At 44.5% G+C, this 72,089-nt stretch overlaps 1 long non-coding RNA gene and 1 pseudogene across 1 annotated transcript; one reads left to right on the top strand and one right to left on the bottom strand.

The window, feature by feature from the left end:
• Window positions 1–35,600: 35,600 nt before the first annotated feature.
• Window positions 35,601–41,755, bottom strand: LOC133370021 (uncharacterized). The gene is made up of 3 exons (XR_009759054.1): window positions 41,637–41,755; window positions 35,791–35,900; window positions 35,601–35,661 (listed from the first exon to the last, which is right to left on the bottom strand). It is a non-coding gene; the product is annotated as an uncharacterized LOC133370021 (long non-coding RNA).
• A 24,623-nt stretch (window positions 41,756–66,378) lies between these two features.
• Window positions 66,379–66,485, top strand: LOC133370114 (5S ribosomal RNA; annotated as a pseudogene).
• The last annotated feature ends 5,604 nt before the right edge of the window (window positions 66,486–72,089 follow it).

Here is a 72,089-nt window from a genome sequence, read left to right as displayed (position 1 = left end):
ATTCAAAGTGCTGGTTTTGACCTTTAAAGCCCTATACGGCCCAGGTCCAGGCTATTTGTCAGACCGTAGCTCCCTATATGAGCCTGCCCGGGCCCTGAAATCTTCAGGAGAGGCCCTTCTCTCAGTTCCAACACCCTCGCAAGTGCGACTGGTGGGGACGCGAGATAGAGCCTTCTCGGTGGCTGCTCCTAGGTTCTGGAACTCCCTTCCTAGGGAGGCACAAATGGCCCCCTCCTTGCCATCCTTCCGTCGGCAAGTAAAGACTTTTTTATTCCAACAGGCTTTTGGGATAGAAGGTGTTTAGGATTGGGCTTTACAAGGCTTGTTTTATTGTTTTATATTATTATTTGTATTATTTTACATTGTTTTTAGATTTTTAAGTGCCTTTTAAGGTTTTAAGGTTGTGCATAGTTTAATTGCATTTTAATTGTATGTTTTTCTATGTTTTTAACTACATGTAGTTCTATTTGTAAGCCGCCCTGAGTTCCAGTTTGGAAAAAGGGCAGGGTAAAAATAAAGTTTCAATCAATCAATCAATCGAGTACTCCATATTTTTCAGTGTATAAATCTTCACAGGGCTCTTGTCTAACTACAGCTGCCACAGCTATGGAGACTGCTCAACAGAGAAAGATGACACCAACTGATAGAGTGAATTGTGTCTGAACATGCATAATATCATCACAATCAAACATGGCCTCTTGGTCTGGGTAGGGTAGGAAACAGCAGCCATGACAGGGCTGGATGTAGTCAAAGAGGTGGCCTTCCCCAACCCCCAGTATGAGCAACACGAAGTCATACCATCCCTTTACTCCATGTCAACCTGCCCATGCAACTTCCTCCTCAATATTTCCATTAAAATGCACTGCTTTTAAAAGTTCTCAACAAGATGTTTAAAAGGTTGTGTGTGTTGGGTTTTTCTTTTTGGCAATTTAAGAACATAAGAAGAGCCTGGTTGCTGGATCAGACCAAAGGCTGCCTAGTGAGATACCTATGGGAAGCGTGCAAACAGGACCGTGCTCTCCCCACCCACAATTCCCAGCAACATACTGGCATACTGGCTCTGCCAATGGAAGGAGAACATAGTCATTCTGGCTAGTAGCCATTGATAGCTTCATCCTCCATGAATTTGTCTAACCCTCTTTTAAAACCATACAAGTTGATGTCCATCACTATCTCCTGTAGGAGCAAATTCCACTTTTACTATGTGCTATGTGAAGAAGGACTTTCTTTTGTCTGCCCTGAATCTTCCAACATTCAGCTTCTTTGGATGTCTCTGACAAACTAGGAATTTATGGAATGTCCCCTGAGAAATGTTTAATGCCATCCAAGCTGGTGGCCATTTCTACTTTTAAACTTGAATATAGATGGAGTAGACTTTGAGCTATGTTGGAAATCTTGCTTCCCACCAACCCACCTCAAAACACAGGCTGCAAACACACCATATATTTAAAGCACATTTAAAGCACATGAGTTCCCCCAAAGAAGTTTGGGAACTGTAGTTTGCCCTCCCCACAAAGCTACAATTCCCAGCACCTTTAGCAAACTACAGTTTCCAGGATTTTTTGAGGGGGGGAGTCATGAGTTTTAAATGTATGGCGTGTACACAACCACACAGACATTGAAATTTGAAATGGCACTGCTGAGTGAGGAGGGGGGAAAATGCCATATACCAGAAACCTGAGGAAACAGAGCAGGGAGTAAACATTATCCAAATAAAATCCTAATGCATCCTAAATAGGCAAATAAGTGGGTAACATCCTAATAAATAATCAGTGAACAGCAACACTAGTCGTCAAGGAGAGTTGCTTTTAGCAATAATAATAATTTCACCCTCATTTCCCTTCCTCTGATACAAACAGTGCTGTCCTCCGTGAAGCTCCTATCAAACCATTTAGTATCTACTGTAATACTCTATTAAGCAGGAAGATTACATCCCCCGGCTTTTACAGTTCAAAAGTTCATTCTGTACTGGTCTATTTTTAGTCAGCTTCACATTGCCTCCTTTTTTCTTAGGAAGAGCAAACATGAAACAAACACACAGAGAAGCCAGTATTGCTGGGTTGGAGAAAGGGTAAATAGACATGTCTACCCTTACCAACCGTTCCCTCAAGCATACTCTAATGTTGCCTGAATGTTAAGATCCATCTAGCTCAGAATTGTCTGGCAGAAGTTCTCCAAGGGTTGAGACTAGGGGTGTGCTAGAATTCTGCCCAATTCGGATTTGGTACCAACTTTCCATTAATTTGCTATTGTTGTGGATTGGATTTTTATGCAGCTATTTTCAGAAACGGATTTTTTTTTTAAAGAAAAAAATCTGTATCCTAAAATATGGACATGTCCTTGAATGTATCAATATTTCCTTGAATTTATGGAGTTTCACAGGTTTGGGCCCACAACACGAATGCACAGCAGTGATGATGCTGAAGGTGACAATTAGATTTATTACCCACCCTTCACCAAAAGGAATCCCACAATTTAGAGGCTGCCACAGAGATTACCCAGTCCCAGGCCACACACTAGTGGTTCTAGTAGTTACGAGTCATGCATCTGAACTGTTGGGGACCGCAAATCAAAACTCCCTCAAAGATCTTAGTGGTCAGGCTGGGATATAAAGGATCAGGCAGCGATAGATAGATAGATAGATAGATAGATAGATAGATAGATAGATAGATAGATAGATAGATAGATAGATAGATAGATAGATAGATAGATAGATAGATAATTTTGTTCTTGGATTACGCCACTTCAGATAGAAGGTGAGGGTTGCATATTTAAATGCTCCATACAATAACAAAATCCTTATAAGCAGAAAATGCAACAGGCCATAAAAAAAAGGCCTAAGTGACAATTCTTCTTCCTGATTTTTCATTTCTTGTGCAGGGCATATATATATTACAGTCCCCTACTTATAGCCTGAAGCTGTCCAACCCAGGAACAGATTTCTCCCACACGATGAACTATTTGCGTAAATGGGATCTGAGAATTCCAGGCAAGCAACCCAAGCCCTTCTCCAAGTAACCCAATTCTGCCCCAAGGTGGCACATCACACATCTCCCTCAAATGCGAGATGTCAACAGAGATGCTTTGATAGTGGCCTGAACTCAATATTTAATTACTGTGAGATTTTTCCTTTGCTGACTTCAAAGCTGGATTCTGTATCAATACTTGCTCTGTTTATCTATAGCTGGCTTTCAAGCTTAAAAGAAAATCACCATTCAGGAGCACTGATAAATATTTCATAAAACAGTAGCCAGAGGAGTTGCTTGTATTCTTTTAGGCAACCTCCTTCATATTCAGAAAGTGGGCAAGCATTCTTCAAGCGTATATTAATTTTAAATACTTTTAAAGAGATCCTCTGCATTTTTCTTTTTGTTTGCGTATCTGTCTTGCCTGGCTGCAAACCAAGGCCAGGATGATTCAGTCCTGATATTGGAGTATGCAGATTTTGCTACCTTTTCTTTCAGGCAGCATGCACAAGAACCATTCAAGGTGAAGAATGGGATTATCAAAGAACCAGTGATGTAATGGCAAAGAAACCTTGACTCCTGATTATTATATTAGTTCAGCTGATCTTGACCTTCCACATACAAAGTTTTTGTTTCTGCAAATGCATCCAATGCCTGATGCCTGTTATTAGGCTTGCGAAACAAAACCCAAAACCTGTATACCTCTCCACATTTGAATAAGAGTTTTCAAGGATGCTGTTTCTTTTTTTTTCTCCCTCCCCCTCTCCCTCCCCCCGCAATTAAAAAAAAATTGTAGAAGAGAAGCAGCAATGGGAGTCTTAAAAGCTAAACTCATCTCTTTTGTTGGTTGGGTCCTTTAAGAAAATGGGAGTAGAAAGCTTTCATGGGTTTTTGGTCTGCCTGCCAACTTACAATATGCCACATAACAGGAAGAAGGCCAAGGTTGTGGCATGGGCATCTTTATCCTGTTAATGGGGTGGATTTATGACCAGTTGTGAATAATTTGGACCCGTATTCTGTTGATGTAGTCTATGGCATGTGGTCAACCCATCTATTATCGTACGGGTCTACAAGTGCTCTGTAAAATGGTGCAGGCTGCCATTAAAAATGACTGAGCTCAAGTGTCTGAGGTGCTGTTTTTAATTATGTTTATCTCTCTTTCTCTTTTATGCTGCCATACTGTTTTATGCATTCCACGCGGTTTTCCTGCAGGCAGGGATGTCAGCTAAGTGGGGCAGAAACATGGCTTAAGCAAACTGATGGGTAATCATCACTCTCTGCAGAAGGACACTGTAGCTTAGCAGCAATTAGGATCCTGTATACCTTCATCTCCATACACTTCCCTGATTCTTTTCTTCTTCTTCTTTTAAAGAAAACAGTTACTAACTGCCCTGCCAAATAAGACCAAAGGTTCTCCCACTCCAGCACTCTGTTTCCAGCTAAAGCAAGCCAGGTACTTCTGGGTGCTCATAAGCGAAGGCCACAGCAATGCCCTGTGATTCCCCCCACCCCCATGCACAGAACAATTCCATTTATCTGTCGCTCCTTCTCATAGCAAACTTAGATGGTGAGTACCAATAGTATTGGGATGCAAAACAGGGCCACTGAGGGAGGAAAGGGGATAGGGCCTTTTCGGTGGCTGCCCCCAGGCTTTGGAACTCCCTTCTGAGGAAGGCAAGAATGGCCCCCTCCCTACTGTCCTTTCATCGGCAGGTAAAGACCTTTTTATTTCGACAGGCCTTTGGAATTGAAGATGTTTAAAGATAGCGTTTAGAGGTGCTCGGTATTGTTTTACTGCCTTAATTGCACTATTTTTAAACTGTTTTTAACTGTTTAAATGTTTTAATGTCGTATATAGTTTAATTCAATTTTAAATGCAGGTTTTTGTATGTTTTTATTACATTTGTTTTTATTTGTAAGCCGCCCTGAGTTCCAGCTTTGTAAAAAGGGCGGGGTAAAAATAAAGATAACGATAATAATAATAATAATAATAATAATAATAATAATAATATCAGAATGTTTGTGTGACCCCCGAGGTTTGTAGAAGTACAAGAAGTACTGTACCACCCAAACCACCCAAAAAATAGTCCAATGAAGACTGAGCAATGCTCAGCAGCTGTTGCGTGGCATTTGGAAAAGAAAAAAAAAACGTAGGGGGGTAAAAATGGAGTATCCTGAAGGAGGCCATGGTTGACTGAAACCCTGAACAGGAGCACTCCTGTTAAGGGGTAAAGATATGCTGCAACATTTTGTTGCAGGCCCCACTTGTCATGACCAATAACCCTTAAAGGACCTGTGCACCACTATATGATAGCAAATTTCAAGTTAATTACATCTTGTGCAACAAACTTATTTCGTTTGTGGATCCTGAATCTATTACCAATCACCTGAGTAAAAAAACGTATTTGCTAGCCCTGACTCTCTGAGATCCTTTTAACAGGAGATGCTGAGGACTGAACCTAGTACCTTCCGCATGCCAAACATGTGATACTCCAGGATGGCCCCCTCCTTCAGGAGTAGTGTTGTCTGACTAAAGGGCTGGGGTTACCCACAGGACAAGCTGAGAGTTTTCCCTACAGCAGCTGCGGGCTGCAGAATGAGCCTTCTAGAATGCGCATGGGGCTGGCTTGTAATCTCAGAAGCTTTTTGAAAGAAGAAGAAGCACAAATATTCACAGGAGAAACAAAAATAAAATTGTAAATAAACTCTTCTAAAATATTCACAAACATGAACATTCAGGGCTGTATCCAGCTAGGTCCTATTCAGAATAGACCTATTAAAATTAATGGGCCTAAGTTAGTTACATCCATTAATTTCATTGGGTCTACTTTGAGTAGGACTAACATGGGATACAACAGACTATGATTCCTTGCTATCCAGATGTCACGTAAAAATAGCTTAGGTACATTTTTTGGCGGAGGGGGAATTGCCTATATTAAAGCTATTCTTCAGGATGCCAACAAATTTCTCCCTCTAGGTTTTAATCACCTTATTTATTTCTATATTTGTTTGTTCCTCCTCCCAGGATAGCTGTGATCTTCTCCCATCAAACTCTTGTCACTGCCATTCAGCCAAAATGTAAGTGATATGATTAAAGAACATGGCGTCTTGTATAATCAGTTGTGATCATTACCTAAAGAGGGGGGCTAACACGACACACACACAACAACAACAACAACAGCATCTGCTTTGGACTGACATATCACTCGAGCATCCAAGGATGGAAACGTGCCATGGCTGGGGATGAAGGTGAAGTGTGGTGTGGTGGGGAGGAATATAGATGTGTAAATTCACCTTTGCTAATGCCGCTAGCCTGATGTGAACTCTTGTCGCTAGGCGGCTTTAAAGGCCGAAAGATGGAAAGTGTATTGTACTGTCCTCCTGCGCCTCTAACATGGGATCTGTCGGCCTTAACGGACCTTTGTCACTTTCACTGACCTTTCGGGAAACAGATTTAAAATGTTCCATGAGCCAACCGAAATAAAGGGTCTTGGTAGGGTAAGCTCTTCGGCAAACAGGTGCTTCCAAAACTAGGCCCGTTACTATTGTTTCTCATGCAAGGATGAGGTGGGCCTTTGTGAAGAGGTGGGAGATGTTCCAAGGGGAGGTGGAAGGCAATGGCGGCTGCTGCCCCTTGAGAGTGGTAAGGCAGAAGGCAGGAAGACCAACAGTAGATGGAGTCAGAGCCCATGGTAAGCAGAACCACCCCCTGACTGGTTGTAAGTAAGAAGGCAGGAAGGCAGGAGCTCACTGAGGGCAGACTGAGTTTGCTGGGGCAAGCCTCCACTGGGTGAAGTCCTCACTCAAGCCCAGCCGTTCTCATCTCAGGTTCTAAGTAATGTTTGATTGCAACCAAGTGGCATGTGGTGGTTTGCCTGTATATAAAAAGAAGAATGAGTGTGGAAAGAGGCTGCCAACCATGGAGAGCACAATCTGGTCTGTGTGCAGGCCCAAAGGGATGGGGCCACAGCAGCAAGATCCATAACAGAAGCTGGTTCTGATTAAGAGCGAGGTCGGGAAGAATCTGGCATGCCAAAGGATAACCTAGAATAGGGATAGTGAACATGGTGCCCTCCAGATGTTTTGGAGCCCAATTCCCAGTAGCCCCAGCTAGGATGGGTCCAGTGTGATCAGGGATGATGGAAGATGTAGTCCAGCAACATATAGAGGGCACCATATTAGCTACCCTGATCTGGGTCGTCATCTGGCAGTTTGGAGGTGGAGCCAGAGCAGAACCTGGTGTTCCAGGGGTGGAAACAAAATGGAACCTGGTGGGTTATGGGTGGAGCCAGGGCAGAACCTGGTGGTTTAAGGGTAGTGCCCAAGAGCAATCTGATATATTATGGGTGGAGCTAGAGCAGCATGAGCAAGTCATGGGTAGAGCCTGGCAGAGTCTGGGATATATTGACTCTTCAGATGCCAATATGATTTGGCAGAACATGGTTTTTAATGGCTTTTGAAGGATAATGCAGGCTGGTTATACTGGTTGTGATCAGTGTATACACATTTCTTTCTATGAAACTGGCCGGTGGCATCTCTATGGGGCTTGCTTCCCTGCTCACTTTTTTGGCACGTCAAACCTGAGCACAGGGAATCACGAGAAGAAAAACGTTGTTTTGTTTTACTGTATTTTAAGGTCTTTTTATGATGCTTTAAAGTGTTCTTAGCATTTCTGTTTGCCGCCCTGGGCTCCTGCTGGGAGGAAGGGCAGGATATAAATCAAATAATAAATAAAAATAAAATAAACTTCCTACTTCCCGCCAGCAGCAGCAGCAGCTTCATTCTTGAAATTTCCTGACAAAGGCCTTGACCTATTGCAACTTTCCGCAACTTTATTTGAAGCCTTATTTGCACATTACACTAAGCACACTGTCTGTACACATTTTCAAGCATGTTGGAAAGAATGGACACTTGTTGAAAAGTAATGCATACCCTGGTACACAGACTATGCATTCATGAACATTGCATGTGAAGGATTGCATGAGTACACAGCTCAACGTCTGCGTACACAGGTACACAGATTATACAGTTGTTGAATGTAACATGTGGACACATTCAACTCTGCCCTTTAATGAGTGTGTGAGAGCCAGTAGTGGTGTAGTGGTTAGAGCATCAGATTAGGACCTGGGAAACCAGGGTTCAAATCCCCTCTCGGCCATGATGCTCAATGGGTGACCTTGAGCCAGTCATGTCTCTCAGCCTAATCTACTTCACAGGATTGTTGTGAGGATAAAATCGAGAAGCAGGGGAAACCATGTTTGTACACCACTGTGAGCTCCTTGGAGGAAAGGTAGGATATACATGTACAAATAAATAAATATATAAATAGCTCTGTACCATCTCTGGATTATAGTATGCTAGGAATACAAAGAGTTCATGGTGTGAGCCCTGGCATGATTGATCGCAGAACCGGCCCTGTCATTAGGCAAAGTAAGATGGCTGCCTCAGGAATCAACTGTGTGTGCCAGGCAGCCTGCCCTGCACCTCTAAGCTAGTCTGCTATCTTCAGGAGCAGCAAAGGACAGTATGCTATCATTCGTGTTGAACCAAGAATCCACAGCCAGTCTGATCATCTTCTGTACATGGAATAGGGGAGGTGTTGTGTTTATTCTGTGCCTTGGGAATATCTTGAACCAGCCCTGACTGGTGGATGAATAAAGCACTGGAGAAGTTTCATACAGTATTGACCCGTAGGAGGGTCAATACAGATAGGCTTATTCATACTTTACACTGAACATGGGTACAAACTGTCTCTACCCATGTAGAAGTGCAGTGGAGACCGGTGGCTTCGATGTCATGGGGCAGCACATCCATTCCAGCTTTCACTTTAGACAGCTTCTTGAAAGTTCAGACCAAAACCCGGAATGGATTTACTGCCCTGTTGATATCAGAGCCACCATCCACTGGAGAAGTGTTTGTGTGACACAGTGATATGTACAGCTCATGGACCGTTACATTTATTTATTTATTTTATTTTATTCAATTTTCTCTGGGCGGTGCACAGCATAAAGTAAATACAATACAATGAAATACAATAAGATAACAATAGAAACACTAAAAGCATACATATTAAATATTTAACAGCCTGGTATATATTAACAACAATAAAATATGTTAAAATGCCTGGGAAAATAAAAAGGTTTTAACCTGGCGCCGAAAAGATAGAAGTGTAGGCACCAGGTGCACCTCATCGGAAAGACTATTCCATAGTTCGGGGGCCACCACTGAAAAGGTCCTAGATCTCGTTACAACCCTCCGAGCTTCTCTATGAGTCGGAACTCGGAGGGCCTTTGATGTTGAACGTAGTGAGCGGGTAGGTTCATATCGGGAGAGGCGTTCCGCCAGGTATCGTGGTCCCGCACCGTGTAAGGCTTTATAAGTCAAAATTAGCACTTTGAATTTGGCCCGGAAACAAATAGGTAGCCAGTGTAAATGGGCCAGAACAGGTGTTATATGTGCAGACCGTCTGGTCCTCGTTAACAGTCTGGCTGCTGCGTTTTGCACTAGCTGTAGTTTCTGAACTGTTTTCAAAGGCAGCCCCACGTAGAGCACATTGCAGTAATCCAATCTTGAGGTTACCAGAGCAAGCACAACTGAGGCGAGGTCATCGCTGTCCAGATAGGGACGTAGCTGGGCTACCAACCGAAGGTGGTAGAACGCATTCCGTGCCACCGAGGCTACCTGAGCCTCAAGAGACAGGAATGGATCAAAAAGAACTCCCAAGCTATGAACCTGTTCCTTCAAGGGGAGTGTAACCCCATCCAGAACAGGTTGAACATCCACCGTCTGGGCTGAGAAGGCACCCACCAGCAGTGTCTCAGTCTTGTCAGGATTGAGCCTCAGTTTGTTAGCTCTCATCCAGTCCATTATTGCGGCCAGGCAACGGTTCAGCACATTAACAGCCTCACCTGAGGAAGATGAAAAGGAGAAATAGAGTTGCGTGTCATCAGCATACTGGTGACAACGCACTCCAAAACTCCTGATGACCGCGCCCAGTGGCTTCATATAGATGTTAAAAAGCATGGGGGACAGAACCGATCCCTGCGGGACTCCACAATGGAGAGTCCAGGGTATCGAGCAGTGCTCCCCAAGCCCTACCTTCTGGAGACGGTCCACCAAGTAGGAGCGGAGCCACTGCCAAGCAGTACCTCCCACTCCCAACTCCGTGAGTCTCCCCAGAAGGATACCATGGTCGATGGTATCAGAAGCCGCTGAGAGATCAAGGAGAATAACAGAGTTACACTCCCCCTGTCTCTCTCCCGACATAGGTCATCATACAGGACGACCAAGGCCGTTTCAGTGCCGAAACCGGGCCTAAAACCGGATTGAAACGGATCAAGATAATCGGTTTCATCCAAGAGCACCTGGAGTTGGCTGGCAACCACCCGTTCCAAGACCTTGCCCAAAAATGGAACACTCGCTACCGGTCTGTAGTTGTTCAAATTATCTGGGTCCAAGGAAGGTTTCTTCAGGAGTGGTCTCACTACCGCCTCTTTCAAACAACTAGGGACCACTCCCTCTCTCAAGGAGGCATTTATCACTTCCCTGGCCCAGCCAGCTGTTTCAACCCTGGCAGCTTTCACTAGCCAAGAGGGGCAAGGATCAAGTACAGAAGTGGTTGCACGCACCAGTCCGAGTACCTTGTCAACTTCCTCAAGCTGTACCAACTGAAACTCATCCAATAAATGAGGACAAGACCGTGCTCCGGATACCTCATTAGGTTCAACTGCCATAATATTGGAGTCTAAGTCCCGGCGGATGCATGAGATTTTATCTTGGAAGTGCCCAGCGAACTCATTACAGCGGGTTACTGATGGTTCTCTGATATCGTGAGGGCTGGAATGTAGAAGCCCTCGGACAATTCTAAAGAGCTCCGCTGGACGGTTGAGAGATGATTTAGTGGTGGCAGTGAAATATCGCTTTTTCGCCGCCCTTACCGCTTTTATATACGACTTAGTGGAGGCACTTACCAAGGCATAATTGCATCCGTCAGGAGTACGCCTCCATCTGCACTCAAGCCTCCTCCTCTCTTGTTTCATCGCTCTCAGCTCCGGGGTATACCAAGGAGCTGTATGAGCTCTACATAGGAGAGGGCGCGCAGGAGCGATTGTGTCCATGGCCCGGATCATTTCTGTGTTCCACAGTTCGACCAGGGCTTCGACAGGAGCGCCAGTCTTATCAGCAGGAAAACCCCCCAGAGCTCTTTGAAAACCTTGAGGATCCATTAGTCTCTGAGGTCGGACCAACTTAATAGGTCCCCCACCCTTGCGGAGCGAAAGGGTCGCTGTAAGCCTAAACTTCAGCAAGCGGTGATCTGTCCATGACAATGGAGTCGATGAAAAACTCCCCACCTCCAGATCACCATCTCCATGTCCAGTGGCAAAGATCAAATCAAGAGTATGCCCCGACACATGCGTTGGGCCAGTAGCAAATTGAGACAGCCCCATAGTTGCCATGGAGGCCATGAAGTCCTGAGCCGCCCCAGATAGAGCAGCCTCGACATGGATGTTGAAGTCTCCCAGTACCAATAGTCTGGGGGACTTCAGCAATACCTCCGAGACATGTGAATAGCTGTGTGAGTGTACAGCTCAACTGTTGTGTGCACAGGTACACAGGTTGTATGCTCATTGAATGCAATGTGTGAACACCCCCGGAGTCGGATCCAACGGGAGGTCACGATTTGGGAACAAAGGGAATAGAAGCTAGCCTACTGTACAAAGGAGGGGGAATCATATTTGTCACTTTGCCCACTTTTCCCTCTGGCTCTACCCACCAGTGGCATAGGGTCCCAAGAAAGTTGCCCAGAAGAGAATGAAACCTCTGGGTGAAAACCAGTCCCCATCCTTGGGCCAGAGGATGAGCGGACAAGAGAACATTAAAGCAGAGCTAAACCATCATTCTGATGAAGCCACAGTCTGGCTGTGGCTCAGGCAGTGACAAAGGCTGCCTACACATCATACATTTAAAGCACATTTTAAACACATTCCCACCCACCCCCCAAAAAAGAATAATGGAAATTGTAGTTTATCCCTCACCAAGCTATAATTCCCAGCACCCTTAACAAACTACAATTCCCAGGATTCTCTTGTGTGTGCGTATGTGTGTGTGTGTGCTTTAAATGTATGGTGTATATGCAGCCCCAGACTTGACTTGGAAATATAGCCTGATTATTATTATTATTATTTATTTATTAAATAAGTCAGTTGGATGAACCAATGAGCTGCTTATGGGCTGGAGCCAGGTTTGGAGCATGGGAAGGGGGACATTAGCATCCTTCCCCATGCCTTCTACATTGCAACTTTGACTTGCCACAGGGGGCACCACTGTAAAAAGCAGGACTCTCCCACTTAAAATCTTGGCACATGGCACCTTGGCTTTAAAAAACAACTATAAGAACCAGGTGGAAAAAGAACAACAAAAAATGAAGCTCTCTGCAGCCTGGTTACAAAATCAGCCTGGGCTGAAAGCATCACTTTCTGTTTAGACAGCCTGCCCTTTCCTTGGCCTGGAGGCCTGGAGTTTGCTCGGATTAGTTACCTGTTCCCTCCCACAAGGAGATTAGCAGATGATAGTTTCATTGGAATCCGCAAAAACAAGACGCCTCCTCTAATCTTATTTGACACATTACACCACCGGATTTATGGAAATCCCCGAAGAACTTTAACCTCAAGGTGTAGCAGTCACATCAGCCATGCGTGCCCAGAGTGTGTCAGGGTGGTCACAAGGAATAACCTCCATTCCAGCAACTAGCTAAATCTTCAGCCAGGCCTGCAAGTAACCGTTAAATCCAAGAGAAGATTGAGAGAGAAACCGAGTGAAATTGAAGCTCTCAAATCTCTGGCTGATTAGGAAGGAGGGGAAGGAAAGAATTAATAATGAGCAGAGGGTAGGGACAAAAAAAAAATAGCCAGAAAGTACAAACACCAGGGACCCTATTTTGAAACTAAAGTAACAATGGGAAGACTATCCATCTCATTAAATAATAATTTTGCTATTTCCCTTTTTACAGCCTGGCACACTCTTTTAATGGCTGTGGATTCTTAACCCGGCATGACTATAATTCCAGTGTGTTTCTCCAAAAGAAAGTTGTAAAACTTTTAATGAGTCCTTGAACTGACCACCTGTGAGCACAAGGTACTCAGCAAGCTTTGTTTCTTAAAAGGGAAAAGAGAGAGAGAGAGAGGCAGAAGGAGGTGATGTTGAATAAAAAGTGGATGTGCTGTGACTGAAGGGAGATTGTGATGTTCCTGACAGCCAGGGGGCATCAGACATCCTGCTGTGGTTCCCCCCCCCCCACATCCTCTGGACGATACAAAATACAAAATTAGCTCTCTTCATTTCCATACACATCTGATGAACTAACTAGGCCAGGGGTGGGGAACCTTTTTCAGTTTGAGGGCTGCATTCCCTTCTGGACAATGGTTCAAGGGCCGCATACTAGTGATGGGTGGAGTCAGAGGCAAAGGTAGGTGGAGCAATGAATGTAAATTTTACCTTTGTACAAGGTAAAATTTAGTTTCAAAACACATGCACACACACTTAATCCTCCATTCAGACAAGCAAGAGACACTGTCCAAGTTCCAGGATGTATTCCAGCCAGGAAAAAATCACTGGGACAGAGAGGGGTGTGGCCTGGGAAGAGGTCCAAAGGCCAGACAGAGGCCACATTTGGCTCACATGCTTAAAATTCCCCACCTCTGAAGTAGGCTCATCTAGCCCAATTTCTGCATTTCTCACATCACTGAGAGTGAAAATAGCATCAAGTTCAGCATAGGTTCAAGGGCCGCAAGCCTAAAGGGGGAGACAGAGAGAACTAAAGGCAGTTGAACCATCACATCCAACTAGGGTTGCCAGGTTCACGGCCTGAGACTGATCCTGCATCTTTAGGAGAAGAGAAAGTCAGCCAAGTGCAGGTGTTCTTGCAACACTGTAATGGGAAAAACCACAAGGTGGAATTCTCCCTTTCCCCTGCACCACTTTTAAAGATACAGAAGACCTCTTGGTTGCCAGGCAAAGAAAGAAAGAAAGAAAGAAATTGGGTAGATGAGTTAAATTTGTCCCTGAAAACCTGTTGGCAATTACATGGCAGATAACTCAAAAAACTGAGCTGCCTTTGGCAGTATTACAGAGATAACCTTTGCATAATGAGCAGGATCTGAACAATTTTTCTAGTGTTCTGGTCAGAAATGTGGGCTTTCCTTAAATGCAGCGCATAAATATCCTATTGTTACACTAGTTTTCACCTTGAACATTAAAACCGACTTTGGGCAGTGGAAGGCAAATGAGGCATCTCCCTTCAAACTATTTCATTTCTTGAAGGGTTTCTCATTGCAGGTACCAAGATTTAGGTGGATTTTTATTATTATTTATCACGGTGGTGCCCCAAATATCATGGTTGTGCTTTCTGAATAACAGTATTTATTTATTTATTTATTATTTGATTTATATCCCGCCCTTCTGCCCAGCAGGAGCCCAGGGCAGCAAAATGCCACCTCTTAACTTTGCATTAATTTAGCATGAATATCTCATACAAGGTAGTATTTTTCAAACTTTCTTGAGGAAATAATTTCTGATACCAACATCCTTTCCAAATCAACACATATTTTTTCTGTCCTGCACTCAGCTGTTTTCAAAGAGGATTGAAATAAACAGGGAAAAACTGGATTTGGGTAGTATCTACTGGCTAATTTCTGTGACCTCACCAGCTCACTTTCCTCCTCTAATCCCCAAAGCAGTGTTGTTGTTGTTGTTGATTAAATTTCTAATCTGTCCAAATACTGTTTACAACAATATTGAAGGGGGTAAGGTGTATATATATATATATATATATATATATATATATATATATATATATATATATATATATATATATATATATATCAGAGTCCACATACCATATAACAGGAGGGTCAGATGGAATGCTGATCCAGAATTTAATTTGATAGTGTGCACATTTGTAATGCAAGTTATCATCACAACAGACTCACAGGAAGGGTAAAGAACCAGCTGTGATTGGTCTTAAAGCCCAGCAACTGTCTTCACCATTACTCTGTGTAATTTGTGAAGGATGCTGACAGTTCTTAGGAGACCCCCGTTCCCCTCACAGAGCTACACCCTCAGCACCCTTCACAAACTACACTTCCCAGGATTCTTTGGGAGGAGTAATAACTGTTTAAAGTAGAATAATAGTGGAATAAATTATGGTGTGAATGCGGCCTTCGAGACATTATTCAGTGTTCAGGTTCAAGGCTTCAAATAGATATGTCCTGACTTCATTGCTACTACATGACACCTGAAGGCATTTATCTACCAAGAGTCTTGCTCTCTTTGTAGATCAGATATGGCATTTTCAGCTAAACTTAATGTGATGTATCCAAAGGGCAAACATTGCTGCATGGCTAAATAATTTCCTCATAACAAGACAACAGAACAGTAGATATGCTCAATAAATAATATGTTATGAGCCCAATCTACCAAGAACTTCTCTTCCCATCTTAACAGTTTTTTCATTAGTGCCATACTAGGGGAGGATTTGAACCATTTCTTATTTATTTATTAAATTTATATCCCACCCTTCCTCCCAGAAGGAACCCATTTCTACATCTGGAAAAGACCATTCCATTGTGTCAGAGTCAAACCGCGATCGCATACTCGTTTTCTGAATTATGGCTGCGGACACACTTCACTCTTAGGCTGCATTCACACTGTACATTTATTCCACTATTATTCCACTTTAAACAGTCATGACTTCCCCCAAAGAATCCTGGGAAGTGTAGTTTGTGAAGGGTGCTGAGAGTTGTTAGGAGACTCCTAATCTCCTCACAGAGCTACAATTCCCAGAGTCCCTTGGGAAGAGGGATTGACTGTTAAACCACTCAGGGAATTGTAGCTCTCTGAGGAAAATAGGAGCCTCCTCTCAGCCCTCTTCACAAACCACACTTCCCAGGATTCTTTGGGGGAAGCCATGAGTATTTAAAGTGGAATAATAGTGAAATAAATGTACAGTGTGAATGTGGCCTTACACTCCACGTGGTGGGGGCAGACCCTACCATTAGGCAGAATGAGGAAGCTACCCCAAGTGGGGAGATGCTAAGGCAGGGGTGTGGAATGTGTGACCCTCCAGTTGTTGCTTGACTCATTCCCATCAGCTGCAGCCAGCATGGCCAACTCAATGATGAGTTGTCATTCAGCAACTTTTGGAGGGCCAAACGTTTCCCCCACCCCTATTGGTCTTACAGTTCATTACAGTAGGCAAAAAGGAGTGGGATGGGGTAGGGTGAGAGGGAAAATATGCCATTTACAGGTATAGTACTGAACTCCAGGATGCAGTGCCATCAACCCTATCTTAGGGCTTTCAGACACAGGTTGACCATAATTATGAGGGCATAGGAAACTGCCTTATACTGAGTCAGGCCATTGGTCCATCTCACTCATTATTGACTACACTGACAGTGGCTCTCTAGGGTTTCAAGACAAGACACATTCCCAGTTCTACCTGGAGATGCCAGGATTTGAACCTGGGACCTTCTGCATGCAAGGCAGATGCTCTGCCACTGAGAGACAGCCCTTCCTTGCATACTTAACTCGCATGGAACAATATCAACTAGACTAACATGGGAATATACTACTATAGTAACATAGGAAGCTGTCTTCTACTGAGACAGACCATTGGTCCATCTAGTTCAGTATTGTCTGTGTCTGTGCTAGAATTGCTTTTAAATATTTTTTAAAGCTTTTTTTAAAAAAGATGTTTTTTAAATATGTTTTCTTTTAATATATTTTAAAGTCTGCTTTTAAGATGTTTTAGAGTGTTTTTAGTGTTTTGCTTGCCACCCTGAGCTCCTGTTGAGTGGAAGGGTGTGATGTATATTTAATAAATAAATAAATAATAATAAATAAATAAATATATTGACTGGCAGCAGCTCTCCAAGGGTGCAGACAAAGAGTCTTTCCCAGCTCTACCTGGAGATACTGAAGACAGAATCCAAGGCTTTCCATATATCTATATCTACTATGTATTGTGGCTGGTATAGCACAGAGGGGAGGAGAGCCTGGATGGGAGTCCAGAGTCTGTGAGTTCAAATCCCTGCTCGTGTCTCCTGGGTGTCAAGGGCCAGCTGAAGATCACCCCCACAGTGAGTGGCTCAGGAGTTATATGACCTGCCACCCATGTAGCTGTGGGCAAGCTGCAGAGTCCCAAGGAGCCCAGTTGCCCCCCAGCTGGCAGTTGCGGACAAGGAAGGGGCTGGCTTGTGCAGCTGTAGCAAGCTGAGCAGGCCCTAGCCAGCTGGGGAGGACTAGCCTCAGAGGGAGGCAATGGGAAACCCCCTCTGAATACTGCTTACCATGAAATCCCTATGCATAGGGTAGCCATAAGTCAGGATCAACTTGAAGTTAGTCCATTTCATTTTCATATCTACTATATGTCTATATCTCCACTGATTTCCCTCCATACCTTCTTTCTCAATCCTTTATATATAATCCTAGAACTGGAAGGATCCTCATGCATCATCTGGTATAATGACATCCTACCAATGCAGAAAACCCTCTTCTACAACATATCCCTTTGGAAGTCAGATATATAATAATAATAATAATAATAATAATAATAATAATAATAATAATAATAATAATAATAATAATAATAAATTTACTTTATAAGTCGCCTATTTGGCCAATGGCCACTCTAGGCGATGTACATAGAGAATTAAAATACAATACAGTAAAATACAATAATACAATTAAAACAGTGCAGCAGCAAGTAATAATAATGCAGGGTACGAGGCATTTAATCATAAGAATTAACCCTCCCCGGAGGTCCCAAAGGCCTGTTGAAAGAGCCAGGTCTTTAAGGCTTTGCAAAATGCATTTAGGGAAGAGGCGTGCCGTAGATCTTGTGGGAGGGAGTTCCAAAGAGTGGGGGCCACCACTGAAAATGCCCTCTCTCTAGTTCCCGCCAATCTAGCTGTTTTTGTTGGCGGGATTGAGAGAAGGCCCTGTGTGGCTGATCGTGTCGGGCGACATAATTGGTGGCATTGCAGGTGCTCCTTTAGATAGACTGGGCCGAAACCGTATAGGGATTTGAAGGTTAATACCAACACCTTGAATTGGGCCCGGAAAACAACAGGAAGCCAGTGTAGATCGAACAACACAGGTGTGATGTGATCCCGGCGGTGACTATTCATAAGTAAACGAGCCGCCGCGTTTTGTATAAGTTGTAGTTTCCGGACCATTTTCAAGAGTAACCCCACGTAGAGCGCATTACAGTAATCCAGTCGAGAGGTGACCAGGGCATGTACTACCAGTGGGAGCTGATGAGCAGGAAGGTAGGGTTGCAGCCTTCGTATGAGGTGTAGTTGATACCAGGCCGCCCGGCTCACTGCCGAAATCTGAGCCTCCATGGACAGCCTGGAATCAAGAACAACCCCAAGGCTGCGGACCTGGTCCTTCAGGGGCAATTTCACCCCGTCGAACACCAGGTCAACATCTCCCAACCTTCTCTTGTCCCCCATGAGTAGCACCTCAGTCTTATCGGGGTTCAACTTCAGTCTGTTCCTTCCCATCCATCCACTCACGGATTCCAGGCACTTGGACAAGGTCTCCACAGCCGACTCTGGTGAGGATTTAAATGAGAGATAGAGCTGAGTGTCATCTGCATAATGGTGACACTGCAGCCCAAATCTCCTGATGATTGTCCCCAGCGGCTTTATATAAATGTTAAATAGCATGGGAGAGAGGATAGAGCCCTGTGGCACACCACAATTGAGAGGCCAAGGGTCTGAAACCTCCTCCCCCAATGCTACCTGTTGGTACCTATTGGAGAGAAAGGAACGGAACCACTGCAATACAGTACCTCCAATTCCCAATCCCTCCAGGCGATGTAAAAGGATACTGTGGTCGACAGTATCAAAAGCCGCTGAGAGATCGAGGAGGACAAGAAAGGTGAATTCTCCCCTATCTAATGCCCTCCTCATATCATCTACCAGAGCGACCAAGGCTGTTTCGGTTCCGTGACCAGTCCTGAAGCCCGATTGGTATGGATCCAAGTAATCCGTTTCATCCAAGTGTGCTGACAACTGGTTGGCCACCACTCGCTCGATGACCTTGCCCAAGAATGGAAGATTCGAAATTGGGTGAAAGTTATTAAAAACTTGGGGATCTAAGGAGAACTTCTTCAAGATGGGCTTTACAATTGCCTCCTTGAAAGCTGATGGCATCACACCCTCTTGCAAGGATGCGTTTACCACCACTTTAATCCCCATGCCCAATTTCTCTTTGCAGCTCACAAGGAGCCATGATGGGCAAGGATCATTCAGGCAAGTGGTAGGCTTCACAGTTGAGAGCACCTTGTCCACATCCTCAGAGGGGAGAAGCTGAAACCGATCCCAATTTACTGGCTTGCAACTGGCCAACTCTGGTTCATTTACTGTGTCCACGGCGCAAGGGATCAAGCTCCGTAAGTATTCGATTTTATCGGCGAAGTGCTTTGCCAATATGTCACAGGAGGCCTTTGACTGTTCCAAGGGTTCCTGAGCAACTGGACCGACCAGGCTTCGGACCACCTTGAACAGCCTCCTGGGACAGCACTCCGTGGACGCAATAGAGGCAGCAAAGAAAGCCTTCTTTCCTGCCCTTATTGCCACTTGGTAGGCAGCTACTGCTGCTCTAACCTGTGTCCGGACATTTTCGGAGCGGGATTTCCGCCACCGGCATTCTAGTCGTCTCACCTCCTGTCTCAGCGAACGCAACCGTGGTGTATACCACGGTGCTAACTTAGTTCTATTCAGGGGGAGAGGACATTTTGGAGCCACCCGGTCTAATGCCCTGGTGATCCCATCATTCCACTCCCTCACCAGGGTTTCGACCAGGCGGCCTTCAGCAGGTTCCAATTCCCCAAGCGCAGTTAGGAATCCTTTTGGATCCATCAGGCGCCTGGGGCGGACCATTCTAATAGGTCCTTCACCCCTGCGGAGGGGGTGCGGCATTGAGAAGTCTATGTTTACCAGGTAGTGATCTGACCATGACACAGGGGTGGAATAAACCACTCCCAACTTCAGAACACTTCTCTCCTCTTCCAGGACAAACACAAGGTCGAGAGCATGACCGGCTACATGGGTGGGACCCCTATTACTAAGGCGCAGTTCCCAGGAAGCCATGGTTTCCAGGAAATCCCGAGGGGCTCCAGTGAGAGTGGACTCGGCATGCACGTTGAAGTCACCCAGCACTAACAATACTGGGGACATCGCCCGTACAGCCGAGACCACTTCCAGCACCTCGGTCAGGGAGTCTGCTGTGCAGCGGGGTGGGCGGTACACTAGCAGGATCCCTAGACTGCCCTTCGGACCCAACCTCCAGTACATGCAATCAACACATTGAGTCTTATGGAGAGGGAGTCTGGCAAAAACCAAGGACTCTCGATAGATGACTGCCACGCCCCCTCCCTGCCTGCCCACCCTCGGCTGCTGTGCATAACGGAAACCTGGTGGACACATGGCCTCAAGAATGGGAGCAGAGGCCTCGTCCAACCAAGTTTCCGTAATACATGCCAGGTCTGCTCACTCATCCAAAATCATATCATGGATGAGCGAAGTTTTTTGTGCCTTCTCCAACCTAGTGCCATGATGGGAATTACAGTCAAAACTTCTGGAGGTCAAGAGCATGGAGATGGCTGGTATTGAACAATGTAATGTTGACTTCATTTCTTTCTTTTGTTAAAGAAAAGAAAAGAACCCGGGAGGGGGGTGGAGGGAGGGAGAGGCACTCATTTTAATAAGCAGAATAGCATGACACATAACAGCCCTGCAACAAGAATTGCTTAAAACCCACGTTGTCTGTCTTCAAGCAATGCAGTTCCGTGGCATGTTTCTCTTGATACCCTTGGCATGTCTCCATGTCCTGACCTGAAGGCAGGAGCTGAGATGAAGAAGCTAATTAGGTGATACCCCGAGGTTGGTTCAAATGCAGTCTCTGTAGGTGAACTTCACTTGCCTTCTCAAGGAAGATGAGCTGGCTCAGAATAAATCAAGAACATGCATGAGTTGCTTGCAGCAACAACCCCAAGTCATAATCTGACTGGGCTCAACTGCTTTTGAAGGATGTGTATAAAAATAATTATTTTTATTTATTTATTACATTAATAAATCCCACCTTCCTTCCAAGGAGCTCATAGTGGGGCACATTGTCCCCAGTGTTTCTCCTCACTACATCCTTGCAAAGTAGGTTAGGCTGGGAAATGGCAATTAAGAACATGGAAAGTTGCCTTACACTGAGTCAGACCATTGGTCCATCCACTTCAGAACTTGAGACCTTCTGCTTGCAAGACAGATGCTCTACCACTGTGCTATGGCCCTTCTCCAAATAGTTCTCCCATGTTCAGAGGCACTAGGAAACCAGCCTTCCCCACTGTGGTGCCCTTTAGATGTTTTGGACTACAGCCCCATCTAGGACAGCCAGTGGTCAGGGATGATGGGAGCCATTCAAGGCTGGGTGGAAGATGTTGTCCATAGCTTTCCTCCAGATGAATAAATTAACCTATTAAGAAGGATCCATATTGGGAAGAATCAGTGGGTGGGAGACATAGCAGCTCTCTGCTTGAGATGTCCCTCCCCAGGCTATGGGGAAGGGGGCTGCCTCTTTCTCTAGCCCTTCTCTAGGTGATTCCTCCAGGTGAGATGCAACATGTAGTTTGGATTTTTTTTAATTTACTTTGCTCTTCTGCTGAAAAGAGTCCCAAAGCAGCTTACAGATTTATTTTTTTTAAAGAAGGAGGAGGAGACAGCCATTGCTCTCAGTGTTGCAATCTAAAAGAAACGACACAAAAGGATGTTGGAATGTATGAGGTTCAACTCCAACTTGTGGGTTGAGGCTGCATGGGGTTAAAAAGGGTAGCTAGAGAGGAGACCTCTTGGTTGCTAGGCTATACCTGTCCTTTGATCTCCTGCTGTCTCTCCCTTCCTGCTAGACTGATATGCAAAGGATGTTGATCCCAGTACCTTCCCTCCTTCCCAGTCTTCTTCTTTCTCGAGAGGGGAGCAGACATCTTTCCTTTGTCTCTCCCTCTCATCCAGCATGAGGGCCAGCACTGGGATCAGTGCTCGCTGCTCCAACATAGCTAGTTAGTTAGATATAAGACTCTTTCCTATCAAGTATGTACTTCCAGAATAAAGTAGTTATTTCTTATTTTAAAGCTTAAAGCCTCTGTCTGACTAATTTACAGGGAAGGTAGAATCTTAGCAAAAATTCAGACACACACACACAAGCTCGCTCATTACTCTCCGTTCCTCTATGCAACTCTGCAGGGTCCTACAGGACATTGGGCCCAGCCTCCTAAAAAGGAAAGGGAGAGGGGAAGGAAGAAGGAAAAAAGGAAACTCAGGCACTGGCTCTTAAAGTTTAAGGCATTTTCAGTGGTGGCACCCCAGTTATGGAACATTCTCCCCAGAGACTTGCTGGGCTCTTTCCTTGATGTTATTTTAGTGCCAAGCAAATAATCATCATTACCATCATCCCAGTTTTAATGTTTAAACTGATTTTTTTTATATCTCTGCCAAATGATGTTATGCTTCTCCTTGTTGTGGACTTGTTTAAAAGTATTCCTTCTATTCTGTGGCAGCTAGTGGCTCCGATGTCAGTGGAGCAGTGGAATCCACTCCGGGTTTTAGTTCGAACTTTCAAAGAGCTGTCCAAGCACCTTGAACTTTCAGGTGGTCCACAGCATGTCCACATTAAATATTCATAGTGATTTCTAATTGCATTTTATTGCTTTTTCTTTTGTTTCTTATATTTTATTCGATGGAATTCAAATTATAATGCAGTGTCAGAAGTAAAAGAAGCAATAAAAATTCAGTTAAGAATTATACAGCATCTAGCACAGTGCATTGCAATTGCTACAACAGGCAGAAAAATGGTTAAGTGGTCCACCAAGACCCTCAGCAATCTTCATGTTGTCCATAGGGGGAGGGGAGGAGTTTGGGAACCACCAGGGCAGGATACATCACTGTCTGAAACCCTGGAAAGCCACTGTCAGTGTGGACAAAGCTGACCTAGATGAAATAATATGGTCTGACTCAGCTTCCTGTGTACCTAAAAGACAAGAAAGATGGAGCTAGGTGAGCCTCTCTGGAAAGGCTATTCAAAACCGGGGTGCCACTACTGAAAAGGCTCTGTGCCTGATGACTGGCTGCTTCACATCATTTTTATGTATTGCAACTTTATTTAAGGATGGGAACACAAATTCTTTGGATAGACAGATAGATAGATAGAGAGATAGAGAGATAGAGAGATAGAGAGATAGAGAGATAGAGAGATAGATAGATAGATAGATAGATAGATAGATAGATAGATAGATAGATAGATAGATAGATAGATAGATAGATAGATAGATAGATAGGCATTGTAGTATTCCCTTTGAGTATTTCCCAGTTTAACCCAGCATCTGTTGAATTTGGGTATCCAAGTTTCCTACCTATGCTGTTTATTAGCCTGATCCCATCCTGACTCAGATATGCCAGCTGTTTCAGAATAGTTAGCACTCCTTCCTGAGGTCTAGCTATTTTTTTAAAGAGTAAAACAAGAAGCTTGTGTTTATAACAAGTGTCATAAAGGAGCAAACTCTCCTGAATATGTGTCTACTCCCCACCCACCCCTGCCAGCGCCACCTTCTTGAAAGTCATCCTCAGCTGGAAGAACAACGTGAGATAAGAAAGGAAGCAAATCCTTTGCCTCACTTGGGCTGAAGGCCCTTCCAGCAGCAAAATCAGAGCACGCAAATGACATGGGACACCATCTAAACAAAAAGTCAGCCGCTCCTAATGAGCCTTGTTAGTGATGCTAATCTATGTAAATGTTATTAATTGAGAACATCTATCTTTTATCTCCAACATTTGGTAATCAGGCAATTAAAAAACAATGACATTCCCGGAGGTTGTTCTCCTGGTTTTTTTTTTTTATTTCTTTCTGTTGTTGTTTTTTAAAAAAGTGATCAAAGAGTCCAGTAGAAAGGAAGGGAAAGTCCCTTATCTAAAGCTAGGCCTTGGGCTACCAGGCCTCATTAAAGGCAGAAAAGCTCTGTTGATCACCAATTAACCTGATTTGTAGGAACTCTGATAAAGACCTCAGACGACACGAGTTTTCTTCACTAGAATAAATGACACAGTTTATTGACAAAAATAAAAGCATTAGATTTAGGGAAGGGGGAGGAAAAAAGGGGAAAGAGGAAGGACATAGAAAGACTTATTCACATTCAGCTGCTGTGCCAAAGATGGCAGCTTTGGAAGGTGTGTGATGCGCGCCTAGGGTTAGCCATACTGGTGGCGTTGTAGCTGGGCCCAAAATGCAGCAAAGCTTTGCTAAGTGCCATGGAGACAACAAGCAAATGTCTACATATTTAGGAGCCATCATCTCAGCCCTGTCAAGCCTAGTCAGAATAGTTGACAGATTGCATTAATTATGTATGTGCTCAGCTCCCGAATGGTAACATGATGCTGCAGGTTGAGCAGGACATCTTGAAACAAGAAGAAAGGGAGTGGGTTTCTCATTTTGTTCTGTTTTTTGGGGGTTGGTTGTTGTTTTTGTTTTGTTTTTTGGTGGCAACTCTTTTTTTTAATGGAGCTTAATTGGGGGATGTTTTGTGAAGCATTTTCTTAAGATCTTACCAATTGATTCAAATTAGCTGTAGCATAAATGGCCATATGCTTATTTAACCCATTCTCTCCCCTCTTTTGAAATATGCTTCTTCTTTTTTCCTTTGTGGCTTCCTGCAATAGCTAGCTAGCTAGCTAGCTAGACAGATAGACAGATAGATAGATGATAGACGGACGGACGGACGGACGGACGGACAGACAGACAGACAGATAGGTAGACAGATAGATAGATAGTCTAGCAACAGTACTCACTGGTATGGAGTCCTGGCACCTCTTTGTCTATTGCTTGTGCCAGCCATTTTGTGCTGGCCCCCATGGTACTTTTGTCAAGCTATGAGTACCAACACCTTGTCTTTTTACCCAAAAAGGTCATCCCTGCTGGAACAGGTCAAAGACCCATCTAGTCCAGCATCCATTCTCATAGTGGCCAACCAGATGCCTATGGGAAGTCCAGAATAGGGACCTGAGAACAACAGCACTCTCCCCGCTTGTGATTCCCTGCAACTGGCTGAACCTTGCAACGCTCAGATTTATTGTATGGACCTGGGTTCTGGTATTATGAGAAAGGGAGAGGAAAAATAACTATAGACACTTTCTCCACACCATGCACAATTTTAAATGCACTATACATCATCACCATCATTTATACTTAGAGGGGAATCCTGAGCACACTTGCTCAGATACAAGTCCCATTGTCTTCAATAAAGCTTACCCCCTAGCGAATATGTTTAGGATCGCAGCATAAGGTAGCAATTCCCCAGGAAAGACTCTTGAAACATCCCAATGAAATGAATAGAGCATGCCTTTGTTTCATTGCTAGGTCCCATATTGCAGGCTGGGATGAAAATTGAGCTCCATGCCTGAAAGGACTGGCTAGACTAAATGGACTCTACATATGGACATCCTTAAGATGCTGCACGATTGTCCAGTAGGTTGTACCCTGAGTGTTTAAATGTTTTATGGGGGGGGGTCTGCAATGAAAGACCCCTGGAAAGAACCCAGAGGAACTGTCGTTTGTTTGTTGGTTTGTCTTGTTTTATTTTAAAGAAGGGCTTTCTGCGTGTGGGACCTTCTGCATGCAAAGCAGTTTTTCTACTGCGAGAGCCAGTGTGGTGTAGTGCAGTGGTTCCCAACCTTTATGAGCACGGGACCTCCTTTATAAGCTGAAAAAAAATTGTGACCCGCTCCCCCCAGGGAGGCAGGCTGGCTGTGAAAAGTAAGGGGGAAAGCAGCCTTCCTTTGCAGCCTTGCTTCTTTTTGCTTCACAAAAAGCCCTCTCCTCTCATTCTAAGTAAGAGCGTTGTCAGTAGCAGCAGTGCGAGGAGACGGGAATCAGAGATAGTAATCCCCTCTTCTTCCTGGTAGCTCCATCCACAGCCTCCTTTGGCATTTGCCATGTATTTTATAGGCAGATGCCTGCCCTTAGTGCGCCTGAAAGATGCTCTGGCACTTCAGCAAAAAGCCTCCCCTCTCATTTGGCGCAAGGGGAAGGTGTCATCTGCAGCGGCAGTGGGAAGCAGACAGTGTCGAGGGAGTGAAGACTTTTTTAAAAAACATTAATAAATAAATCATTTCTTTGCTGTTCACGGCTGCCTCTGGATTACTTCGTGGCCCCCCTGGGGGTCCCAACCCCTAGGTTGGGAACCACTGGTGTAGTGGTTAAGGTGTTGGACGATAACCTGGGAGACCAAGGTTCAAATCCCCACATAGCTATGAAACTCACTGGGTGACCTTGGGCCAGTCACTGCCTCTCAGCCTCAGATGAAGGCAATGGTAAACCCCCTCTGAATACCACTTACCATGAAAACCCTATTCATAGGGTTGCCATCAGTCGGGATTGACTTGAAGGCAGTACATTTACATATAGCTGCAGCCCTTCTCCTATTTTGAATATTTAGGTGATTTCCCTGTCTCAGATACAGTTCGAACATTAAGCTGGATTTGATTGCTTTCATCATCATAATACTATTACGGTAGATACAGCATTAAAATTCCAAATTCTCACAAGCAATTCCCAGGCAAAAGCGGCCTAATCAACTAGGGAAAGTATCCAGCAGTGCAAATGGAACAAATGAAAGACAGAACAAAGATCATCTGCATTAGATTAGAGATTCACACTCTGATCAGTGGATGCTATAAGGCGATCTTGCATCATCTCCATATCTCTCCAGTATTCATTCCCCATCTCAAGGGCTGTCGATGAAACACCAAAAGGCATTGATTCTAGAGCAGTATCTTTCATCTGCACTGAGATCCAGATCTTCCCTGAATAATGTTCTCTGGTCTATTCCTGCTGTATATGAATATATGAAGAGGCCTTATCTGATCATAGTCTAGATAACATAATACTGTCTTCACCGATAGAGGCAACAACTCTTCAGCTCTGAGATGCCAGGGATTAAAACTGGGACTCTATGCAAGCCATTGCTCTACGACTGGGATATTTAGGAACACAGAATAATGAGCTGCCTTATGCAATCTGGCTCAATATTGTCTACACTGAGCAGCAGTGGTTCTCCAGAGTTTCCCAGCCCCACCTACAGATGCCAAGGATTAAACCTGGGACTTTCTGCAGGCAAAACCTGTTGCAGAGTAGCGAAATTAGGTATTTGAGCATCTGAATGAGCTTTGTGTATTTGAATCTTTACTAAAGATTACACCTTCCCTGGAATTAGCCAGATAGAGACTTTAAGCTTTAAAATAAGAAATAACTACTTTATTCTGGAAGTACATACTTGATAGAAAAGATTTCTACATCTAGCTAACTAGCTAAATTGGAGATGCAAGCACTAAGCCTAGTGTTTGCCCTCATGCTTGGAGGAGAGGGAGAGACAAAAGAGAAGATGTCTGCTCTCCCTTTCAAGAGAAAGAAGAAGAAGGAAGGAGACCAGAAGATGTGGTCAACATCCTAAGCATATCAGTCTAGCAGGAAGGGAGAGTCAGCAGGAGATCAAAGCATAGGTATTAGCCTAGCAATCAGGAGGTCTCCTCTCTACCTACCTTTTTAACCCCATGCAGCCTCAACCCACGAGTTCAAGTTGAACCACATATTCCAACAAAACCTATCCTCTACCAACTGAGCTATGTCCTCCCCAATAGTTCTGCCATGCTTTCCTCAACCTGGTGCCCTTCATATGTTTTGCACTCTAGCCCCAGCAAGCATGGTCAAATGGTCAGGGCCGATGGGAGTTGAAATCCAAAGCATGTGGAGGGCACCATATTAAGTAAATTGGGCTTACACTGTGTGAGATCTACCTTACCTTCCAGTACCAGCTACTGTGACTAACAACGGCTCCTCAACCATTTGGTCATGTGGAAATCCTTATTATCGGGGGAGAGGTTGGCAGCTACAGAAATTGTTCTCAAGCCTAATAAAGACATTTCACATTACAAGCTAGAATTCACATGATTCTACTCTTGGTGTGGCCCAAATGATATTTAGTATATGTGCACACACAATGAGCTTCTCAAATCAAGCAATAGCCTCTTCCACTTCACTGATCTGTTAGTTATGAGAGGATAATTCATCTGTTTTGAGAAAGCCAGATATAATTGTATATTCCTGTTGGCCCATCTCTATTTATGAACCATTTTAAGCAACTCAATTGACCAGGCCAGATGGGAATAGATTGGAAGTTGATGCTCCATGTATTACACAACAGAATGTAACACAGCAAAACTGAGAGCTGCCGGGCACAGCCTAGAGGGGTGAAGGGTCCATTGAAAATCAGAGAGATTAGCAACTCATCACATTATTTGTGGGTTATCAAGAGACAGAGGCAATGAAAGTGAGACCTATATCCTTGATCAATAAGAGTTTGACTGCATTTTCAGTTCATTTTCTCCTGCAGAGAGAGAGACAGCAAGCCTGCTATTGATCACAGTGTTAATCCATAACTGGTCTGGGCCCAAACCTGGTAAAACAAGCAGGGGAAAAAAATAAGCTAATAAGTAGGAACTCTTGATCTTTTATTATGCTGTGCTAGATAAAGAGAACTGGGGGTCAGGTGGGGAAAATTCAAGGTGGAATGCTTTAGGGTTAACCCTTGCTTAGTTGCTTAACTTGAAGAGCAGAATGTGAGTAAAAGATTTTGTGCATGTGTGTGTGTGCTCTGTTTTGAGTTCACACACTTTGGTGCATTCTGTCTTTTGTATAAACAAGAATATAATCAATAGTTCCTGCCACAAGATATATTAATGTAATAGATTTTTCTTTCTTTCTAAAAACGATTAGAAAAAAAGAGAGGATTAGTTTACCCATGGCTATCAAGCATTAGAGCTAAATCAAGGTATTCAGTCTCCCTCTGAATACAAGCCAATTGGGGCAAACTACAAAGCCTGTGTACAGCTCATCAGCTTCCCAGAGGCACCTGTAGGACCACTATTAAAAGAAGATGCTGGACTAACCTATTGGTCTTCAACTGCTGGGTTAGGAAACAAGTCCTACTGGTTTCTGTGGGATTTACTCCTGTGTAACTCTGTATAGTATTGCAGTTTTCACCAGAACAGATGGGCTGGGGTTGGGATGGAATTGAAGCTACGTCCCCAAATGCAGGCTGAGATTAAAGGTGAGTTCAAGGCCTGGAAGGATTGACTGGACTAATGGACTCTTTGTGCATCTTTAAGAAGATGTGACTCAATATTTGGTCAGCTCTAGGGTGAAATGTGCTTTTGTATTTAACATGCAGGGATTTGTTTATTTTTTGGGGGGGGGGTTGCAGCCACACGACCCGGAGGGAGGCGGGATGCAGAAAATTATTGGAATCATGGCAAATGTGGAGGGTGAAATTCAGTTTAACCCCTTTCTCCCCTGCTGTGCTCCTGACAAAAATCCATCCTCTAAAGGAGCTATTTGCATATTGAAGGAAATCTAATTCCCTTTTAATGCTCTTCTTCAGTGCATCCAAATACATGTGTGTTGAGTTACACAGATGGGAAAATTGGACATAAATAATGAGTGGCTCTGTTTCTTATTCATTATAACCCTCTTCTCCTCTGCAAAACTCTAAGTGGCTTATAGCCAGAGTGAGGAATCTTCCAAGGGGCTGCATGCCATTGAAGGACAGGGCCAGAGACAAACATGGGTGGAGCAACAGATGTGCCTGCTATTCCCTCATAGAGCCACAGTTCTCAAGAGTGGTTTAACAATCAATTGTTCTTCCCAGGAATAGGGGATCTTCAAACAGCTCTCAGCACCCTTCACAAACTACCCTTCCCTGGATTCTTTGGAGGAAGCCATGACTGTTTATAGTGTAATAATAGTGGAATAAATGTATGGTGTGAATGTGGCCTTTCTGTGCTATCATGGCAGTTTACTGGCAAAAGGATCGGCATTTATTGCATTTATAGCCTGCAAGCATCTGCTTTGCATAAGGTCCCTAGTTCAGTCCCTAGATTCTTCCAGAATGTATATCCTGCCTTCTTTCAAGAGAGCTCAAGGTGGCCCACACAAGGGTTCCAAGGGTCTCTAATCCAAGCATTGACCAGACCCAAACCTACTTACCTTCAACAAGGTTGCCACAACATATGCTTTTAGATCTAAACTCTGGGTGACAGACCAGAAAGTAGACCTACTCACTGCTGTACCATAGCACCACCACTGTGAATGACAGAGAGGGTGGTATTGCAGCTAACATTCAGTGAGGAGCAAGTGACACAAGGGACCAATAGGATCTTATAAAGTAGTCATGCACAAACTGAGTTGCTCTTGAATTGCCCATTTCATCTTCTAGACTTGACCGCCTACCTGCTTACCAGCTTCCAGACCATAACACTGAAGACAGAAAGCCACTGAGCAGAGATACCAGGAACAGGTGCTATGGATAGCCAGGGCCTCTATATTAGAAGATGGGATGGGCCATAGCCAAGTGCCATGCAGAAGGTCCCAGGTTCAAAAGGCATCTCCAGGGAGGGCTGGGAATGTCCCCTACCTGAAATTCTGGAGGGCCACTACCAGTCAGTATGGGGAATACTGAGCTAAATAGTCCAATGCTTTGACTTGATATAAGGTGGCCTCCTATGTTCCTAGGATCTTAAAAATCTCTGAATTGATCAGAGGTGCCATTTTCAATTTATTGACAAAACAGACAATGGGATGTGCTGAAGAAGAAGTTGGGTCTAGGGCCCCATTGCAACCATTTTGTCAGCTGTGCATTGACTTTGTCTTCCTGAATCTCATAAAAGAAATTCAATTTGCAATCAACCTTGCCTGCATTGTTATTTTTTCTTCAAAAAAAAAGAGCCATGTTACAGTAACGAAATTAATTCATTTTTCTAATAAACTATTACAAGATGTTGAGAAAATTCAGATAATACAGGGGAGTCTTATTAGGATCATCAGTATTAACACCAAATCCTTTTGTGCTCATTAAAGAAAATACAGTCAATTCAATTAATGCACATTAATCCCCAGTTGACATTAAAATCTGCTAAAAACCAATATTGATGGAGATTATTAAAATGGAAGCATTGAAAGGGGAGGTGGAGTTGGCCACCATATAGGAAATCAAACAAAACCTGTCTGCAGAGCTGAAATCTGTAACATATCTTGGAATATTTTGACAGGACATGAATAATGCTTGGAATTCCTATAACAAAGGTGCCCTGGTTTGTACACATCGCTGGTCATTTATAGGTAGGGAGAATCAAGGAGAATATATTTTGGAAGCAACTCGAGTAAAACAAGCACACACAAAGAGATAAGAAAGATAATAAGCAGAAATGCTTTGGGAACATGGTATCTAGAATGATCCATTTACTTTCATAAATCCCTCATCTTGCATCCAAAGCAATGGAGGTCAGACACCTGGTCTAGGGTATGGCTTTCTCAGTGATGACTTCCATCCATTGGAATTCTCTTCCAAGGATGACTCATTGAGTGATTCAATGCTTACCTTCCTGTGCATAAGACTTTTCTGATTTCAAGATATTTGGATGAGTTATCCATTTTGGAAGGTTTAATTCTGTGCTGGTGGTTCTTGGGTTGCATTATTTCAACTCACTCTCATTTAGAACTTCAGGTAAGTCATGAACTTTCAGGTTTGAGAGACTAAGATTGACATGGGTAATTCTCGGTCTGTACACTGAACACCACAGTTGTGCCATGAGAGGACTACTGATGTGTTCTGAAACCCATTGCAGTGTAGTGGTTAGAGTGTCAGACTAGAACCTGGGAGACCAAGGTTCAAATCACCACTCAATCATGAAGCTCACTGAGTGTCTCTAAGTCTATCCTCCCTCACAGGGTTGTTCTGAAGATAAAATGGAAGGGGAGAGAACCATAGGTTGACTCCAATGATAGTCCTACTCAGAGCAGACCTTAAATCTGGGTCATAGACCTGAAAGCAGATCGGCTCAGAGCTGTACCAGTTAATGAACATGACTTAGGTTCATTTGATTTCAGTGGATCTACTCTGAACAGATCCACTCATGCTGGGGGGTAAAGAAAGGCCGGGGAAGGAACTGGCAATCCACCCCATATATACGGTCTGCCTAGTAAACGTCGCAAGACATCACCCTAAGAGTCGGAAACGACTCGCACTACAAGTGCGGGGACACCTTTACCTTTTACTCTGAGCAGAAGTTTGTTTGTTTCTTGAATTTATATCCCGCCCTTCCTCCCTCAGTCCCATGTATGCCACCTTGAGCTCTTTGGAGAAAAGGTGAAGGATAAATATGATAATAGATATAAATAAATAAATACCATTAAAGGGCTGTTGACCAGTGCAGTAGGTCCCAGACTCAGTCCCTGGCATCTCCAAACAGAGATGTGAAAGACTCCTGCCTGAAACTCTGGATGCTGACAATATTGAGCGGACGGACCCAGCTTCTGACTCGGTAAAAGGCAGGCTCTTGTGAACCTAAAGGATCTGCCTTCAGAAGGTGCAGCTCGCTGCCACTGAGTCTAGTTTTTTCCTTTGGCCACTTCCCTGTTTCCAGTCCGTTCCCGCTGCAGGTAGCTAATTCTGTTGAATCTCTCCAGTGTGTGTGACAAGCTGACTCCTGATATGGAGATACAGAATTATTGGCCTTCAGAAGAGGCAACCTATGGCACTTCCGCGTGAATCACTGTTGTGGGTTTCCCTCCTCTCAATGAGAAGGCATGTCCTGATCAAGGACTCACACAGAAACACAGAGAGGGGGTTCTGCTGAGAGTGGAGATTGGGAACAAAGATGCTGTTCTATACCAAATCAGACCATTGGTCCATCTAGCCCAATATCATCACACTAACTGGCAGCAGCCCTCCAGGGTTTCAAGTCCATGTCTGGAGAGAGCAAGAGTCGAACTCAAGACCTTGTATATACCAAGGATGCACTAAGCCACAGAGCTGCAGCCCTTCCCCAAAATGTGAATCATGTCACTAGATGAGGAATAGCTAGGAACATAGGAAGCTGCCTGCTACTGAGTCAGAACATTGGTCCATGTAGCTCAGAACTCTGTACGCTGACTGACATCAGCTTTCCAGGGTTTCAGGCAGGAGCCTCTCACAGCCCTACCTGGAGATGCTGGGGCCTGAACCTGGGACCTTCTGCATACAAAGCAGTTGCCTTACCACCAAGCTTTGGCCCTTCCTGGTTAATATGGTGCCCTCCAGATACTGTTGGACTCTGATTCCCATCAACCTGAACCAATGGTCAAGGATGTAAGTGTAGTCCAAGAAGATCTGGAGGGCACCACCTTGGCTATCCCTGTGCTGGACCAACAAGCTAGACTCATTTTTACTCTCACACTAAAAACTCTTAGTAGACGTGAAATGAATGGTGCCAGCAATTTAATTCAGAAAAAAAGAAAAGAAATGTGGCACAGCAATCAGAAATCTGGGAAACTCTGATTTAAATCAAACATGAGAATTTTGTGATGATCCCTGAAGAATGTTCTCCCATACCCCTGCTCTAAAAAATATTACCATGTAGCAAATGTTGCATAGCCTGTTAAATAAAAATTAGAGTTAATTTTTAAATAAGAAGTATAAACGATTTGTGTTAGGATATTTTTCATTTTTCTTACTGTCAAGGTAGGTCTGTTTTGGAGTTGCCTCTGCTTCCCCTTCATATTGTCTTTCTTGCTTTCAAGTGTGTGAAAAATAGGGGAAAGTGTCAGGCCTTATCATGTGTTTGACCTTGATTTTTTTTTTCTCATTGGCAAGCTCCGCTCCACCTTATCTAGATAAACCCATTACTCTCACCATCATAATGTGGTTGAGCAAACATTACAGCCAGCCAACAAACACCACCGAAGTTAACTTGTAATCGCTTCTTGACTTCTTTTTTAAAAAAAAGAAAGAAAGAAAGAAAGAAAAATTACTGATTAGGTTTTCAACCACTTTGGGTCATTATCTGATTTTGCTACTCACACTATGAAAAAGCAATCTTTTTCTTTTTAAAAAAAGGCAGCCTAATAGAAAAGCTAGTTAAAAATGTCTACTTACTTAGGAAAGTGTGTTTTGGAGAGGTGGGGAGGGCAGGTGCTTGCCACCCTTTGCTGTGTAAACTAGTTTTAACTCTTTCTTAAGGAATGAGAGAGAGAGAGAGAGAGAGACTGGGGGAATTAGAACCGTCTCTACCTGCAGCAAGAGAGACTGTTCTTTTCAAAAAAAAAGGTAAAATAAAATAAAATAAAATGGCTGTTTGATCTTCTCCCCAGTTATGAGGACTTTGCATTGTCTTCTGGAGGTTCCTGTGCCCTGACTCCACTCTGATACAAGTATGATTATTACAGTGAAGTATGGAACAAAGCATATTCTCCAATAAAGATGAAAGAAAAGCAAATCTAAGGAGAAGTTATCCCTTCAGGTTTTCCAAGAGGGTGAGGAATTAGTCTTTCACTTGAAAGCTTCAGCAGGACCATGAATTCTTCTGTTGCAGGTCTACTCTCTCTGTGTGTGGAGGGGAGGGGATACACTCCAGTGATTTTTAGTTCTGTGCGGGTTGTGGATTTTGATTGATTGTGAGGAGGGGGGACATTATCGTCTGTGCTTACTCTTTGATCCTTTCCTACTGATTTCCTAGTGAATATTCTCTTTAAAAAGAAAGAAAGAACAAAGATTAGCAAGGGGTAGGAAAGTTTGGTGGCCTGGAGATAAGGGAAAGAGGGTTTGATGTGGCAAGGTGAAAAAGCAGCATGTGTAAGGAAACCACAACCCATTGTTTGGTCCTGTTTGCACAGCTTACCTATGTGAGTGAACTTACAAGGGCCAGCATTCAGAAGTCGATTGTAAGGCCTGACTTGCCAACTCGGGGAGTGGGGAGGATACAAACTTCCTTCTAATAAAAGGCCGGAAACTGTGTTTTCAAGCAAGTGTCCTTTACCCCATCAGCCAGGCAGGTGATAAATCACATTACAGTTTTGCAAAATGTCAGTTTCATTTTCCCATAGAAAAATGGAACAGTGTAGTTGATAAAAGCCAAACAAACCTCCATCCCACCTTCCCTTCCAACTTTGCAGTGTATCCTCATTGGGGCAGAGATTTGATTGTGTAATGTGTTAACTCTGTAAAGGGTGCTGTTACTAATAATTATAAGGCAATAATACACATACTATGTTGTAATAATGATGTTTTACATCGCTTTTATGAGGTTGCATGATATCAGTTACATTATCATAGTTAAATATAGTTAAACTATGGAATTCACTCCTGTAAGACGCAGTGATGGACACCAGCTTGGATGGCTTTAAAAGAGGAATAGACAAATTCATGGAAGATAAGGGTGTCATGTGGGGAGAACATTGTTATGCTCAGGTCCTACTTGTAGGTTTCCCATAGTGGGCATCTAGTTGGCCACTGTGAGAACAGGATGCTGGACTAGATGGGCCTTTAACCTGATCCAGTAGGCTTTATTTATATTCTTAGGTTCTTAGACAACTTCATGGCGAATAAGGCTATCAACAGCTACTAGCCACAATGGCTATGTTCTGCCTCCTTCATATATACTTCTACATGCTGTCAGAGGCAGTATGTCTCTGGATACCAGTTGCTGGGAATCATAAGTAGGGAGAGTGTTGTTCCATTCCGGTCCTGCTTGCAGATTTCCCAGAAGAGGCATCTGGCTGGCTACTGTGAGAACAAGATGCTAGATTAGATGGACCTTTTTTTGCTAGGATCCAACCGGGCTCTTCTTATATTCATATTGAATCAAGCATTGCTGCATCCAGCCTAATGTTGTCTATATCAGCCTTCACCAACCTGGTCTCATGCTAACTTCATAGAACAATCCAGAGGATCCACTATGGATAAACCGTTGGAAGTGTTGGGATTAGGGTTGCCAGGCTCAGGGTCTGAGAATGATTCTGTATCTTTAAGAGAAGAAAAAATTCAGCCAACTGCAGGTTTTCTTGCCACACTACAATGGGAAAAATCATAAGGTGGAGTTCTCCCTTCCCCTCTCCAGCTATTCCTCCACAGCAGCTGGCATTTAGTGACAATATGGTACCGATTCTGGAGGTTTCATAATTGCAAGGCCAAATGGAACTACAGCATCCCTGAGCATGCATAGTAGGCAAGATATTTATTTATTTATTTAAGACCACTTAATATCAAATAAATCTTACAGCGGTTTACATTAACAATGCTATCCACAGAAAATAAAAATGGAAGGGGGGGTTGAAATAGTGTGCTGGAGGAGGACAATATTGGTTGACTGGCTGGAACCCTGAATAGGAACACTCTGATTAGCTGTCTGACATGACAACAGAAAACCATGACATGACTTCTCCAATGTATGGATTAACTACAATTAATGACAGTTTGCAAAGATCTATGGAGAGAAAGGGACCAGCTGGAGAATTTGAGCACATCCTCACGTTATGTCTTCAGTTTCAAAGCAGATGCTCTCAGAGCATCTTCAGATGCACTCTGCCATGGAGATATGGTCCTTTCTCTTGCATCGACAATGCAAATTATCCAATAAAAACAAAATAGATAAAACAGAATCTGTAGAAACATAGGATGATAGAAGTTGGAAGGTACTTTTGAGGTAATTTAGTTCAACCATCTAGTCAATGCAGGTTTTGCAAGGCCAGGTGTCACTACGGCATCCTTGACAGGTGGTTGTCCTTCTTCTGCTTAAATACCTCCAGCACCATCTCTCAAGGCAATCTGTTCCACTCTAGAACAGCCTAACCAAAATCTGCTTCCCTGCAGTTTCCATTCATTTGTTTTAGTCCTGTATTGGGGAGGGGGAGGGAACCATTTATTTTGGGGTGGGCAGTAGAAACTTGGCAAATGAACTTTTATCACATACCACATCCAGGAAGAAAGACATCTTATCAGTGTTTAGAGACCATTTTCCAGTCTGTTTCAGGGAAAGCAAAGCCCCCTCCCTTGCCAGTTATGCACTACAAATTAGGCTCCATTCTTGATATGTTATCTTTTTAATGTCCTCTGCTGGGGAGATAAATGTGGTGGTAATGATGATGATAGTACATATATCAAACATGTCATAACTTTTCTGCATACCCCGAGACCATATGTAAACTGTGGTTCTGCTGGGTAGGCTGGAGGGGAGAGACTTAGAGATTTGTAAAATAATTCTCAGCACATTCACCAGATTATTATTCCCAGGATCCTTTGAGGTATGGAATGTGTGGCGTGAAACTTGTATATATTTGTGGTCGTAGATTTGTCACAATGGGGGGAGACTTTAGAACTCTTTTCCCTAGTTTGGTCAGTGAATGCTTTCTCAAACCAGCCTGTCACCTTCTTTTTGCGGGTCTGAACCTCTTAATTGTTGAATTTCTTCCCCACAGAGGGAAGGAGGGTGGTGTGTGTGTGTATGTGTTTGCCCCCATCTTTGACATCTGAGATATATATTGAGAGTAATGTAGTGTAATGTAGTGGTTCAAGTGTTGGATTAGGATCCAAGAGACCAGAGTTCAAATCCCCACTCAGCCATGAAGTTCACTGGGTGACTGTGTGCCAGTCACTCTCTTTCTGGCCTAAGAGGCCTAACCTACTTCACAGGGTTGTTGTGAGAATAACATGTGGAGAGCTGTGTATTCTGCCTTGAACTCCTTGGAGGAATATATATATATGAATTTGCTTTAACTGATTTTAATATTGTATTTTTATATTTTTATAACCTGCCTTGGGACTTCATGGTGAAGTGTGGGTAGCGAAATCCAGTAAATAACAGCAGACAACATCAAAACGCAGGCCTCAAAGCAGCACATACCTTCCCACCCACCCCACAAAAATAAAATCTGTTGGTCCAAATAGTAATAATTCCCTTTGAATGTTTAGAGGTTCCAAGTTCATCCTTGTGGCAGTATTCCCCTGTGGAGACAGAAATCAGAAGAGCATCAGCCTGTAAGACCTGCCGCTGAGTTAAATTATGACCCAAAGACTCAGGAGGGATGAAAGCAATTTTGAACCATTTTGATCTGGCTGTAAATGTCTCATCGAAGCTGTGTTGGATCCAAACTTGGTCAGGCTTGGAGAAGAGCTGCTGGAATGGAGGAGTCTGTTTTGACTAAATCTGGATCCAACCTTGTGGATTTCTTGCACACCTGTGAATGTGTCTGACAGAGAGAGGATATTAGGATCAGGCTGCTGGACTTTGGGCTATGTCAATTTCCAAACATGGAAAAAAAACCCTGTATGATTGTATGTGAATGTGATCTGTCATCAGCGAGGATCTCTGGAGATGTAGGGGATGAGAGGAGAACTGTGAAACAAGTCATATTAACCATCAAATTAAACAGATTTTTTGAAAATGTAAAAAAAAAACTAGACTCTTTTTAAACCCCTTATTTACAATAATTATTGACAAATCATTCTAGCTCTGTGGGTATAAAAGCAAACTATTGCTTATAGACCAGCACATGTTTACTCCAAAGCAAGTATTCATGTGTGCAGTTATGCGTACTTCTGAGTAAACTAACTTACTTGCTTGCTTACTTTCTACTGTGCAACACTGCTCCACAAAGTGATTAAAAAGGCAAGGGATGGTTTTAGATTCCTGTCTACATGCTGGGACTGTGACATGAATTCCATTTACTCTGTCTCAAAATACACAGACACACACACATATTTTGATGATCACTTTCGAATTTGCATCTGCATGCAGGATGGTCATGATTGTGAGCAGTTACCCAACAGGAGAGACAATAGTTTGCATAGGGATAAGTTCTGTTGGTTTAGCTTTCTGTTGATGCAGAGGATCTGCGTCAGGCAGGAACTTCTCTCCAAAATATCTCTACTTCTCTATGAAGCATAGGAATGGGGAGCCTGTGACCCTTCAGATGCTGTTGAACTCCAACCCCCATCAGCCCCAGCTAGCATGACCAATGGCCAGGGCTAATGGGTTTTTTTTTTAATCCAACAACAACTTGAGGACCACAGGCTTTCATCCTTGGGTTAGAGCAGATGCAGGGAGTCTTTGGCCCTCCAGGTGTTGCTGAAGGACAACTCCCATCATCCCTGGCCATTAGCCATGCTTGCTGGGGCTTAGAGGACTTGCCAGTTCAGCAACATCTAGAGAGCCAAAGGCTCCTCACACCCAGGTTAGAGCACTGGATTAGGATCAAGGAGACACTGGGCTCAAATCTCAGTTCAACCATGAAGCCCACTGCGTGACTTGGGCCAGTTATTGTGTCTCAGCCTGACCTACCTCATAGGGCTGATGTGAAGATAAAGTTGAGGATGTGGGGGAGACAATCAACTGCCCTGCCCTGAGCATCTTGGAGGATGGACAATCGCTTGTGGTGATCTAGATAAAGTATTAACTAGTGCTGGACTACTCTTACTGGGCATGTGTGCAAGTTTCAGAGCTACACCAAGCCTCTTTTCAAACAGAAGAAAAAGGCAGCACATTGTCACCTATGAAGAAAGTGCTGGGCTGCTTACAAATGCCTATGAATGTATGATACTTTCTTTTCAAACTTGCACCTGTGCAGGTCACAGTTACCTCTCTGCCTGTTTAGGATTTCTGTGAACCTTGAAGGTTATTGATGCTCACTCCACAGCTAGCATCTTCAAAGGCAAAAGTGGCTACATTTTTCTAGATATTGAACCTTAATTGGAATTCACCAGGTTACCTGTTGTTCTTTGGTGAATTACAGCACAAACCTAACCATGTCAGCTCAGAAGTAAGTCCTACTGAATTCAACGGGACTTGCTCCTAGGCTAAAGGGGTTAGCATTGCAGCCTCAGCCTTTTCCAAGCTGGCAGCCATTAAAATGATGAAAAAGTAGGTTTTGGGTGGGACAACGGTTCTTTCTGGAGGAATAGGCAACTTTTAGGGTTACACAGAGTATCTCACCTGGCACCACATTTTTCTTATATATTTATTTATCTCCACCACCACCACCATTTTCCTTAACACTAATAGCCCAATTCTGTATGTGTCAACTCGGAAGTTAACTCCTATTGTGTTCAATGGCAAGTGTGTGCAGGATTGCAGTCCATGCCGGCATTCCTATCCATACTTACATGGGAATAAACTACACTGAACTACATTGGAGCTACATCAGAGTAGACACATCAAGCCTTGCACTGCAGGGCTGCATTGAACTTAGTGGAATTTATTCCAGGTAAACACGTGGGATCGTGCTGTCTATTTATGCGAGAGCAGAGAGCATCGGATCATTTCTGGTGCTTCTGAATTGTTTTGCTTAGTCATAAATATTAACCCTCCCAGATTTTTACATGGCAGAGCCATGCTTTTAAACATGAGCTAGATTTCTAGCCAGAAAAAGGGGATGTAGAGGCAGTGACCCCAGCATCACTGGTTTGGAGGGCACACCTTCTCTGTCCAGAAAGGTAGAGCTGAAGCACTTGATTGTTTCCTAAAAGATGACCGAGGAGGACACGGTGGAGGTTTTTGAAACTCTTAAGGAATGGCATGGAGGAAGTGGGCAGAGGTGTGTGGGCGGAGATTCCCCTCCTCATCCTTTAAGAATGTTAGACAACTCGGAGTCATTCTCTGACACAGATGCATAATTTATTTATAACCTTTCTATCCCACCTTTCCTCCAAGGAACTCAAGGTGGCATACATGGTTCTCCTCCCTCTCCTCATTTTATCCTGGCAACAAGCCTGTGAGGTAGGTTAGGCTGAGAGATGGTGACTGGCCCCAGGTCACCCAGCAAGGTTCGTGGCTGAGTGGCACTTTGAACCCTGGTCTCCTAGATCCTAGCCCAACAATCTAACTGCATTTTATTAAAAAGAAAAACTTTGTGCAATAGATTGCTGTGTACCGCTGAAGACCAACTGCTGTGGGGCAGACCGCAGTGGAGGGCTCGCCCTTTCAGGGACTGCTTGGAGGCTTCTTAGAAACACCTGGCTGACCTTAGTCGGGAACAGGAAGCTGGGGTAGAGCGCTCTTCTTGTGATCTTTGAAAAACTAATGAGTAAACCCCAGTCTGCCTTGACTCAAGGAGAGCACTGTGAGAGTTAGCACCATCATCGATCTTTGAGCGTCTTCTCTGCCGGCTTTCTCTTTAAATTCCTCTCTTCTGCCCTGCCCACCCCACCCCACCCCACCCCACCCCACCCCACCATAAGCTTGCAAAGACCTAAACAACAGGCTTTCTTGGGAGAACGCGCCAAAGGCCGTGAAATTCTTGGAGAACTCAGAGGAACTCTAGAGGTGATGGAACAGCCGGGTGCTGCAGCGATTACAGTGTCGGACTAAGACCTAAGAGACCAGGGTCCGATTCCCGGCTCAGCCTTGAAGCTGACTGAGTGGCCTTGGGACAGTCACACACTCTTTCCCCACCTAGCCTACCTTACAACTCTGTTGTAAGGATGAAGCGGGGATGCGCTCCACCTTGAACGCCTTGGAGAAAAGGAGAGTTGCAACTAATTAAAAAAAATGAAAGAAATGAAAATGAAAGAAATCCGCAACAGACAGATTTATGCAAAGGCCTGGAGGACTCCCGAGTCTCATCCCCCCCCTCAACGTATATGCCGATCAGGCCGCAGCCGCCGCCCCCCTCACACACACATACCCACACAGAAGCCTCTGTGACCCGCCACTGAGTTAAATTATAATCCAAAGACTTTGGGGTGGCAACAATCAATCAGAATACCTGGGGTACCGTGTAATGCGTCTGCTCCTTCCAACAGGGAGAGGCCGTCCCCGTTCATGCTCTCCCAGGAGGTTAAATAAATATGATACCAGAAGACCAAGCGCGGAGGATCCGATGACAGCCGCAGTCAGCTGTTGATAAAACACAATCTTCCTTTAATACACGCTGGGAAAGTTATTTAACACTTACAAAAAAGGGGGGCATACAATCGGTTTTCTTTCTATCTCCCTCTACCCCCCCCCAATCTCAGGTAAATTGAGAGCAGAAACCTCTTTTTTTTGTAAGCGTCCTCCTTTTTGACAAGGGAAAGCGATAGAGAGATCACCCCCCCATGGGAAACTAGGTAACACAAAAGGGTGTTTTTTTAAATATATGTATATGGAAAAACACACACAGAGAGAGATTGAGACAGACACGCACGCTCTCCGAAAGTTAACAGCGGTGAACGGATGCATACGCGCAAGGCAGGCTAGGTACATATCGTTAATTGCAGCAAGTGCGCCTTTGCCATTAGATATCGACAGGCCGACCGGATAGACGCAGCCCCCTTTGGTAAAGCGACCTGTCGTTTTGTCAGATTGATTTGTAGCAAGTCCGGGATGGTTCACCGCTAGCATTTGGATGGATGGAAGTTAGAATTCAATAGCGCTTTAAAGCGTCCAGTTCCATTGGCCCCTCAAATCACGGAGGCAAAGCCGAGGCTAAGAGATGGCGGCTTGACTAAGGCCACGTGTGGGTTAAGTGGCAGAGGGGAAGTCTGACCTGGGGGTTTTCGGCTCCCCAGCGAAAATCCTGGGCGCGTGTTTACTCGGGAGTAAGTCCCACTGTGATTAATAAGGGTTTGCTCCCGACCTGTGCATAGAATCGCGGGCAGCAGCGTGCCTCCTCCAGCTCTGTGGAACTTACTTCCAGAGAAAGTGTGCGTCGGATTGCAGCCTTGCCGCTCTCGCGCGCCTCAGAGCTGGGCCGACTTCACGCTCGTCTGATCTATTTTTATTTCACGTTATTATTAACTAAAGGACAGGGCGCCGCTGAGCACCTCCTGAGCCGCGGGATCTGATTTCACTACCAGAAACGGGGCTCACACAATCCTTTGTGAGTCCCCTCTTAGCTGGATGCCTTCCTTTCAGCAGTCAAATTTATGCGGGGAGCAGGAAGGGGAAAGAAAAGTCATTTCGTTCTTGCCGCTGTTAAACCACGGGGAGTCCCTTGCCGCAAATGTCCCACTACAGCCACCAACAGATCCACGAATCGGCTCACCCTTGCTACACACGTCTACTCAGACCCAAGCGCCACTGAGCTCCATGAAACTCACTCCCTGCGAAGCGGGTACAGGAATTGCAGCCTAATTATCGCCCGAGACTGGGGGCATTTACCTGAGAGCGAGTGCCCTTTACTCGGAAAGAAGTCCTAACATGTACTGCTAGGATATGCGCGTCATGACAGGGCACGCCGCTACGCTGATCTTTAGAAGGCAGGCTGGTTCCCCCCTTTCCAACATCATGCGTCGGGAGTGAAGGAGCGCTTTTCACTGTTCCGCTTTCGAAACCGCGTTTCAACTAGCCCCACACCCTCCCTCCCCAAGAGCGTGAAGTTAGCTGAACATCCCCGGGTCATGGCCAAGACCCCTTAAAGGGCTGAACGGGGAACTTGAAACCGGAATCTCACTGCTCTCACTTCTTGGGTGTACCACCCCATCCTCGAAAGCGAGCATTGTAGGAGATGGGGGGGGGGGCTTAGAGATGAACAAAGATGTCGATGTATTGGTTATAGACTCCAGAGGTGGGCAGACCTCAGGCTTTGGGGATCGACTAGAACCCCAAAACCCACTAGCCGGACAAACAGATATAAATTCTAAGAATTAATTTTGAGCCTAGGGATTGGCTTGGAGGAACCAGAACCAGACAGAACTCACAGTCCTTCCACACAGAAATCCACTCCTGGAGTTTTGAACCTTTCTTCATTTCAGTACTAAATCCTTGCCGATCTATTACAAATCACCCAGGAATCTAATAGCAGATCCTCAAGTAGAAATCTACTAATTAACGCCTCTAGAGTGAGCGTTAGGGGTCTGTGTGAGTGAGTGAGAGAGAGATCATTTGTTCTGACGTGTTCAAATGGTGTTCAAAAACTACGAGTGGTTTTTTTTTTAATGGTTTCAGTATTTTGAAGCAACTGCGAAATACCCAGCCCCTTATGATGATAGAAAGAAAGAACACCGATCCAGCCAAAATGCAGCGCTTGCTAACTTCAGCAGGTGCTAAATGTGAGATCTCCCGTTGGGCTCCAAACCATTTTCAGGCGTTTGCCAAGCTGAAAAGGGAAAGTTACCGCGCGGCCCTGTGCGTGTCTACTCCGAAGTAAGACCGCCCTCCTCCCCTTGAGTGTCACCGGCCTTCCGCCGGGCAAAGGTCTTTCCCGGGGCTGGGCAGAAGTCAACTCGCTGCGCGATCCACAGGCGATCGGCCAGGCTTTCTGACTCCCAGTTGCCTAACCGCAGCAGCGAAACACACACGCGGCTGCTGAAGGGGAGGAATCTACCCAGGCGTGGACGGACAGTGAGTTCAGTACGGTTCAAGTACTGGAAACCCGCCCGATAGGCTCATGGCTAGCCTGCCTGCTCTTGAAGTCTCCGTGCGTATCTATGGCGCTTAGCGGGGGCGGGGGGGGCAGCCCGATCTTTGCTCATTCCTCCGCTTTGCGGGGAGGGGGATCCTCGTGAGCTGCCTATTGATCTAGAGAGCCACACACACACACACAGCCACACACGCATTCCGCCCTAGTTGCGTGGAGAACCGGAGTCCACAGAGTTCTTTGGGTGCAGCTAGCTGGGACCCAGAAGCGGGTGGCCTCGAAGTAGGAGAGGCGGAGACCTCTTCAGGTCTTTTTGTTGGTCTACTACGACCTGGGAGACCAGGGTTCGAATCCCCACACAGCCATGAAGCTCACTGGGTGACCTTGGGCCAGTCACTGCCTCTCAGCCTCAGAGGGAGGCAATGGTAGCCCCCCTCTGAATACCGCTTGCCATGAAAACCCTATTCATGGGGTCGCCATGAGTCGGGATTGACTGGAAGGCAGTCCATTTATTTCAACTAGCGACAGTGAATGATAACCAGTAGTGGGAAACAGCTCATAATGTAGCTGGCGTTCACATGGCGCTGTCAGAGTGGTCTGAGCGCTTCACGACCGTGCTTTCAGGAATCCTTACAAACAGCCCGGCAAAGTAGGCCAGCATTCATGTTTCCATTTTAGGGGCAGGGCGGTGTAAAGCTGAGGTTAGGGCCGAGGTCAGCCAGATATTTCCTAGTCTGCACCTCATTTATCCCCTCTGATCCTTTGACAAGGGACTGGGACGTTTAAAAACAACAGCAGTCCTTTAATCAAAGGAAAAAGGAAGGCACTTCAGTCTGCCTCCTTAAACCACTTTGTTTGAAATCAACAAGAAATTCCACTCCAGTGTTTTCAAGTGCAAAATTACCTGGATTCAGCTAGACAAATGCTATGTAATATTGTTAAAGCTGCAGCCCTCACCCCACTTACCTGGGAGAATGCCCCATTGAATTCAATAGCACTTACTTCTAAACATGGTTAGGACTGCGCTGCAAAACCGGAAACACCTTTTATATAAACAACGCTTGCAATCTACATGCACTTACTAGTAAGTAAGCTGCATTGAACTTAATGGGACTTACTTCTGAGTAAACACGTTTAGGAGTGCGCTGTTAACTGAGGGATCGAAGTGGGACCCAAGTTACATGCCACTGCAATCCTACGTACAGTTACTAGGGAGTAGGCTTCATTGAGCTCAAAGGGATTTACTTCAGAGAAGCAAGTTTGGGACGGCACTTCCTCGGTTGTGATGCATTTTCGCTTTCCTTCTTCTGATTGTGGACTTCAGACATCCATAGGCGAGCGGAAGAAATGCTATTTCCCCCCTCAGAAAACAAACAAGCAAAAATGTATTGAACGAATATCTTAAATGTAGGTTCAACTGAGATCAAGAACGACTTGTTTTCCCCGTACAAGAACGTACAGGCGTATATCCTTGTCCCCATTTGTCTCTGTGATCTCATTCTATTCTGTTTTGAAAGCCCAACTCGGTGTATAAAATAATGTTGGCATTCGAAGATGAACGTCGTGGAAGGTATTGTACCACTCACGTTGTGGTTTAAAGGGAAGCCCCCATTTTGCATTGTTTACTTTTTTCACCAATATATTTTGCACGGCCCGTCAATGTGTGCTGCGCTTTACAGTAAGGCTTTTAGAGCGGTCCCTGCCCCGACGCGCTTCCAGTTGTGATCTCTCTGTGTTCATTTTTGCATGGGACACACGAACTGGAGAGGTACTGGTCAACCTGGAAAACGTCTCCTCAGAAAGAAAACAAGCCGCCTTTGAAAACAAGTCTGTTACTTCTGAGTAATGGTAGGTTCGACGCTTTAAATAAACTGAAGTGATCTTCTGCTTCAACGCACATCTTTTCTAGCGTTGTTTAGCCTAGGGAGGAAGACGGGCTGAAGGAACTGGCACAGTTAGAATAATTTTAAAAAACAACCTGAATTCAGTTAACCCCAAACGGACCGGGTCCTTCCCTTTCAACATGGGACGCTTAAACCGGTTTATAATGCCGACGGTTGAAACAACATTGATTCGATTTCTTTCGTGGTCTGTTTCTCACTTCCCTCTTCTCTTTCAACCCTGTTATTCCGGAACTGCTGGCTTTTCGGGGCGCTCGACTGCAATCCCGAGACCCTTACCTGGACGTTTTATTGAGGTAAATTAAGTGACCTTTCTCCCCCCGGAGCACGCAAAAACAAGATGAAAACAGGCTCTAGGCCTTAGGGCTAGTTCCTTAGGTTGCAGTCCTAATGCCCCCCTTACCTGGGAGTAAGCCCCAATGAATTCAACAGGATTTATTTCTGAGTAGGATGTTTAGGATTGTGCTCTTAATCCCTTTGGCTTCATTTCGGTTCAAGTTGGTTGCGGGTGGAAATCAAAGCCGAAGGTTTAACTTGGATTCCTGCACTGAGCAGGGGGTTGGACTCGATGGCCTTATGGCTCCCTTGCAACTCTATGATTCTAGGATCCCCAAAATGACAGAAGGTTCGTTTCAGGAAGGAGTTCCACAAGAAGAATTAGGAAATTGGGGCAAGAGGGAAAGGTAGAACGCAACATTCCCAAGGGCAAAGAAGTCTGGCTGTCGCAGCCAGGGCTAGAAACGTAAGCTAACCTGTAATAAAAAGCGAATAGTCAGACCACCGTTTGGGCAGGGGCGATATAGACTTCCAACAGAACAGAACACAGAAAGCGTTACCCCCCCCCCCCGAATGGTCAGGAGCTCGCCAACACCCTTGAAAGGCCAACTGATTTCAAGGGAGAATCTCCCACATTACAAGGACTTAAAGCCGAAGTGGGCTGTGCCCCTGATAAAGCCTGTTAAGCGCCCCCTCCCCAAATGGGAAAAATCTTGCACATGCAAAAAGTTGGTTTGTTTTGCTCCCAAGAGTAGCTCACTTCCCCCAATCACTTTCTGCGATGGAAAATACTATTTGTATCACCTGAATTGCTCTCTCTCCTCTGGTCAGATTATTGCTCAGAGATCATAATAAAGATTCTGCCTCCCACCTGCGCCCCCCCCCAAGTTTCTGACTCAGGCAGTAACCCTAGACATAGTTACTCGGGAGTCAATCCTACTGAAATCTGTAGAAATATCGAACATGTATATAAAAACATAAAGAAGAGCCTGGCTGCTGGATTAGGCCAGTGGCCCATCTAGTCCTACATCCTGTTCTCACAGTGGCCAACCAGACGTCCCAATGGGAAACCCACAAGCAGCACTTGAGCGCAACCGCACTTTCTCTCCCTCCCCCCCTCCCCGTTCCACCAACTGGTACGCAAGAACATGCAGCCTCCTACCTTGCAAGATGTGTATAGGATGGGTTTGCGCAGAAATCCAACCCCCCAAAACCCCAAATTTCTGCAATTGTACAATCGGTGTGCTAGTCAAGAATAACTTCTCTTTTTTTTTAAGGGAACAGTAAATCCTTAACATGTATTTTAAAAGTGGAAAACAGCTAGCAGTTTTTCCTCTGTTGTCAAATGCTTTAGCGCAGGTGCTGGAAGACTTCAGACTTGTCAGATCTGTTCGGCTTGTGTATTAGAACCCTCAGATCTATGGGTCGAAGGGAATTGCGAACGACATAAGATTCAAGGACAGGGCGACTCCCAGCACTTTCTGAGGACTCCCCCCCCCCTTCCTACTGTACTAGAACTGAACTGAGTTCCTAACCCTGTCACATTCCTGGCTAGTTTTCTTCATTTCAGTAGCTTGATTTAGGTGTGGATGTGCGTGTGCTGGGTGGGGGGCGGTCCGTTTTGTTGCGGCTGTTGTTAAACAACTGAAAGTCAGGAATCCTTGGTGATCTGTTGCAAATCCCCCAGAGATCGGCCAGTAGGTCGGGATCTACCTTCTGCTTTAGAGTAGACCATGTTCTAAAACACATGCAAGGCCTTTCAGAGACTTTTGGGACAGAAACAGCATCTATAGTGAGGGGAGGCCAGGGGGAGAAGAGATTTATTATTATTATTATTATTATTATTTCATAAACCTGCGGCTTTAACAAAATCGTCAAAGTTTGAAAATGGAAATGGCCTGACTTCAAGTCGACCCCGACTTATGGCGACCCTATGAACAGGGTTTTCATAGTAAGCGGTATTCGGAGGTGGTTTACCATTGCCTCCCTCTGAGGGTGAGAGGCTGTGACTGGCCCAAGGTCACCCCGTGAGCTTCATGGCTGTGTGGGGATTCGAACCCTGGTCTCCCAGGTCGTAGTCCAATACCTTAACCACTACACCTTCTAAGAAGGTGAGTCGACGCGTTGCTTCGTCCATTTGGAAGAGCCAATAGACAAAAGTGAGCAGGGTGCAGCTTGGAGGACTTGAAATTGCCCCAGTTTGCAAAGTAGTGAAGACCCGGGGTTTTTTTGCTCCTATGAAATATATTGATTACCCCTTGTCCTAAAACGACAAAAATCAAGCTGATTTCCGTTGTCAGGGGAAGACTAAAGCCTAGTTTTGGGGTTCTTGACTTGAATATGTAAATAAATGGCAGTTGGAGGGTTTTGTCGCTTATGACAAATACTGTATTATCTGTCTGCCTGTCTGTCTCTGTGCTGCACAGAGCAAGGGAGAGAGGATTAGTCTGTGAAAGGGGATGGGGAAAGAGGAATCTCGCCAGACACGAGAACACCCGGGCGCGATCCAGCCCAAACCAAGTGCAATGAGGCGCGACCCTCAGCACGGGTTTCACAGAAAGTCCTACCGAGTCCCGTCTTCACTGGGATTGGAGCGGCAACGTCCTGCTGCGCGCTTACTTGCGAGGAAAGCTGCTGGCCTCCACAGGGTTGTGGGCTCCTATTCAAGCAGCCTTTCTGCAGTATTGCTGGGAGGTAAACCGCACTGATTTCAGTGGGAGCTACTCCCAACTAAGCGTGTCTGCCCATAAGGATGACCGCCTTAGCGTCGCAGCCTTAAAGCTAACTCCAAAAAGAGTGATTCCCCCACCAGCTGAACAACCCCATTGAAACCAGCCGGCTTTTAAAACTAGGGGGGGCTGGATAGTGCTCAGAGACTGTGAGTAGGAGGCGTCCGGAAAACGTCCATGCCCCCTCCCGCAATGGCAAAACACAGTCACCCATTATTCTAGCGACAAATGTTCCGTGGTTTTAATAGGAGTTGTGCGGGATGGGCTGGAAGTTAAGGCCGAGGGTGGCTGCAAAAGTTGGTGGATTTTTGCATTACTCGCTTCACCGCCGCTGAGTTCCTCCTAAAATATGACACCAACTTCTTGTCGCTTGGCTGCAGGTTCAATCTTCGACGGCACCTACAGGCAGAGCTGGGCGAAACTCCTGGCTGAAACTCTGGCGAGCCGCTGCCAGCCAGTGTAGATAGTATTGAGCTAGATGTGCCAACGGCCTGCTTTGGTTTAAGGCAAGTTCCTGCCTTTCCTCTGGAAGAATCGTTCTTCCCTCTGGGAGGGTCAGCCCCACTTCAACGGGAGGGTAAGAACTAAGGCTGGCCTCTTGAGTGCCCACCTAGGCATACCTGCGCTTGTGCATTTGGGAGGGTTGACCCGGTGCATGCTATCCACGCGATAACTGCAACATCAAGTTATGAGGGGCCATCAGAGAGAGAGGAGAGAGAGAGGAGAGAGAGCGAACCCATCCCACAGATGGTAACTCTCCTGAAGCCCCCGATATGCTACGAGTGGCACAATCAGGGTAGGACTTTCGGGCAGAGGTCCAGGGCCCCATTCAGCAGGACGAGGAGCAGAACCACATCTTGATGGAACCGAAGGAGTAACATATTACTCTCTAAAGAAGAAGATGGCTGACAGGCTGGGCGACCTAAGGAGTTCGGGGACCCGGTGGCTCTCCAGATGTCGCTGGACTCCAGCTCCCAGAATCTCGGTCTGAAATCCTGCCAATCAGCGCAGACCACCTTGTCTCCAACCGGATGCCCTGCAGACGTGTTGGACCGCAACCCCCATCATCTCTGACTACTGACTATGCTGGCAGGGGTTGACGAAAGCTGTAGTCCAGCAACATCTGGAGGGGCCACACGTTTTCCAGCCCTTGGTCTAAACAAGTTATCTAACCGCACAGCTGGATGCTTTGCTTTTCAACAGAACCTGCTCCTGCCGCCGGCTGCCCCTTCAGCAGCTGTACAGAAATCAAGAGATGGTTTGACGGGCAGGTGCGAACCACGTTTGTTGGGGCAAGCGCGCGTTACAAACCATCGCCTTCTCATCCTCAGAATTCAGATATCTCAGGCACAAACCCTCCGGGGCCAAGGGGGAAAAAAGAGAGCGAGGGAAGAGAGGCTGCCGAAGGAATGTGTTGTTGCTTAATTGTATGTTATTTTATTTTATTTTTTAAAAAGAAACATAATCAGCCTTTTCATAAGGCGTCCCCCTGGCTATTAATATTTCATATTAGCCGCGCGCCTGGTTGGTGTGAACTTTTGTCAGGGGGAAATTCAATCGCGGCTTGTAAATATTGATGGAATATGAAATGAAGTCCTCGCTTTGCCTTCAAGTGAGAGAGGCAGAGCGCCTGCAAAACGCGGCGAGTCTACAGCTCGACGATGGCCCCCGGGGGCGCAGGAGGCCTCTGCCTTGTCGCCCTAGCGCTTTTCTTGCCACCCGGCTCAACCTAGGAGGAGAGACGACAGCTTTGAGTTCACAGGTCAGGCCTTGTGTCTAGCCGTACAAGCCTCCCGGCCTCTCCTCCCTCCCAGGCCTACTCTTACATCTGCTCTGCTAACCCCGGGGGGAGCGCTTGAGTGTGTCTCCAGAGATCTTTCCGTTCTTCTGAGCACATACAAGAAGCCCTGCGGGATTACGTTTTTTTTAAAAAAAAAAATCCACCCAAACCGGCATCCTGTTTCCAACGACGGACAGCCCAGATTCCCCTGGAAGCTCAAACACCGGGTGTAGCAACGCCTCCCTCGCTGTTCGCCCACAGTAGCGAGCATTTGGGGTTCAGCGGTATACTGCCTCTGAACATGGACGCTTTCCTTCCGCCAGCCTGGCCGTGATAATAGACCAAATCTGTCGCATCTTTTGTTTAAATTACACGCAGCCCAGGCTGCGATCCTTAACACGCTTTCCTGAGAGTAAGCCTCGTCGAACTCATTTGAGGCTTAGTTCTGAAGAGAGGAGCATATAGGATTGCCCTGTGAGCCACCTCCAGCTCTTGTGGCAAGGAATTCCTTCCAGAAGTGAATTAGTTTGTTTCGTTTGTTTGTTGCCAGGCCAGGATCTACTGCCTCTCAATGTTACCGCGTGACAGTCGCACCCACCGAAATTCTAGGACCATCGCTTCGCCTTTCTGTCAATAGGCAGGACTCCCATAGCTAAAATAGTTGTAGTCGAGGTTTCTCCCTTTAAATTGAAGGGCGGGGAGGGGACTCATTTTCTTCATGGAATTAAATCCCATTGGCATCACTGGGAACTTTGAAAGCAAAGCAACGTTAGGATCGAGGTAACACAATATTTGGAGTTACATTTACACCCACGTTTGCTACTTTCTATTAACTTAGGGTGGTATTCAACCCTATCTCTTCTCAGACTAAGCCCACTGAAGGTAATGGGCATGACTAAGTTATGTTCATTAATTTTAATGCGTCTACTCTGAGTAGGACTTACCATCCTAATTTTCTGGTTTAAAATTCTAATTACCAATGCATATTTCCACACCCAGTTTGGAAATGCATCATCTTGATATTAATGTACACCTGGATTATGATCTTCTGATTCGTGCTATCTGTGTTTTATTTGTAGTATTTTGTTGTTTTTACGACTTTGTACCCCGCTTTGAAATTTCTTCTAATATAAAGCAATATATAAGAATTATAAATGAATGTATATCACCACAATTCCTCCTAACAGAACGGCTACGCACACCCTTAAGAAATAAAAGCCATTAGTTGCTTCGGGAATTAGTTTTTTTAAAAAACGGACCTGTGGTTCCTAGTGAATTTGTTGGATAAAAACTCTCTGCTGGCACACTAGTTTTATTGTTTTTAAATGGAGAAAGGCGATTACTAAGATTTATGAAATGGTCACGGTCAATGTTTACTTAGAAGTGACTCACACTGTGATCCATGAAGCTTACTCCCAAGTAAAGCTGCAGTCCTAATCCCACTTATCTGGAAACAGGACCCTTTGAATTCAATGGATTTACTTCTTGGGTAGACAGGGTTGGGACTGCACATGCACTGTCTCAGTGATGGGCACTGACTTGTAGAAATTTCAAAAGGGGACTAGATAAATTCGTGATCTGTCGACGACTTTTGTAATCGTTCAACGAAGCCTCCATGCACAGGAGTAGTATGACACTTAATGCCAGCAGACTTGGGACAAACCATTGGAGAGGGGTATTATTTTCATGCTCTGCTTCCGGGAAGCGTCTCCCCGCCCCCTCTTCCAAACAAAGGCTTATAAGAGGTGGACCGCCTTGGTCTGTCCCAGAAGAGCTTTAGTGATATTTTATTGTGATACTGTTTTTAATCTGCTTTCATGATTGTGGTTGTTGTATGCCGCCTTGGGTTCCTTCGGGGATGAAGTGGCTGAGATTCTAGCAAATCACATGTAATCTGCGTCCCCCCCCTTTTCTCTCCAGAAAGGCCCACTGACTTTTCGCAAAAGTAAGTCCCAGTCTCACAAACCAATCCTGAGAGCGCATTTACTCGGAAGTAAGAACTATTGGATTCAATAGGACTTACTCCCAGGTATGTGTGCTTAGGATCGTGGCTGTCCGAGTTTTATATACATTTCCCGGCCCCCAAGCGTCCTGTCAAGTTTTGCATTGAATTGGAAACCAAGCTCTCTGTCCTAGCTGGAAGCTGATATGAGTTATCCCGGGTGTGTTTAGCTTCTGCTTTGAAGAAGTCCTAGTCAGGTGGCTGGCTGGCCCCTCAGACTCTGGTTTACAGAATGCTTGAACTTCTCCCGTCACCTCGGCTCTGTTTAAAAAGGAGACGCACCTTAAGAACATAAGAAGAGCCTGCTGGATCAGGCCAGTGGCCCATCTAGTCCAGGATCCTGTTCTCACAGTGGCCAACCAGGTGCCTTACATTTAAAGCACAATTAAGCACATTAATTCCCCCAAAGCATCTTGGGAACTGTCGTTTGTTAAGGATGTTGGGGATTGTAGCCCTGTGAGGGGTAAACGACAGCTCCCAGAATGCTTTGGGGAAAACAATACCCTTGAAATGTATGGTGTGTCGGCAGACCCACGGGAATTAATGGAGGTAAGTTAGTCTCAAATCCATTGATTTAGGTGGATCTACTCTTGAGTGTGGCGTAGTTGGATACAATCTGGATTTAAAAAACGCTTCCCTTTTCTGCCCAGATCCACAGTCCAGTTGAGGTTAGCATCAGTGGCTTCCACTGGGTGATTGTGGGGGGGAGGAAAGGGAGGCGGGAGATGGCCTTTCTCAAAATGAAGCTCATGTGGAGACACATTTTCGGATTTCACCCTGAGTTCAGCAGACTTCCTAGCAAGGAAAGTCTAAAAATCCGTTGAAGGGGGGTTTGCTTTTTAGGAAATGTGGCCTATAAGTTTGGGGTGCAGAGCTCGGAACATTAAGGGCAAATTTCCTACTCAGGCAGATTCGAAGTTAATGCTTCACTCTGGGCACGTCAGTATCTCTTAAATTAAAACACCATATATCAGGCCCTGTCCAAGGTTCTAGTTCTTAACATGCGCCGAGTCTGGGTGACACCGCTTGAGACTGCAGTTGGAGGTCACATGATTGAATGCTCCTCCATAGCCATAAATAAATAAATATATCTATGCATATAGAGAAGAGTCTGGGTCTGGCCTTTCCCTTGACATACTAGTTCTCTACGTGCAAGGATTTGTTTTATGTGTGGAGGAGGAGACCTCAGTCATGTGAACTCCCACCAGCGGTCTGACTTGGAACAGCAAGGTTTTCTGCCCCAGCCCCGGTGAAAATTAAGCAGAGATCACACTCTTCTGTTCCGTTTTAATTAATCTGGAAAGTGTATAGGAATATTGGGAAAGTTTATAAATAAACTTATAAATAACATTAAAGATCCCAGCCTCCCTGGGCTCATTTAAGAGGAAGGACAGGAGAGAGAGAGAGAGAGAGAGAGAGAGAGAGAGAGAGAACGTGCATTCTCCCCAATACTAATGGATTAGAATACACAGGCAACTACTGAAAAAGTAGCAAGGGAATCCATCTTCATTTCTACTCTAACTGTGAACTTATTGATACGGGGCGAGTTATAAATCGGGTTGAGACAAAACTTTACTTCTCCTCTGAGTGCACCCCCTTTAGATCAAGTTGGGAGTCTTGTCCCTGTAAAACAATAAGACGACGAATCGCGATTGAAATGCATTGCATTGCTGTTTGTAAAGCGTCTTGTGGGGTCGAAAGGCAAGGTAGAAATCAAGCTCGTAAAAGAAAGAATAAACAAGCATCCGTTGTAAGTGGCTTTCGGTTTCTTTTTTTTGGGGGGGGGGAAGCGACTAATAAATAAATATATGTAAATAATCCGCAGTGATTCTGAGCAGGTGCAAACGGCTTTTCCCTCCCTAGACGTGGCGCTCCCAAACGCATAGAAGAATGTTGCGTGCGTTTAGTTTTCAGAGTACCCCTTCAGTTCCATCTCCCACCCTCAACTCCCCCCCCGGTTCATTTATCTATGTTTAATGACCACCCTCCACCATTCCCAGTCTGCCATTCCCAGTGGTTAAAAACACCAGAGTAGGAGACCCGGGCTTCACATTCCCACTCAACTCGTGAAGCTTCCTGGTTGACTTTGGGCCAGCCACTATCTCTCCGCCTGCGATACCTCGCAGGGTTGCTGTGAGGATCAAATGGGAGGGGGGAGCGCCTGGGGACGGCGGGGGCTGGAAGTCAGGGCATTCCCCTCCTCCGCCCTTTCGCCTCGCTGTTGCTAAGCCAACCCCTCTTGGAACGGCGCATTCTGCGTACTAGAACCGCGTTTATTAGGAGAGCCTCTTCATGTGAACGAAGGCAACCGAGGGAAGAGGCAGGGAGGGGGGATGCCTAGTTTCCGAAGCCAAGGAGAGAGTGGGGGGGGAGCTGACAGTGGGATCTAGTGCTCTCCTCCTCCCAACTCGACTCCCCCCCCTCTCTCGTTCTCGCCTTCACCGTGCCATGCGTTGCCACCTCCCTCTCTGTGCGTGTGCTTTAGAGGACATTTGAATAAAAGGCTGTGCCAGGTATGGGCGACATTGTGGGTGGAAATTTCACCTCCCCACAAAGAGCTGGCAGCCCCCCATTTGCATAAGGTCAGGGGAGAGCTTCTGACAGACCCTCGCCGGCGTCCCCGTCTCTTAGCAACCCGCCGGCTCCCTCGGTCCCGGCTTCTGTTGGGCTAGTCCCCTCCTTTTCTTCTTTTCAAACGGAGGCTTACAATCAAATGTCACCCTCCCAACCTGTGTCTGTCACCCAACAGGTCAGCTGTTACTCAGGCACGTCCCATCCGCCGCCGCCTCCTCTTCACCCCCAATTAGAGAGACAATCGGGGGATTCATTGAGGGTTAGGGATTCTGCTTTCATTTTTATTTTATTTATTTATTTATTTTTTTAAAAAATCAGACACGGTTTGCGCAGCGCTTATGTGCGGATTTCTTTGATCGTCCATGGACTTTTTTTTGTTCTTTCGGGATGATAAAAGGGTAAATGGAGAGTAGAAGCCATGGAAGAGGGAGGGAAGGGGGGAGAGCAGATTGGAAATACCTGTGAACAATAGCGGGGGGGGGCAATAAAGCGAATTGAGCTGGGGAGGGGGCAAGATTTTTAGGTCCTCATCCACGCCATCCATTTAATCGATGCAAAAGAAGAAAGAGGGGAGATGATCCAGCTCATCATCAACAACAACAACAACAACACACGGATGCCTTTAGAAGATGGAGACCGGATGGGAACCAAGACCAGACCCCAGGAACGGACAAAGAGGGTTAATGGATAATCAGGGCCAGACAATGGTATCTCTCGCCAGCCGCCTTGCGCTGCAGTCAAACGCAGGCGAGGCCGAGTGATCCAGCCTCATGATTTGGAAGCGGGGAGGGGTAGATGGATGGGGGGGGGGAAGTGGAAGGATTCCAGCGTCAAGCTGTCAAAGTCTTAAGGCAGATTTTGATTTTCACCGGATTGTGCCTAATGGGTTTCCCCAATGCTAATTAGATTCATTATTAAAACAGACACATAGGCGCTACCTTAATTTCAATATATATACCTCCTCTTTTTCACTGCTTGATGTGGGCATGGGGGATTAGGAGACGTTCCTTTATTTTGGAAGCGAAATAAATAAGTTAGATCCAGATAAATGCAAAAGGGTTTGGCTGGTGCATTTGAGGATCTCCCTGGCTGGTGGATTTTAATATGTCCCCCAAATTTAACATGTCCCTTTGTGGTTTGATTATCATATTAGCAGGATTGTGCATGTGCCAAGAGGAACTATGTGCGCCTTATTTGGCAACGAGAAGGAAGTGCGCGTGACCGCGCACACACATGAGTTCTCCTTAGGCCTTGGGAAACGATGATAGATCTGGTCAATGTAAACTGGTAGCTGGTGGGTTTTCATTACAGTAGGCCCCCCTCAGAGAGTTGGGTCTCTAATGTGGAGAGGAAATGGCCAGTCCCCTTTGCTGGTGATTAAAACAATTGAAAATTAAATGATGGGTAGAAGCTCGGTGTAGATGAAAATTGTGACCCCATATACATATCTGCCAGTTAAACCCTTCCAGAACATACAGAGCCTTATTTCCGAGTATACCCACATAGGACTGGTCTGTCAATTGATGAATTCTTTCCTTCCCTACTGACAATTAAAGAAAGGAGACCAAACTTTAAGGGCGGAGCCCTGGAAGGGAGAATGAAAGTTGGAATAGATTTTGTAAAAAAAAGTGAGGGAGTCCATGGTTCAGAAGTCTAAGAAAGCAAATGTTTGGGTCCCATCTTGCAGAGGTTAAACATTTGGAAAGCCCAGTGATTTCTAGCTCCCATGGAAACCAGTAGGGCTTCAAAACACCCCAGTTTGGTTCAACTAGGCCCCTATTTGCTTAGAGCCAGTGTGGTATAGTTGTTAGAGTGTCAGACTAGGACCTGGGAGACCAGGATTCAAATCTCCACTCAGCCATGAAGCTTGCTAAGTGACCATGAGCCAATCAGGGTTTCCTAGCCTAACTTATCTCACAGGGTTGTTGTGAGGACAAAATCAGGAGTGGAAGGAGAACCATCTACACCACCTTGTTCACTGAGAGGGAGCTTCCAGGCACCCCCCTACAACCATAGGCAGCCTTACAATCAGCCCCTTGAGGATGCCCCCACTCCCATCTTGGCTGATGGCTTGCATGCACATGCAGCAGGGCCAGCATTCACCACAGTGGGAAAGGTATGTGGCACATGTGGACAGGTGCTGCAGGCCCGGGGCAGGTTGGTGCCCAAGGGCCCATGACAAGAGAACAGCCATGAAAAACCCCAATAGAGTTTAACACCTCCTTCCTCCCATCCCCCCTTTCCCCCTCTATTTTCAAGGTAACATATTACACAATGGTTTACAGCCCAGTTCTAAACACATCTACTCGGAAGCACATCACCCTGTGTTCAATGGCACTTGTTCCCAAATAAGTGAGTATACGATTGCAACCTGAGAGTAAGTGTTGTCATGTAAATATGCATGTAAATATTTATAAAATAAGCCCTGCAGACATGATCAGCAAATTGCTTCTCATTAAAAATTCCCACTTTGAATATTTTCAAGGCAAACCACCTTTCTTGAATGTACTGTTGCTCAGTTGCCCAGTTTACATCAAAGCTACTAGAGGGACCAGTCAGTGAAACATCACTTAAAACAGAAGCAAAATTATCACAAACATGGAAATGCTTGATTAAAAGATGACAGCACCTTTCTGGGCTCCCTCCTCTCCTTTGGTGGATTTGAGATTGTGTGTGTGTGTGTGTTCACATCACATATCTTAGTTGCATTTATCAGTTTTGCATTTCCCTAATACTACAGGCCTCATCAGTTTCATCTTGCTCAAGTTCAAATAAGGCTCAGTTTGCCCAGCTCATCCTTACCCAAGGGAAGAACACTTTGGCATCTATTATGGTCTACATGCTTTGTCATTCAGGGCCAATTTAAAAAACATAAATATATCTGCCTGATGAGCATTTATTTCTCAGTGGGAAGCAGAGGCATGTTTAAACAGGAAATAGCAGCAAGAGATTAGCTTTTAAGAAAACAGGACAGTTCAAGTTCTTATCAGGGGTGTAGTCGTCCAGGATCTCAGGGAGTCTTAGACCGCTTACTTTTTTTGGGAGCCAATGCCTCCAGCATTCTGTGACCCAATCAGCATGAAAGGGGAGTGTGTTTGCCTGAGAAGTGGTTTCTAATATGCTTCCTTGTCCTTTCCTGCTTTGTCTTAACCTATCAGCAAAAAAGCCCCCAGAGAAAGTGTGAACGTATATTAGGAACCTATGAAGCCAGCAGTTTTTTAAAAAAAAGTTTGTGTTTTTCTTTATTGCTTTAGGGCTTTCTGAATCAGTTATGCAGGCCCCAATGAGTGCCAGTTGCAAGCAAGCAAGCTTTTATTAGTTCCTACTTCAAAAAGCCAAGACAAGTTACGGAGAATGAAAATTCTGTAATTGCAGAAGAGACTGTGAATCCTGATGATAGCATCGTATCTACATCATCAGGCAGTTTGTTAGCAGCAAGAGATAAATGAGTAGACACTGAATTCAGGAATTCAAGCAATATCTGTGACAGTGAGAAAGGACAGCCAACGGGACTCCCTTGGCAACAAGGGAGAGGGCCTTTTCAGTGGTGGCCCCCAAATAATGGAATTATCTCCCTGATGACGTTTGCCTGGTGCCTACATTATTATCTTTTTGGCACCAGATCAAGACTTTCCTTTTCTCCCAGGCATTCTAACAGCATGAGCTGAGCTCTGACCTCAGGTCTTTTAACTTGTTTATCTGTGCTTCATGGTTTTTAAACTTTGTATGCTTTTAAAATTGTATATTTGTTTTAATGTTCAATGTTTTTAATTTTGTAAACCGCCCAGAAAGGTTTGGCTATGGGACTTCTGGGAAGGGTTGCTTTGCCTGTGCTGCCTCTGAGCGAGCTCTCGTCTCAGAAGAAGCTTTTTCAGCTCTAAAATCAGTCACAACGTTCTTTTTGACTGATAAAGATTTTCTCCCGGGCAGGGAGAAACGTAGAGATCAACCCCAAAGCCTGTTTTTGTGGGGAGGACTGGATTTCATTTATTTATGAGAGAAAGTTCAAACTGCAATGCTGGACGGACTTTCATCAAGCTCTAGCTGATTATAGCGACACATTTATCTTTTCTTTAAAGAAAACGGACTCTAACAGGCAGATAAGCATCCTTCTTTCTATCTTCTTTTTTTACTTGGCTTAAATTGGTGCAGCAAAAAAGAGATTTGTCAATGAATCAGCTGTGAAGAACTCTTAGGTGAGTTTTGGCTTTTCTCTTTCACTAACGAAATTAAGGAGGAAAGAAATCGAAAAAGCTTATCTTTGTTTTTATCACAAAAAGCTGTCCTGGAGGTGCATTCTAAAGATATCAACGGAAGAGGGATTTCTATTTCGGGGAGGGGGGAAAAAATTCTTTTTGGTTTATTTCATTTTGACGAATCTGCTTGTTCACGACGCCACTAATTGTTTCAATGTTGGGAACTAAGTTTGTTTTGTATTCCTGAACACATAGAGATAAGGCAGGCTGTATTGTCTACACTGATACAAGCAAGCCTGAAATATTAACCCAATTGTGGCTGAAATAATTTTTGTCTCTGTAGTTTTAAGAATGACAACCAGGAAAGTGAATGAGACCATGGAAGAAATTATGTTTCAGAAAATAATGGGTGAGATTGAGATAACGAAACAAACCCTGAGACAGGGTAGACAGGAGATGAAAATTGAACTTAACAAAATGACGCAGGAGCTTAAAGAAATAGTGGATTCTGTGAGAGAGGAGTTTGATGGGATAGGGAAGCTACAAGCCCTGGAGATTGGAACAAATGTGAAATTTGAAAAAGATTTGGATTTTATGGATGTTAGAAATAAAGTAGACTGTTTGGAATTCAACGTTGTCTCTGAAGAAATTAATGAAGATTTTGGTGGTAAAGTTATCAATGTCTTGGATAATTTTCTGGACTGGAATGATGTGATGGAGTTTGACATAGAAAAAATCTATGGAGTTGGCTACAGATATGTGACAGTGGAGAAACTCTTAAGAGATGAGCCAGTGCATTTTGTAAAAAAGAAGAACAGAGATATGACTTTGCAGCAATACTTCAGTAACATATTCAGAATTCTTGACTGGAATGATGTGATGGGGCCTGACATGGAAAAAAATTATGGAATTAACTACAAATATGTGACAGAGCAGAGATGCACCCAGAACAGAGATGTGACTTTACAACAATATTTCAACAACATATTCAGAATTGATGGCAAAGACGTATTTGTGATGGGGAAATTCCCATCAGACTCTTGTTATATGACTATGGCTATGACAGCAAGATCATCATGGGATACTGATAATGGATGAATGGATACTGAAACCACTGGATTTAACAGGACTATTGAAGATGGAAGATGGAATTAATATTGATAATGGAAGAATGGTTATGGAAATTATTGGACTTAACAGATTTGACGAGATGGATAAATTGATATGTTTACTTGGACTATGGCTATGACAACAAGATTATTATGGGATATTGATAACGGAAGAATGGCTACTGAAATTACTGGACTTAACAGGATTATTGAAGATGGAAGATGGAGTTAATATAGATAATGGAAGAATGGCTATTGAAATTATTGGGCCTAACAGATTTGAATTAGATGGATTAAGCGACATGTTTATTTGGAGAAAAATTGAAAGATATATCTTTCAAGAAATTGAAACCTCTCTTTGACTTTTTGTGGAAAGAATAAAATAATGTTTATGAGATTTGATGATTAATTAAGATAATTACTGGAGGAAAGTGATTTTATAATATAATTTTAGAGATAGGATTGTTATATATTCTAGACCTATAACTGATCTGCGACAAATCGGAAGTCGACATTTTATTTTATTGTTTAATTGTTTTTGTTTTGTTTTGTTTTTTCGTCTTTGAAAATTTGAATAAAAATTAATGATAAAAAAAAGAAAGGTTTGGCTATAGATAGATAGATAGATAGATAGATAGATAGATAGATAGATAGATAGATAGATAGATAGATAGATAGATAGAGCAGCAGAAAGCAGTACTCAAGCCGGGGCAGATTATTCTATAAAATTTAGAAGGTAGTATATTCTCAGAAGGGGGAGTGGCTGTAAGGGTGTGTGACTGTAACTATCATGAAGGGACCCTGCACTTCAGAATTGATGTCAGTGGGTCTGCTCTGAGTAAGCTGGCTGCAACCCAATAATGATGATGTCTCATTAACGTCAGGATAGGCATTTGAATCCACTCATTTAGGATGAAATATAGAAAAAGTTCATGACTCCAAGAAGGCATCCCAAGCTGCTGTTAAGAATGCCTTTAGTCTCCAATGAAGAATGTGCATGATGCCATTCTATCTTTGCTGAGATAAAGGCTCAATTGTTTAGGGTTGGTATAGCTAGCCAAAGCCATTATTTTCCTCCAGTCTTTGCAGGGACAACATGTGCACTCCTTCAACATTCCTCCCACACTTTCTGATGGGCTGGAGCTCAGAATCAAACATGCCCTCATCCCTGCCCTCACCAGTGTCTTTCATGTTAGAACCAGCTGTGTAGTCATCCGGGGTCTTGGGGAGTCTTACACCCTTTACTTTTTTAGGAGCAGGGTCCCAGCAAGGTCCCTATGTCTCGACTGTCCTACAAGTCAATCAGCATGAAAAGAGAACATGTTAGCCACTGATAAGAGTTTTCTAAATGACTTCCTTGTTTTTTCCTGCTGATTGGAGCCCATCAGAGTGAAAGGAGGTGAGTCAGCCACTGAGAAGACTCTTCTTGGTAGCTAATGCTCTCCCCTTTCGTGCTGATTTGCTCCTATGGAATCTGTTGTTGTGGAGGAAGGCATTAGTAAGGATCTCATTCTCAACCCAGCAGCAAAAGAAAAAAGAGGGGGTAGGGGGTATGACTGTAACTATCATGAAGGGATCCTGCACTTCTGAATTTGCCACTGCATGACTGGTTAGCAGAGCTGGGCTTTAGTTCAGTAACAACCGCACAGACTCTGTGAGTTTGTGTATGTGTGAGAGACTTTACCTGCAAAGGAGCAGACTCTGTTGCAGTCACTGAGGCTTCGGACCTGGTGAAATTAAGAAACGCTTACTTCACTGAAAGAAATACGTAACGGATAGGAAAGGGATTCCAATTCTGACTAACTAGCTATGCTGGAGGCACAAGGGCCTTGTGTGGTCTTTGCCCTCATGCTACAGAGAGAGAAAGCAAAGATGTCTCCTCTCTCCAAGAGATTGAGAAGAAGCAGGGAGGAGAGTTGGAAGCTGTGGTCAGCATCCCTAAAGAGTATCAGTTTACAGGATTATTATTATTTAATTTATATCCCGCCCTTCCTCCCAGCAGGAGCCCAGGGCGGCAAACAAAGCACTAAAAACACTTTAAAACGTAAAAAAGCAGATCTTAAAATACATTAAAACAAAACAGTGTTAAAAACATTTTAAAAATTTGAATTGAATATTTGGATTGAATATGAGCAAAGGCCAGGCCTGGCAACCTGGTGCACATTTCTCTGTGTCCCCTCAGACATGCAAACTCAGCCCAATTCAGGTTGTAATTTCCACAAGGCCCACATTTCAAAAGCAGATGAAGGCTAAGAGCTGAACCCTAGGCAGGTCTCCTCAGCAATAAACCCCACTGAGTCCAACAGGTCTTATCCCGGGTGTGTATACAACCACAGTTTTGCAACAGAAAAGTCCCTGTCACACAACCCAAAGAGTCACGTTCTAGCACTTTTCCTGAACTGAATCACTTAGGGCTGCATGGGGGTGGGGACAGCAAGAACTCAGTCCAAACAAACCCTAATAATAATTTTAAAAACCCTGAACATAGAAAACTAACACATTAACGGGAAAGCTAGACCAATACACACACACACGTCGTGCTAGCATTTTACGTACAGGATCTCTCTTGTTTTCTGATTCACACATGCACGTGTGCACGTGCCCATACACACACACACACATTCAAATAATATCGAAGAAGGGATGGTACAGTCCACAGAAATCTATGCCATGTGACTCTGCTGACTACATGTCAACCTTCGTCCTGAGTGGGAGGGAAAAAAATCACACTAACAGTTTTTGGGTATATTTTGACTCCAATGAGATTTCCAATGGTAAGATGGGGTTATTTTTTTTATCCCCAGAAACCGTTTGGGAGGGAGGGGAGGATGTCAGCACAAGTGTGCTTGACAATACTCAGACACCCAGAGCCAGAAAACACTTATTGAAAGGAGGTAGATTTTTTTGTGCTTGCCCCTTCCCTGACTCACACACACATATTGAATAAACAACAACATTTGTGGTCCTCTACAAAGCTATGGTTTTTATTTTCAATTAAGAACAACAAAAATGATGTATTAAAGTAAAAAAAAAGTTCAAACACCATGAAAACACTGTAAACAATTGTAATTTATTACAACAAAAAACTAATGTTGATGGTTTTCTGGGGTATTTTCTGATGGTTAATAAACCTGCAAGAAAACTGTTGGTCCTGGGTACCCTCTAGTGATGTCCATAGTTCTGTGGTGGATAGTGGTGTAGTCATTCAGGGTCTCAAGGGGTCTTAGACCCCTTACTTTTGGGGGCATAAGGGTCCCAGCAGAGTCCCTTTGTCTCCAGCATTCTATGAGCCAATCAGCAAGAAGAAGTAGTGTGTTAGCCACCAAGAAGGTCTTCTAACATGCTGCATTGTCCTTTCTTGCTGACTGGAGCCAATCAAAGTGAAAGGAGATGAGTCAGCCATTGAGAAGGCTCTTCTCAGTAGTTAACACTCTTATCTGCCATGCTTATTGGCTCCTAGGGATGCCTGTTGTTCTGGGAGAAGGCATTAACAAGGATTTCATTCTCAACCCAGTAGCAAAGAAAGAAGGAGGGGTTCGGCTGTGACTATCATGAAGGGACCATGCACTTCTGAATTTGCCACTACACTGGTAGTAGAATGTTCCTGGAGATGTCCTCCAACCCCTTCCATTTCTTCCTTTGGCATGCCTAGCTAGATTGGCAAAAGGGGAAAACATCCTATTTTGAATGCAGCCAGCCAGTCAGTCTGAAATCTGCCTGGCATGCCCAGCTAAAGTGGCATAAAAAGGGAGAGCAGGGGGACCCTACATCTTCCAGAACAAAGAAAGAGGTTCATAATTCCCACCAATTGTAAAATAAAACTTACTTTGCTTGTAGAAGCCATGTTTTCTTTTTCCAAGAGCCAAGGGTGTGTCCTCCGACAACAATGGGTCTTTGGAGATGTGATTGCAAGTTTGTTTACTGCTCTGTCAGGTGAGTGAAAGCTCACTTACCCTTGCAAAGGTGGAAGTGGTAATTTGATCCCAGTGCACTTTGGTTACCTATCCCTGACTTTTCTTTCAATGAAGAAACAATCGGGTCTTCTTTGTCCCCAATCTGCTAACAGTGGCTGGTGTCCAAATGGGCCCCAATGGCTAACTTCAATGAATTTCTGGTGTATATTTTGACCCTAAGTTTATTGTTTTGTTTGTTTCCAGAAGGAAAATGGTAAGTGGTAACTGGGCTGAAGTTTGGAGATGTTGTAAGGCTGACAGTTTGTGAAAATGTCCTAGAAGGACTATACTGTAGGTCTACTTATCTGTAAACTGCAGAATGAAAAGTGCAGACAGGAGAGGAATTGACCCCAAGAATCAGGATGATGGTTAAAATATTTCTTTATTTATTTCAGTATTTATTGGAGGTTCATAACATATTTTAAAACATAATATTCACTATAAACCGCAGTCTGTAAAACACTAATAGCACAATCCTAAATATGTCCAATCAGATGTAAGGGCCATGAAGTTCAGTGAGACTTACTTCCAGGTAAGTGGGTACAGTTTTGTACCCTTAGGCATATGGTACCAGTTGCAGTTAAACCAAATCAGCAGAAAAAAAGCTGGGTGTATGTATCCACAGATCACAAAATGTTAAAAGCAGTCAAAAAAACTAAAATATGGAGGAGGAGAAGGAGAAGTCTTTAAGGCCCATTTAAAAATCATAAATGTGAGGGCCGTATCTGGCTAGGCAAGGAGTTCTATAAGCATGGGACCATCACTGAAATGACACACATCACAAACATAATGAGAAGCAAAGTAATAACTGTGTAACACAAAAATCAGGGTCAAATCAGTGATGTCTCTCAAAATCAAGAACACTTGAGACCTGTGTTTAAAAGCATGTGGCCAGACCAAGAGCTCTTTGATCCAGGACTAGAGACTAAGGGTCAGGGATGGGCAATCTGAGGCCTCCAGAAGTTGCTCAACCTCAACTCACATCAATTCCAGCCAGCATGGCTAGTGGTCAGGGATGATGGGGGCTGGAATCCAACAACATTGGAAAGGTGATACGTTTCCCCATACCTGTAGGATTTCAAAGCTCTGGGGAAGGGCAGCAGTTTAGCAGATGAGCATGCAGACAGTCCCAGATCCCTGAAATCCCCAGGTAGGATTGGGAATGTCCTCTCTCTGAAATTCTGGAGAGCTTCTGCCAGTCAGTGTAGGCAATACTGAGCTAGATGGACCATTGATCTGACTTGGCATTAAGCAGCTTCTTATCTTCCACTGTACATGGTGCCCCCCACGCATTTTAATCTTTATAACAACCATGTGAGATAGCTTAGGCTGTCTGCCCCAAAGTAGCATCATGACTAAACTGCAATCCTAACTCCATTAATATGTACTCATTCCTTGGCTAGAGACCTGCACTACAAAATCTGGAGAACTGTGAATTTTGAAGGGTGGCTGTGTTTGGTTCTCCTATTTGTTCTGGAGTGCAAATTAAGTAGCCTCACTTGCAAACTGAACTGAATGTCTCCCCTATCCCCAGGCTGAATACGCAAAGACCTAAAATGTGCAGCATGCAGGCTCCATTCTGGGGGCCCTTTCCCCACGTCCATGGGGAAATCCTTCAGAGGATTTCTCTGTCTGTTCCATTGAACACACCTATGGCCATACTACCCTAAAGACACCTGATCTTGTCTGAACTTGGAAGCTAAGCAGGGTCAGGCTTGGTTAGTACTTGGATGGGAATACCGGGTGCCGTAGGCTTAGAGGAAGGTAATGGTAAACCACTTCTGAATACCTCTTACCATGAAAACCCTATGAATATATCCAAAAAAGATTCATAGGGTCACCATAAGTCGTAATCGACTTGAAGGCATATAACAACAACAATCCATTGAACACACTCAGAATTCTCTCCTTGATCAGGAACACTATCTTATCAGGGATAAGGAGGTTTCAATGCGCATTTGAGCAAACACACTTGGAAGCCCTCTTTTGACTCTCACACTAAACACATAAAGGTCTGAAGAGGAGACCGTGTGCCTGATGACATTGAGGTAGGCTTACCTGCTTACATTCCTCTGCTCTTTGCACATTTTAAGCCCTTTCAAATGCATGGATAGTGCTAGTGTAATGTACTATCTAAGGCTGTGAAAGGCACACCCAATTCAGTTCTGGGCCTGATTCAGCAATCCTAATTAGGCCATGATCTAACCCAAAGTGATCCAGGCCCTGAATCAAATTGGGGCCATGCACAGTCCTAATATTTAATTAGGGTGTTAAACCCTAATTAAACATGTTGGAGGTGAAGAAGGGGTGGTAGAAGCAGACGTGCAGGCCAAGTCTCCTGCTTGCTTTGTCACCTTCCCCATCCCTCTCTCCTCAATGTTTGACAGTTTTGTATCACTCCAGGTGGACCCAACCCAACCCAGGCCCACATTGACACCATCCAGACAAATTCTAGATCTGCACAAATCAGTTTTGGGTCCAGGATTTGTCAGGACCAAATGCTCAGCCCAAATACTATCAAGAAAAGTGATTGAGAAGAAACAGATCTTGAACAGCCATTTGAAGACTTGTCACAGTGTGGCCATTATGAAGACCCACTGGAACAGATTTCCACAAATGTGGGGCCACTGCTGGAAAGGTCCTCTCTCTCTCATGCTTGGCAACCTAACTGAGCAGGGCTACCAAAAATTATCTCAAAGTGTGGGCAGGTTAATATGCGTGCAGGCAGTCTTTCAAGTAACCCGATCCCAAACGTTTTAGGTCCTCAAAGGTCAAACCCAGCCTACAGTGCAGCTTATACAGCACTGACTGACTGCCCAGCCTCCACCAGCATCCAAGTGGCTGCATCCTGCAACACTTGAAGTTTCCAGAATTTCTTCAAAGGATGTCCTACACAGAGTGTAATACAATAGTCTAACATGAAAGTCATGGGAAGCTGAGGCCAGGTCATCCTTTTCAGCTGCAAACCTAAGCTGCTAAAATCCATTCCTAGACACCACCACCATATGTGCTTCTACAGATAGTGCCAAGTCCAAGAGCTCTCCTAAACTAAATCTCCATTGAGATTAGCTGATTCTCCCATTAGTTTCATGTACAATGGAGGTTAAAAAGCATGGGAAGCCATGATAGAACTCTGAGAAAAAAAACGTATGTCAGAACAGAGTCACCAACATTTTAGGACTGTGGTTATATTTGGATTTTTGAGCAAGTGTTGTGGTGATCTCTCCCCTCTCCCCTCCCCTAGACACACACACACAAGGAGTGCACACAGACTTCACTTTTCCAAGGGATTTGGGTAAAAATTGGATTCAATAACATTAATTGGAGTCTTGAAAACCTCATAGAGATGAAAGAGGAAGTGGGAAAGAGTGTCACTCTTTCAACTTCCTCCTTCAGCTCTATGTACTTTTCAATGGAGGATAAAGAAACCACCCTCACCACCTCATGACCAATGGGGCAGTGTGTGCAAGTGGTGGTGGTAGCTCAGAAGGTTCATGCATGCCAGGGGAAGATTCCAAGATGCAACATTGTGTCAATGGGCACAACATTAGTGGCCCACAGCACCTTGTTCCCACAACAGGATGTGTGGGGACCAACCCTCCAGGAAATGCTGGAACCACCCTAACACCATGTCTCCACACCCTGATCCAGATGGGAAAGACAGATTGCATTGGTTGCATGTATTCTATTCTTTTCAGGGTCTCCAAAAATAAGAAGACAGGGAATCAAACATTAAGAAAACAAGCCTTCTGTTTTTTGTTGCTTGCCTGGGACAACAGCATAAGCAGTGACAACCACGGCATGCTCCATGGGGGCTTGTATGCCTTTGGCCTGATAGGTCACAAGTTGTGCAGATCTGCCTTATAGAGATATTTGCTGTGCATTATAGAAAAGAATGTTCTGAGTCCCCGGGGGCAAATGGTCCACCTTAGTCCCTATTATGGCTGCTGTTGCATGCATTCATACATGCATATATACACTGCTTTCTTTGTAGCTATGATTCAAAAGCAGAGATGCTAAGAAACCCCAACCATCTCAGTCCTTTCCGAAGGCACTTTCAAGAAGAGAGAGGCTCCCACAGTTCTAGGGCTCTTCTGCAATCATGTAACTCATTCCTTTATAAAGAGGAGATGGCACATTAATAGTGAAGCATGCTCAGGCACTGGGTATGTGTGTGTGGAGGGAGAGGCATCCACTCTGTTCAGCTGGTGAGATGCACTCTATCTCTCATTCCCAGCACACTCTGCTGAAGATGCCATGTTTGAAATCCCCCTGTTGATTATATCAAGGTTTCTGCTAACACCTATCATTTGAAGTCATCTTCACTCTGCCTTCAGAACCATCAAGAGCATTTTTTTAACTCCACTTGCTGATGCTCCTTATTGAGTTCTCTCCCTGTCTCTCTGCAGCTTGTCATAACTTGTAATAAAATGACCCCTTTTCTGTCTAGGAGTTAGTTCAGAGAGTATCAGATCTATTTTCCAACCAAGGGAGCTGATAAGACAAGGCTTTGAGTTTCTTTATCTCCCCCCCCCTCTTTTAAATCAGTCTTTAGTGTTGTTGCCATTATTGTTAACTGTTCCCATCTTGACAGAAAGGGGGGAAATCACAGGCAAAAGAACTGGCAATGAGTTGCCAATCAATTTTATGTCAAATTGCAAGACACATTTGGAAGTACCTGCCTGGAAGGCTTCCACGATATCCAATACCCCAACCACAGACCCACGGAAAAACATCTTTACACAAGTTGTTTTTCAAGCCAAGCTGTGGGTACCATCCTCTACTCCACACCGACACTTATTTATTGCGTTAATTTATTTACAGTATTTATAAAACTATTTTATATTTGAACATCTCAAAGTGGTGTGCAAAATAAATCATGCATAAAAAGTAAAACATATACACATAAGACAGCTTAAAATGCTATAAAATGCCAACAGCTTATGCAGTGATCAGTGGTGGACATAGCTGGTATTAGCAGTCAATAATTCCTGGCTCAATAAAAAAAGAAAAGTTTTAAGACAGTACCAAGCACATAGTGCAGTCGGTGCATGACTGAGGAAGAGTGTTTCACACAGAGGAGTCTGTAACACTGAAGATCCTACTTTGGGTTAGGGATGGGTGAGAATTTCGATTCAGTTCACATTTCAAGCAGAATTTATCAAATTCACAATTTCTGAAATAATATTAGAACTGAAATGCAGCCATCCTTCGAAGTTCGCATTTATTAGAATTCTGGGATGCAGTTCACCAACTAAACAATATTTACAAAAATGCGTATATTAGGGGAAAGTGCGCATAAAAATGAATACATGAGAGAAAACAATGTGCCAAAAGGCAGGATGTGATGAGAAATGGCTTGCAAAAATGTGTCCCTTTGTCAAATGCCTACAAACGTGTTTATTTGGAGATGTGCACTAAAATGTGGTGAATTTTCATAAGGATTTTTTTAAAAAATCGCAGATTGCAGCAGAAATGTAGAGGACTGAATTTAACATTAGGAAAGTGAGAAACTGAGAAAGCCAAAACTTACAGATCTTTCCATCCCTACTATGGGTAACCACCAGACAATTCTGAGGAACACGCTTGATATCTTGATGGAAGTCCAGGGCTGTGAAGTGTCTCTCCATGCAGCGGGCAAAATTAATCTCAGTTTAGACCAGAGCTTTTTTCGTCCCTTCTGGGCAACCTTTCAGGGGCCACATGCCAGTGGTGGGCAGGGCCAGAGGCATATCAGTGAACATAAATTTGTACAGTAGGCTAGTTTCTACACACATTCACACACCCCTTTCTATCTTCCATCCAGGGAAGCAAGTGACATTATCAGAGTTCAAGGACAATCTAGCCAGGTAAAAATTGTTCAGGGTGTGAAGCAAGGCCAATTTGGGGCACGGCCTGAGGACAGTTCGAAGGGCCAGACAGAGACACCGGAGGGGGGGGCTGCGTTTGTCCCCAGGGCACAAGGTTCCCCACTCCTGCTTCAGACCACTGAAATTCACTGGAAGTGACATTTTGAAGTGCCTATTAGCAAAGTGACTTGAATAAAGCAGATGGAGCCCAGAGAGAAAAGAAACAAATGATATTTTAGTGATTAAACTGAACAGGAGCAGTGCATAACTTAAGCAGAAATGAACTATGGGGTTGGAAAAGGCTGGGCACAGGACGATATATTCAACAACATACACAGGAAAACTCCCTCAGAATTACACAGCTAATCAGAGCACAAGTTACCTGAGCAAGGATCATCCTACTGGTTGCTAGGTAGCACCTCTGCCACCCCTCTTGGTTCACTAGCTAACTGTAAATAGAATTAACCCATGGGTTACTAACTGAATGATCTCTGCTTGGAGAGAAATATATAGCTGGGGAAAGAATTTTGGGGGAAAAACACTAGCAGCATTTCTCAGAGCGGTCCCATTTGTCCAAGATTTATTGGCTATTTTTTTACTAAAGATTCCTACATCTTGTTTTTTCACAAGATCGCATAAGAGCCTGGCTGTCTGAAACCAGCATCTCTTCTTCTTCTTGGAGGTCATTTGCATGCCATGATTTTCCAAGTCTAATATGCCTTGCTCCCAGTTAGAGCTGAAAAAAGAGATTGGGATGCCACCGCATTTCTGATTTGGCCACTTAAAACTGGAATATAATATTTTTGAATTTGAATTTTCATATTGACTGTGTTTACCTGTCAACTGGAAAACTGAGTGTTTCGGGCTTCTCTAGAGTTTGGTGGGACATATGGAGCTACAAAACTCAGCATTCTCCAATCTCATGCCCTCCAGATGTTACGACTCCCATCAGCCGCACCCAGCATGCTGGGGAGTTATAATCAGAAACCATTTTGAGAGAGGCATAAGACATAAACTCTCAGAAACTGAATGCCATTGCAAGCTAGCTAATAGCTTCCAGATCCTGCCAATTGTATATCAACTGTCAAATACTGACATCAAATGTCATCAGCTCTTTAAATGCAGGTACTACATTTTTTCCCAGTGACTATTCAGCAAACACTAGAACATCCAAAGAACAACTGGATAAAAACTCTGCACAGACATTTGTGGTGGCACAGAGAAAATCTCTATATCTGCACCTAGGCCACTGCGCATAAATGAAGACAGTTGCACCCTGAGCTGGCTCAGAATGGCATCCCTGTGGCAACCATATTATGCAGACTGACCCTATAATATATGCATCTACCATGCATAAAATCCAGCGCTTGGAAAAGTTACTTTTTTGAACTACTACTCCCATCAGGCCCAGCCAGCATGGCCACTGGATTGGGCTGATGGGAGTTGTAGTTCAAAAAAGTAACTTTTCCAACCTCTGATAAAATCACAACATTGCAACAGAATTAGGGAG

The sequence above is a fragment of the Rhineura floridana genome, chromosome 14 (genome assembly GCF_030035675.1).
Source record: "Rhineura floridana isolate rRhiFlo1 chromosome 14, rRhiFlo1.hap2, whole genome shotgun sequence".
In the NCBI taxonomy this organism is placed as follows: Eukaryota; Metazoa; Chordata; class Lepidosauria; order Squamata; family Rhineuridae; genus Rhineura; species Rhineura floridana.
Note: the sequence above shows the minus strand (reverse complement) of the source record. Positions and strands in the feature narration are given on the sequence as shown.